Raw genomic sequence first — 72,089 nt, 5'->3', positions numbered from 1 at the left:
GATCTACGAACTTTTAAGTGAAAGGTTCGAGAGTTGTATTTACGCACGGGGAAGGTATTAGCACCCCACACGTCCGTCCCAAGGGACGGCAGCCTTTAATCGAATGTGCAAACATGACCTTGATTTTTACGTTCCCTTTTTATGTCTTTATATCCTTTATACCTTTTTTATATTTTTCTCTTTTTGTGGTCGACAAGGGTATTTCCCTTTGCTCCTACGTATTCCTCAATTGCGATGAGGAAATCAGACCTACATAGTTCTTTCTTATGCGCGAATCAAGTGATTCTCTTTTTTTTACTTGAAAGGGGATCATTTTAAGGCGTTGGACCTTAAAAATGATCCATTTTACTTAGTAAGAAATTGAAATGATAAACTTTCAAAAACCTATTTTTGTGGACGAGCTTGATTAGGCGAGTTGATTTTAGCCTTAGTTTCACTTTAGTTATTAGTCAATTCGATTAAGAATGAGAAATCCCAAAGAGAAAACGTCCAATTGATTTTTCGCTTTATTTTACTAAAGGGGTATTTTATTATTTTTTATTTATATTATTATTTACCTCTTTTTTGGTTTCCAACGTGGTTGCGGCACGACCGATCGGTCGGAATTCATTTCAACCAAAGTTAACGGATAATATAATTCAAACGATCGGTGGAAATTTATTTTATTTTTAGTTTAAGCGAGAAATGACTTAAATAAAATGGCTTAAGCACGTCAAAAGGGGGTATAAAAAGTGAATGAAACGAGAATAAAAATACATGAAACCAAGTGTGGACCACCACGGGTACATAGAATGAATTGAAAAGCTTGGTTTGAGGTACTTACCCGTTGAAGACTGAAGAACGATGAAGAACGAATGAAGAACGTCAAAGAACGGTCGAAAACCTTCGCGAAATTCTTCACGGAAACGTTACGGAAGCGCCTCGGCTTGGATTTTCTTCACGGAAACAATTTTTCTAAGCAAATTCGAAAGAGAGAGAAGTGCCTAAGGGGCTGAACCCTTTTTCACTTCACTTCTCCCCCTATTTATAGAAAATTGGGGGAGAAGCTTGCCACCCAGCTTGCCCAGGCGAGCAGGGTGGTTGCTATTTGCACCCCCATTTTTGCTAAGTACACCCCCTGCCTTTTTTTGGTGATTCTTTTTTCGTAAAGTTGCGGAAACTTACGAATTTCGTAACGATACTTGTTTTCTTTCCGTAATGTTACGGAACCTTGCGTATTACATAATCATCCCCTTTTTGACTTACGGAATGTTACGGAACCTCACTAATTGTGCAACGATGCTTCCATTTGATTTCCGGTGTGTCACGGAACCTTACGGATTGTGCATCAATATTTTCTTTTGTTTTCCGGCATGTCCCGGAATTTCACAAATTGCCTAATGATGGGTGCCAAGCACCTCACAAGGACCAAACAAAAGTTGGATGTCATCAAGCAAAGGTCCCCGGACGAAATTAGGGTATGACAACTGCCAAGGGTGAAATCCTTATAACATAGGATAAGAGAATGGCTTTTGAATCAGAGGAAACAACAAGTTTTTAATACTATTAATTTCGTATTCCTATCTGATTGTTCTTAAATTCACAAAACAAACACACGCCCCCCCCCCCCCCCCCCCCCCCCCAATTGTTACTATTATAACGAAGCATATTATGAACATTTGGTTAGTCATTGCTCGTTGGGAAACGACCTAGGATCACTTCCGAGTTACTACATTCTAATGTTTATTTGATTCGGGTACGACCTCGATCAAATTTGAAAATCCCCCACACTTAGCTTTTTGCACTCCTAGGCAAAATTAAAAACAAAGCAAAGAACAAATCCAGAGACATTAAAGAGACAAACAAAAACATTTACATATTTCTCAATGGACATCAAGGAATGAAAGGAATGGGTAACATCTAACATGAAGAGATCCAAAGAGTCAAGGCATTCATGAAAATCATCCAAGCAACCCAATCATGGAAAAATAGTTAATCAGCTCAAGAATGAAAAGTGATAAAGCCTCACAAGATATACACTCTATCTCTCAAGTGTCTAGGCTACTATTTACCCTCAAAGCACCCATGAAAACCAACACCACATAAACTTGGCAAGATTCTAAAATTGACAATCAACCCATAAACACAAGCACATGAGGATCAAAAGGTCTTTTAAGGTTGTAATGGGGCCAAGGACAAGTTAGGGAAAAATATGGAATAAGTAGCTAAATCCCAAAGGAATAGAGGAGCAATGGGGAATAAGTGCATATTAAGAAAAAATAAGAAAACCTAAAGATAAAATTTAAACATAAAGAGTAGAACCAAGAGTCTCATCATTCTTTTTCTATTTAAGATCTTACTCAACTTTATTGCTTATCTTTTTCTTTTTCTAATTGATTCAACTTGAATTTTTTTTATTTTTTTTTATTTTTTGCAGCATTTGAGAAATAGCATACCATTCAGCATGTCCATCATTTAACCAATATCAATGTGCATCAAGTATGGTCCAAAATACATCATGAAGCATAGCCAACAAAACGTGTTATCCAATGAAACAAAACCCCCCACACTTATTCCCAAAACAATTCCAAAGCTCCAAAATTCCTTAAGGTTAAGGTGAGATCATGGTTTTTCACTTAAGGCTTGTAATGAGCTTCAAAATAAAGAAAGGGAAACATAGGCTCAAATGGCTATCAAAGGAATTAATTCAAGGTAAGTCCATTTGGCTAGAGGCTTATATGAACAAAATTGCCTAAATCATTTCCAAATATGCATGTGAATTAGGAAGCATCAACAAGAATCAAGCCAAGGCTATTGTGCAAGCAATCAATGGGGCAAAACACACCAAATGATTATGATGATGGCTCAAATTCTCACAAAGGTAAACTTATCACTTTCAAATTGAGCTTTCAAAACTATCATGACATGTAGAGGAGAAACAAGGATTTCTAATCACAAAATGTCAAGGGATAAGAGCTTGGAGGAAGAAGGAGATGAAACAAGGGAGGGGGAGCACGAAATTTTGTGCACTAAAAGAGCTCTGAAATTTGAAGTTTAATATTCAAATGATCAAAGTTAAAAAAATGCACACACATGACCTCTATTTATAGCCTAAGTGCCACACAAAATTGTAGAGCCAAACTATGGAGCCAAAATTTCACTAATTATGATTAGTGAATTTTAGTTATGGTTCAGCCCACTAATCCAAGATCAATTTCAAGATTCTCCACTAAGTGTGCTTAGGTGTCATAAGGCATGCAAAGCATGAAGGACATGTACAAAGTGTGACTATATGATGTGGCAATGGGGTGTGGTAAGCAAATGCTCACCTCCCCCTCTAAAATTAAATTGGATTGGGCTTCTACCAATTTAATTAAATTTATTTCCAACCACACACATCAAATATTCACTTAGTGCATGTGAAATTACAAAACTACCCCTAATACAAAAACTAGTCTAGGTGCCCTAAAATACAAAGGCTGAAAAATCCTATATTTCTAGGGTACCCTACCTACATTATGGAGCCCTAAATACAAGACCCAAAATTAATGAAACCTTAATCTAATATGTACAAAGATAAGTGGGCACATACTTAGCCCATGGGCCCAAAAGCTACCCTAAGGCTCATGAGAACCCTAGGGCCTTCTCTTGCATCTTTGGCCCAATCTTCTTGGAGTCTTCTATCCAATGCCCTTGGGGGTGGGATTGCATCACCGTCACTAGTCAATTGGGTCAAATCATAGAAGAGGGATTGGTCAATGACCATATTTATCCCATAAACTTCTGAAATCAAGGTACTTTCTTGAATTTCAAGATTAGAATAAAAAGCTTTTACCAATTCAGAATACACAGGCAATTTTATAGACATAAAGGGAATGAGATTTGAGTTTTGAAATGCTTGAATGCATTCGAAACTCTCATCAGAAAAGAAATCCATATCTATGAACTTAGGGTCAATGATAGAATGAGAGGAGAAGAGGTTTGTGTATCGTATACATTGTTCTTCCGATGAGAACAATGAGGAGGAGGAAATGGAGGAAGGAATTGGAGTATCCTAAACCTCGAAATGTCGTTGGCTTCTACTCGAAGAACCTTTGTGCTTCTTTGATGGTTCTGCCATTTGAGAGACTTTTTCGAAATTTCAAATGGTTGAAATGAAAGATAATGAAAAAAGATGAATTTTGGGCTTTGTGGGGAGTGATTTGAATAAGAAATGAGTGAGTTAAGGCAAAATGAAGAATTGGGAACGAGGGTTTCGTGAGAGCAATAGAGGTTTTTGATTTCTGATTTTGAAATTTGAATTTACGGGAGCAGGGACGCGTTGTAATCGATTACAACATTTGGTAATCAATTACACTCTTCTTGACTTGTTGTAATCGATTACAGTATTGTAGTAATCGATTACCATAGTGCTTTTCAGGAAAACTAAGTGCTGAATGAATTCTTAGAGGGAAAGAATTCTCAGGCAGTTAGTCCTTTGAATCTTTGTAAAGGGGAAACAAAAGATATCTCAGGCGGTTAGTCCTTTGAAACCTTTTGCTTAAAGGGAAGGGAAGAATCAAACGAATTCTTAGGCGGTTAGTCCTTTGAATCTTTTGTAAGGGAGAAGAGACACAAAAGAATTCAGGCGGTTTGTCCTTCGTTCTTTTGGCAAAGGAAGAAGAGAACGAAAAAGATGAATAGCACAAGTTTTTGAACAAAGAACTTTTCTTGAAAGAGAAAATGTTGATCAAAAACTTTTAGAAATATGAAGAGAAATGAATCAGAAAATTCTGTAGAAAGATATTGAAAGATTGATTGAAAGATGTTGAGAGATGATGTTGTAAAGATTAAAAGATAGATGATTCAAAGATGATTGATGATTGATGAATATTGAAACTCATGCCATGGTCACATATTTATAATCTCTTGATGACTCAAGTCAAAGCTTGCAACTCTTGGCAATTTCTTTAAAACTAGTCACTTAAAAAGTTGTGACTTTTGAAAAAATCTTCAGAAACAAGTCACTTGAAGAATTATGACTTTTGGAAATGTATTTTTCGAAATCAATCACTGGTAATCGATTACCATTAAGGTGTAATCGATTCCACATCAACAGATGTGACTCTTCATTTTGAATTTTGAAAATTAAAACGTTTAGAAGCTCTGGTAATCGATTACATGTATTGTGTAATCGATTACACAAGTTTAAAATGATTTAAAACTGTTTAAACATAAGTTGTAACTCTTGAAATTTGAAATCTTAACATTTTAAAACACTGATAATCGATTACTACCTTCTGGTAATCAATTACTAGAAAGAAAAACTCTTTGGTAATGATTTTGTGAAAACTTCTTGTGCTACTCAATGTTTTGAAAAACATTTTTAGTACTTATCTTGATTGAGTCTTCTCTTGATTCTTGAATCTTGAGTCTTGAATCTTGACCTTGATTATTCTTGAAACTTGATTCTTCAATCTTGAAACTTGATTCTTGAATCTTTGGAATTTGCTTAACGCTTGATTCTTTGGCATCATCAAAATAACCTTGGAAGACATTTCTTCCACACCTCAGCCTCTTTGTTTCTCTCTCTATGCCACTACTTATTTAATTTTATCTCTTGGTATGAAAATTCACTCAAATCCATGAAACCACTCATGTCCACCGTGAACAACAACAACAATAACCTCAAAGATTCAAAAAACTTCCACCACTCATCATGTACCATAGCAAAACTAATGACATCCTTCTTCCTCTTAATCTCCATCTCCTACCTCTTCTACACCCTCAGATTCATCACACATTCATATGATTGCCCTCAAAAAAAGCCTTACCCTCTTCCCACCACTACCCATTTTTCTAACAACACTACTCCATCCCCATCTCAACACACCAATAAAACAACACCCTTTGAGGAGAAAACCAACATTTCTATCACATAGTGTTAGGCATAGCAGCCTCATCAAGGCTATGGAACCATAGAAAAGAGTACATCAAACTATGGTGGAGGGAAAATGTGACAAGGGGCAATGTGTGGCTAGATCAAGAAGTGACAAATGAACCTAGTCAGGAATACCTTTTACCAACATTGACAATATCAAGTGATGTGTCAAAGTTCAAGGTCAAGAATCTACACTGGAAGAGGTTTGGAGTTATAATATCTCGCATAGTCTCGGAGACAGTGAGGCTAGGGATGGATACTCAACCAACTTATTAACTAACCTTAAATTTTATATTGGTAATAGTAATTGATTGGTAGGAAACCAAGCCTAAATTTAGAGATATATGACCAATCCAAGTCTTCACCTAATAACTTTAAATTTTAGAATGATTTAGATGATTATGGGGAAGTACAATAAATAGATGTTGATAGTCTTCATAAGTATATGAAAGTATTCATGTCTCAGAATCAAATAAAACTTTCCAATCTATATATTTCCATGTTGCAGTAAAACTAACCGTGATTGAAACACCTCCAAGTCCTCAGTGATTACTGACAACAACTTTCCATCCACACTTCGCTGTATGATATGCAAGATGTTTGAGATACTACAAAGAAAGGGGGAAAGGAAAAAGGAAAAATAAACTGTAAGACGGAAATATAATATAATACAAACTCCTAATCAACAAAAGAAGTGAAAATTTATAAATTATACTTAATTCAAGTGGGGGAATGTCTAGCATACTTCAAGTCTAACAGAATTAATTAATTAATTAAATTATGGTGTGAGAAACTTTCTCCATTTTGACAATTAGTGTCACTCAGGGAAACAATCTTTTTAGCATTAATTCCTCAGCATTGATAAAATATCAGGCTAATATTGCTCTTGGCGCACTTCCACTTGCACTTGGAAAAACTTTATGGTAGGCACAGGCACTGTGTAGAACTTTAATGTGTGACATTTTATTGTGTGTTTTCTCAATATATATTATACAAGCATGAAAAATGTGAAACATATATTCTGAATTTGAGAAATTGAAGAACCTCAACCAAAAATCAAAATCAACGGCACAGTAAGTCCCATTAACATGCATTGCAAAGTAGCAAATCATTTTTTATGTGGTTAGAAGAAAGAAATCATACAAAACACAAAATATGTATATAGAAATGCATACTTAATTATTGTGACAATGAAAGCAAGAACAACAACCAAGTGTTTTTTCACATTAGGTGGAGTCAGCAACATGAATCAAACGATGTCATAATACTTGGTAGTAAATCATAACTATAGACAAATTATTGAACTCTAAGTATTGCAACTAGGTATCTTAATTAAACCTGCCATATTTTCACATTCAAATTTGCCATAGCTGGCTAATCCATCTTTTCTAAACAACACAAATAAGGCTTAAAATAAGTGATGTAGCTCCATGTGGAGCTTGTAGGCCTTGGATCTTCTTCATCAATGAAGTCATTTGCTTCTTGAAGATCAATGGCAGTGGAATGGAGAAGGAAGAAAGATGATCAGAGCTGCCACTTCAAGGAGAAGATGAGTCAAGAAGAAGCTCACCACCATAGCAAGCCATGGATAAGAGCTTGAGGTATAAGAAGATGAGTGGAGGGAGAGGGAGGGAAGGAGCATGAAATTTTGTGCCTCAAATGAGGCCTCAACTTTGAAGTGTAATTTTCAAATGATCAGTGATGAAAAAATGCACACACATGGCCTCTATATAAAGCCTAAGTGTCATACAAAATTGGAGGGAAATTTGAATTTCTATTCAAATTTCACTTGAATTAGATGTAGCTCCTATGTAGAGCTTGTAGACCTTGGATCTTCTTCATCAATGGAGTCCTGTGCTTCTTGATGATCAATGGCAGTGGAATGGAGATAGAACAAAGATGATTGGAGACGCCACTTCAAGGAGAAGATGAGTCAAGAAGAAGCTCACCACTATAGGAAGCCATGGATAAGAGCTTGAAGGTAGGAGAAGATAAGTTGAGGGAGAGGGAGTGAAGGAGCATGAAATTTTATGCATCAAATGAGGTCTGAACTTTGAATTGTAATTCTCAAATGATCAAATTTGAAAAAATGCACACACATGGCCTCTATTTATAGCCTAAGTGTCACACAAAATTGGAGGAAATTTTGAATTTCTATTAAAATTTCACATGAATTTGATGTAGCTCCTATGTGGAGCTTGTAGGCCTTGGATCTTCTTCATCAATGGAGTCCTTTGCTTCTTGAAGATCAATGGAAGCAGAATGGAGATAGAAGAAAGATGATCAGAGGCGCCTCTTGAAGGAGAAGATGAGTCAAGAAAAAGCTTACCATCATAGGAAGCCATGGATAAGAGCTTGAAGGTAGGAGAAAATGAGTGGAGGGAGAGGGAGAGAAGGAGCACGAAATTTTGTGTCTCAAATGAGGTCTGAACTTTGAAGTATAATTCTAAAATGATCAAAGTTGAAAAATGCACACACATGACCTCTATTTATAGCCTAAGTGTCACACAAAATTGGAGGAAATTTGAATTTCTATTCAAATTTCACTTGAATTTGTTGAGCCAAATTTTGGAGCAAAATTTCACTAATTATGATTAGTGAATTTTAGCTATGGTTTAGCCCACTAATCCAAGATCAAGTCCAAGATTCTCCACTAAGTGTGCTTAGGTGTCATAAGGCATGTAAAGCATGAAGGACATGCACAAAGTGTGACTATATGATGTGGCAATGGGGTGTAGCAAACAAATGCTCACCTCCCCCTCTAAAATTTAATTGGATTGGGCTTCTTCCAATTCAATTAAATTTATTTCCCAACACACAATCAAATATTCACTTAATGCATGTGAAATTACAAAACTACCTCAAATACAAAAACTAGTCTAGGGGCCCAAAAATACAAGGGCTGAAAAATCCTACATTTTCTATGGTACCCTACCTACATTATGGAGCCCTAAATACAAAGCCCAAAAATAATGAAATCCTAATCTAACATGTATAAAGATAAGTGGGTTCATACTTAGCCCATGGGCCGAAAATCTACCCTAAGGCTCATGAGAACCCTAGGGCCTTCTCTTGCATCTGTGGTCCAATCTTCTTGGTGTCTTCTATCCAATGCCCTTGGAACGTAGGATTGCATCATTCTCTCCCCCTTGAAAAGGATTTGACCTCAAATCCAGAAGTTCTTGAAATTCTGGGCTTCTTCCCTCAACACCTGTAAAAAGAATAAAGACATATATATATTGGTGGTGTTTGGTATGTTGGAGTAGAGTAAGGTCTGAAAACCCATTTCCGGGGCATCTTCCCATGAAGGAACATGGCTCCTCACCAACTCAATGAGTGGTGCTACAAGTATAGAAAAATATGGGACAAACCTTTTGTAAAATTTTGTTAAGTCATGGAAGCCCCAAATTTTCCTTATACTTGGTGGAGTGGGCCACTCAGGAATGACCTTTTTTCTCTTAGGGTCTATGAGAACCCCTTGATCACTATTTAAAAAAATTAAGGAAAGTAATGCAATAAAACATACCTTTTTTTGTATTTTCATGTTGATTATTCCTACCAAAAAGTATAAAAAACCTAAGGTGTCCCATATGAGCACTTAAGTTTGTATTGAAACTAAAAATAAGAACAAACCTACCTAATGAGTCCCTATGTATGTGAACCATGAAGATGTTGGATGCATGAGTGATTTTACAAAAGAGGGTTGCACCACTCAACACATTCATCATACCACCTATCATAGGGATTTTGTGCCTTATAATACCTATTTTTGGCACAAACAAAGCACAAGGAGTTAAGCTCTTACGAACCAAACCCTCATCCAACAACTCCTTTACTTGAGGAATAACCTCAAGCTCAAGAGATATAGTAGTGCCAAGGGATGTTTCCGTTGATAGGAGAAGGTAGAAAGATTGTTTAAGAAAGAGTGCTTTTTTGATAAGACCTTTTTTTGCAAAAGGATTTTCCTTCTTAACAATCTTCTTGGAGGAATCCTTTTCCTCTTTTTCCTTCCCTTTGGCCTTTGAAGACAAGGCCTTACTATCCTTCTTTTTCTTTTGTTTTTCTATTGTTTCTTCCTCATCTCTCTTATCTGTCATAGTTAGTTGATCTTTGGCCACCTGTGAAGGTGTTTGAGGATGCAACACAAATTTAGTACCCAGATGGGTGAGGGTAATCTCATTAGTTAGGCCATTGTAAATGATCTTCCTATCAAATTTCCATGGCCTTCCTAAAAGAATATGCCCTACCTCCATGGGAACTATATCACAATTAACTTCATCCTTATATGTCCCAATGGAGAAATGATGGAAGCTTGCTTGTGGGGCTTCTATGGAGGGTGGATCTTTGAGCTTCAATGAGGTCCTTCAATGGTGATTTTCCACCATGGAGATGCAGCGGAAGACAAAGGAGAAGAGGTGAGAGGAGGCGCCATCCAATAAGCAATAAGCCATGGAAGAAGGAGCTTCACCACCAAGATGAGTCTTGGATAAGAAGCTTGGAGAGGATGCTTCAATGGAGGAAAAGAAAGAGAGAGAGAAAGAGAGAGGGGGGAGCACACAATTGAAGGAAGAAAAAAGGGAGAGAAGTTGAACTTTGAGTTGTGTCTCACAAGACTCCCATTCATCAAAGTTACAACAAGTGTTACACATGCTTCTATTTATAGACTAGGTAGCTTCCTTGAGAAGCTTGATTGAGAAAACTTCCTTGAGAAGCTTCTTTGAGAAAAATTCCTTGAGAAGCTAGAGCTTAGCTACACACACCCCTCTAATAACTAAGCTTACCTCCTTGAGAAGCTTCCTTGAGAAGATTCCTAAAGAAGCTAGAGCTTAACTACACACACCTCTCTAATAGCTAAGCTCACCTCCTTGAGATAAGAAGCTAGAGCTTAGCTACACATCCCCTATAATAGCTAAGCTCACCCCCATTCCAAAAAATACATGAAAATACAAAAAAAAGTCTCTACTACAAAGACTACTCAAAATGCCCTGAAATACAAGGCTAAACCCCTATACTACTAGAATGGCCAAAATACAAGGCCCAAAAGAAGGAAAAACCTATTCTAATATTTACAAAGAAGAGTGGATCCAACCTTGACCCATGGGCTCAAAAATCTACCCTAAGGTTCATGAGAACCCTAGGGCCTTCTTTAGTAGCTCTAGCCCAAGCCTCCTGGAATCTTCTATCCAATACCCTTGGGGGGTAGGATTGCATCAAGAAAGGTACCTTTACTTGTTGGTTAATTATCATTTCCCCTTGTTCATTGAGCCATTGAAGTTTATAAGGTTTTGGGTGGGGAATGATACTGAGGTTCAACTTGGAAACTAATCTTGTGCTACAACAATTGCAACAAGATCCACTATCCACAATGAGAGAAAAAGTTTTGTCTAAAATTTTGAATCCTGTATGAAAGATGTTCTCTCTTTGAGATTGAGATAGATCACAAGATTGACCTCTAAGGAGCCTTCTAACCATTAGGAGGTCACCTTCTTCATGGGGGTAGACTTCCTCACTTGACTCTTCACCCCTTACTTCATCTTCACTTCCACTACAGGAAGGGGAAGAAGTAGTCTCCTCTTGACTACTATAAATGTCTTGACCCCTCATAATCATGGTTTTCTTTGTGGGGCATTGAGAGGCAATGTGACCTCTCCCAAGACATTTGAAGCATTTAATGTTGCTAGTCCTTTCTTGGGAACTAGTCTTAGGGGTGGATTTCTCTATGTCTTACCCTTATCTTCCTTGGGTTTTGAAGGTGCAGCCCCCAAAATTCCTTGGGCTTGGTCCTTCCTTGGATAAGAGTGAAAGCCACAATATTTTTGAAGAAGGCTTTCTTTTAAGTTGTTGCTCCACTCTTATACAAAGTTGGACTAGCTCATCTAGATCCCTACATGGAAGGAGTTCAACCTTGTCCCTCACTTCCATATTAAGCCCACTAAGAAACCTAGCTATGCTTGTTCTTTCTTCCTCCCTAAGTCCAGTTCTTATAAGGATTAGTTCCATTTGTTGTCTATATTCTTCAACACTCATACTCCCTTGTCCAAGCCTTTGGAGCTTGTCCATAAGCTCCATTTCACAGTAGGAGGGAATGTGCCTCTTCCTAAGGGCACTCTTAAGATCATTCCAATATTCTACTGGAGGATCCCCATGAATCCTTCGTTCCCTAACAAGGGAAGTCCACCAATACAGGGCATACCCTTGAAATCTAAGGGTAGCCAATGGAACTTTTCTCTCTTCGCTAATATGATGGCAAGCAAAGAGTTGTTCAACCTTCATTTTCCAATCTAAGTAGGCCTCAACATTATCTTTTCCATGGAAATATGGGAGGCTAATGTTAACCTCTTGAGGCCTTCAATCCTTTTCTCTTCTTTGGGCATGATGTTTAGTATGTGAACTATGGCACCCTCTATAATAGTCACTAAGTTCTTCACTTAAACTCTTGCAAGAGTCATGACTACTATAGGAGACATGTTTTTCTCTTTTCATTTCTTTCATTATTTTTTTCTTTCTTCCTCTCTTATTTGTTCTCTCTCATCTTGACTTATTTCTACCCTCTCTTTTCCTTTTTCTTTTCTTTCTAGTTTTTCTTTCCATAACTTGAGGGAACTAAACTCACCATTAACACTAGATGAATGATGACTCATGTTGGTTCCTAAGTTGTGGTTCTTTCTTGTTGGGGGTTTGAAAAAGGTAAAAGCTAGGGTTCAAAAGAACTCAAGATAAGCGTGATAAGCAAGAAGAAAGTATGATGTAATTACAAGATAAACTAGGTGTGACAAGTAAAGAAAATAAGCTTTGAAAGTAAACAAGAAATTAAAGTGCAAGAAATGTAAACTTGGGGGATCCTAGGAGTGTATGGATGACCACATTTAAGGTTCCCAACAAAACACTCACTATGCTAAGGGAAATTGCCTAAAATTATTACACATAAATGGAAGTTTGGTATCCTATTGGAGGCTCCCAACACACTTCCAATGAAAGGCCTTTTTGTTACAAAACTTGAAAGCAATGAAGGTAAGTAAATTGTCAATTACAAAACTACAAAATGGTCCTCAATTTTGGTGGTTGTGCTCTCTTTGGTGATTCACTCAATTTGGAGTGCTTCTTAGTCCAATAGCTCTTAAGGTGGTTGGCCCCTTGCTACTTGACTCAAATTCTTGAAGGGATGACACCAATCCTCCTTTCCAATTTCCTATATGGCAACTCACAAACAAGGAAACAAAGAGACAAGCAATAACCAAAGACCAAAAAAATGAAATGAAAGCTAAACCAATAGAGTTTTAACAAGACAAATTTTCAAGGATTATTCAACAATTAAAGCAACGAAAAGCACACAAAAGTAAGCTAGGACTCAGAGAAACCTAGAATGGCTCTAGAGTAGAGTAAAAAAACTATATAAAAAAAGACTCAAGAAACCTCTAGTTTTGACACTTTTCTTCACACTAATTTTCAATTGAAATTTCAGAACTAATATTGGTATAAAATAGGTACCAATTATAGAACAAATTTCGAGCCAAAACAACAAGCACACTTCCCTTTCACTTTTTTTTTTCTGGACACTGATTTTCCTGCCAACTTGTGTGATTTTTAGTATTTTTTCCTTTTATCCAAATCACTTAGCTCTTTTTTTTATAATTTTTTTTCCAGATTTCTAGAAAATTCAGTGAGAATTTTAGCTCAAAATTCGTAGTGACCAATTCCTAGTAATTTTTACAAGTTCGTATGTTCAAGCTGCTAGCACCAGCGATTTCAACCTAGAAATCAAGAGTAGTGTTTATGTTGCTTAAGGCTTGGATAATTACAATTTGTGTTTGCTTATGCTCGAATGTCTTGAATAACATAATTCAATAAAGCTTAAGACTTATTTTGATTCACAAATCCAGCCACAACTCAGCACCACAATTCAATTTCTTCATAGGCATCATATAGGAAACTTAGAAAACAAAACAAAGTTCAACAACAAGACTACTTCTAGGAATTGATTTAGAACATGTTATGAACTAAATAACATGCATGAATTAGACTCAAAATGAAAAAGATAGGCTAAGAATGAAAAGAATGCATGAACAAATGTATCTAGAATTCAATCAACAAAATTAAAATTCAACACAAACTTAGAACATAATGTGACAATTATTATGACTAAACATGACTCTAAGACAACATGGATTAAGTGATTTACACTTAGATTTTTGTGTTTTTTTCCTAATTAATATTTTGGAAGAAAATTTAGATCTAGAGGTTCAGCACAAGAATATTATGACTTAAAAATGATAGAACCTAAAATCAACACAAAAACATGATTCAAGAGTGGATCAATAAAATTTGAACCATGAAATGCAAGAACAAGTGTAGATCTAAGATTTAATCAGTTTATTTTTTTTAATCTACTCTAAACAGAACCAAACCACAAGACAATGGAGGATATACATGGAGTATAAGATGAAGAACAAGGAATTAAAGTGAATTGATCGAACAAAAAGATAGAGGTAGCAAACGAACATCACCTAGATGAAGATGCTCTTGATACCACATGATGTAGCTCCATGTGGAGCTTGTAGGCCTTGGATCTTCTTCATCAATGGAGTCCTTTTCTTCTTTAAGATGAATGTCAGCGGAATGGAGAAGGAAGAAAGATGATCACAGATGCCACTTCAAGGAAAAGATGAGTCAAGAAGAAGCTCACCACCATAGCAAGCCATAGATAAGAGCTTGAAGGTAGGAGAAGATGAGTGGAGGGAGAGGGAGAGAAGGAGTAAGAAATTTTGTGCCTCAAATGAGGTCTGAACTTTGAAGTATAATTCTCAAATGATCAAATTTGAAAAAATGCACGCACATGGCCTCTATTTATAGTCTAAATATCACACAAAATTGGAGGGAAATTTGAATTTTTATTCAAATTTCACTTGAATTTGAAATTGAATTTGTGGAGCCAAATTTTGGAGCAAAATTTCACCAATTATGATTATTTAATTTTAGCTATGGTTCAGCCCACTAATCCAAGATTCTCCACTACGTGTGCTTAGGTGTCATGAGGCATGTAAAGCATGAAGGACATGCACAAAGTGTGACTATATGATGTGACAATAGGGTGGAGTAAGCAAATGCTCACCTCCCCCCTCTAAAATTTAATTGGATTGGGCTTCTCCCAATTCAATTAAATTTATTTCCCAACACATACATCAAATATTCACTTAATGCATGTGAAATTACAAAACTACCCTTAATACAAAAACTAGTCCAGGTGCCCTAAAATACAAGGGCTGAAAAATCCTACATTTTCTAGGGTAGCGTACTTACATTATGGAGCCCTAAATACAAGGGTAAAAAATAATGAAATCCTAATCTAACATGTACAAAGATAAGTGAGCTCATACTTAGCCCATGGGCTCAAAATCTACCCTAATACTCATAAGAACCCTAGGGCCTTCTCCTACATCTCTGGCCCAATCCTCTTAGTATCTTCTATCCAATGCCCTTGGGGGGGTAAGATTGCATCAATAAGTCAAAAGCAGAAGTTTGCCTAGCCGAAAAGGGAGGGGGACATGGTCAAAACAAAAATGGTCAACTAGGAAAAGACGTTTTTACATGTTTAGTGAGTCAGCTGGATAAGCATTGTAGGTATAAATTATAATTTTCCGATTAATTTTATGTTGCTAATTGAATTAGAATGAAGCACCCATACTTAATTAAGTTTGTTTGTCAACCTATCTATTTGTATAGGCGCAAATCACATGTTTGAGGATAAGAAGGATCTATTTTTGGGTTTTGTTCTTTTGTGTTAACATTCAACAGGTACACGATGAGAATGAATTGTAAAATCTACTATTTTGTTGACTTAAGTTTTTCAAGAGTTTCCCTTTTGTATCAGGCTAATTTGATGTGTATGCAATCCACATGAGTTTTTTTTCCCACAAGAGAAATATGATCATCATGCCATTTGAAGCAAACATTCTTTATTATTAATTAAAATTTAATAGAAATTACTAAATATATGATTCTTATTCTTTATTTAGCAAATCACATTAATAAATTTATTATTTTCAACCATTTTTTACTAATAGAACCCAGCATTAATATAATTTCAATCCAATTGGGCTTCCAGACCTGTTTAGCTCTTATTAGTGTTTCTTTTGGCCCGTGTTCTTATCCGCAAACTAATCAATGCCATAAAATTTACTGTATCATGTAAAGAAAGTCCACAGATTACTATTAAACACTAAAAGATTCAAACAAGTTTTTGTGCTCGTTAGATGCACATCTCTTTAATGTTTTTTTCTTCAAAAATTGGTACCCAGAAACTAACTTATGAACATGTTTAAATTTTAACACGTTTTAATTTCCAAACGTACTAAAATTTTAAGGTGAAACATATAATTTAATCTTTATGCTGCATAATGAAGACTCTTGATTTATGATTTGATCCATACATATAAAAAAATTATTAAATTAGTCCTATGACAAATGCTATAGTTTAGTTCTTATTAATGATAATTTGGTATATGTCATTGTGATACTTGTCTCTAAGGGTACTATATTGAATAATAACCATTAACCTTCTTATTCATTCTTGATTTGATTTCGTTATAGATACGAGGATCAAATTAAGAATGCATTACATATATAAATATAAAATTAAAGATAGGTAAGGTGTTAATGATTGTTAGTGATGGTGTCATTGTGATACAACCAAAACAATAATGCTTGCCCATGGAGAATATAGAAACTTAATAAGTTTTTACATGTGAGAATGACAATAAGAATCCTAACATGTTTTTCTTTTGATTGGCAATTTTTTTAATATTAGGTACAATGAATACCTTAGCCCACACCCAAAATACATGAGATCTATCTATCAAAGCTTGCTTGTATAGCCTTTTTCTTTTTACAGTATAGTTTCTATGATTGTGTTAGCAACTAAACTATCAACCCACATGGAATATTCCCCAACCCAACAGTTCAGTGTTCCCTATGCACAAACTCATCACTCTGTATTGGTGACTCTTCCCACAAGACATCACCAAAGCCAACCTCATTGCTTTATGCACTTTATACCGAATACTTCAGATGCAACAACCCTCCTATTTGCTCACTGCCCACCTTGTTTTCCTATACTAGAAATTTCCAATAACACATCCAGCACATGTGATTCCTATTTGATGTATGAAATCAACTTTGTATAAGAGAATCCATAACATTTTGTGACTACCTCTAAGTTTTACTTAATTGCTTTGCTTATAGTTTTTCTCGATATCCCTCTACCTCTAGTGGCTACATTATCCCCCATCTGATCTACTCTTCTTTTTAGGGCTTCTACCAGACTTTGCCATACATGACCAAACCACCTAAGGAGAGATTTTACCATCTTTTTGCAATATGAGCTACACAGACTTTACCCCTAAATGCATCCACTCCTAATCTATCTTGACTAGTATGTCTATAGACAATGATAACACTAACAGTAACACAACATACGCCTTTGCCATAACTCCCATCTACCAAGCCACTAAGGTAGGAAATTTACAAGTCGTGACCTAGTAGTCAAGTAATTGCTCACAGGGAGGGGGATAAGTATGTGCTTTTTCCAAATTCCAATAAAGTTGTACAGTGAGGACTAGGGAAAATAACAACATTAAGCATACACGTAAACTGAATCATAATATAACTTACGGTAGATGAAGAGTCACGACTTGCTTGTATAGCAGAGCTTGGTGTCCCTCTCACCAAGGAGATTGGCTTTCACCAGCTTAGTGTATAATTAATGAAATGTTTCAACTTAGAGGCAAAGAGGAAGGTACATACATTTGTTTCAACTTAGAGGCAAAGAGCGTAACTTTAGTTGACTGTAACTGCTTCCCTAAATTCGTACAAGAATTTCTTCGAACCATCTTAAAGACCCAACATACCTAAACTGGGTTTGCTCATCAAACTATTTTCAATTGAACTAAACTGATAACTAAGTTCTACATGGCAAACACAAATAGGCAGACAACGGTAGCATATGCACGACAATTATGCTGGGTTCAAGCATTGTTCAATCATGGAAGGAAAAAAAATACTTGACGGAAAGCAGGTGAGTAAAATATAGTTGATTTTACTGCCTCTTCCTTTATGCACGACAATTATGCTGCCTCTTCCTTTAACAAAATGTTGTCATCCCACCTTCTCAGTTTGAGTCCATATGAAAATGTGAAAACTGTTTTAAATTCTACTTGTATAAGGGAAAGCAGGTGAGTAAAATATAGTTGATTTTACTGTACTAGACACAAGTTTCTTTATATCTTTATATCACTAAATGATTATAGGAAATTCCTTCAAGCTTTCTAAGTTAGGACTAGGATTTAAATGATTGACACTCAAAATAAGAGACAAAGTTAGTGGTAATGGTAACAAAAACAGTTCAACTCAACTATTGTATCTGTCCTATTCATGGTTGGTACACCACAAAATTCTTCATGGGTCGCTTGCACTCTTGACACATTACAATTCCTTCACTTGGTCTTTCATTTTCTCTAGAGGAAACAAAGTATGAGTGATTGCAAAAGTTGCATTGTCAAATTCTGGTCTTGACATAGCTCTTCCTCTTTTGAAGCCGAAAAAGGGTATGCTTGTGCACCCCAAATGTTGATCATATCAAGAGCATTGTAATTTGTGACCTTCCCTTTTTAATCTAGAGCTACCATGATTGGCTCATCCTTGTAGTTCCATTGTTCCTTTATGTACTTCACCACTGCTGACCTAAGTCACCTTGGTTCCTCTTGTATTCTTTTATATGTGTGTGTGAATTTGTTAATATATACGTGCTTTTTTTTAGAAATAGTATAGCAATTAGCAAATTATAACCTTAATTTTTTTAAACACACCAAAAAGTATAATTTTCTAAAATAAGCCTTCGAAAAGTAAGTTATTGCAGTTAAGAAATATCTTTATGTGTATTCCACACACATACCTATTGTTCTATCTCTTCCAAATATAAAGGCAAAATACTTCTCAACAAGCTCAATGCCTTCATTTGTAGCTTTAGTGGCTTTAAGTTGTTGGGCAGCAGCTTAATACTTGAAATTAAAGCTGCCAAAGCATTACCACGTATACCTGCTTAAGTTGCTAGAATTCATCTATTTTTGTGATGATGAATCCTATTGGTTCACTACAACCAATGGTTTCAATTTCAATTATGTCATTCTTCTGAAAGGAAGCAGAATATAGATTAGAAGCCCCCTGAAAACAAGCCAACAGAAACCATAATCTGAAAACTTCAATGTCAATACAGAAATCATACCTGTTGTCTGTTAAATGTGCTTCAATACATCCATGAGAAGTTGATAGCCATTTGGGACTTGGAGGAATAGTTCTAATTCCTAGGGGAGAAAGTGAGTGAGCAACTAGCTGTTATAGGCATTTATCTATTAGGTTAGGATCACTTAGGCACAGAGTATGGTTATTTATTTAAAAAAACTGAATTGAAAAAGAACCACACTGATTATTTGGTCCTCAATAATTATTATCTAGGCAAAAAATTGCTAGCCTCTAATTTGTTTTTTCCACCTTCTTTTTGTTATATGATTATGGAAATGTTTTTAATCAGGTATATCAAGTATCTTCTTTTTGTGTTACTTTCAGAATGCTCTAACTCTTTGGTCCTTTTCTTGTTTAATGTATTCCCTGTGCCATTTGAATCTTCTCCAACCTATCATCTATTTGGATTTGTTGCTGTTTGGATGTGTGTTTGGTCTATTTTATCTTTTTCTTACATTTGGTATTGATTTCTTGGGTTCTGTTAGGATAGATTTTGTTGTGCTAGTTATTGTTTGGTTAAGCTAATTTGTATCAAACTGAGAGCATAACAGATCTAGCTTAAATGATTTAAGAAGACTCACTTTCTTCGTGCTTTGTAGTCTTTTTCTCCTTTTTAGTAATTTTATCCCCGTGATGAAATAATTTTGACAAAGGCCATTGTTTTGACATATGATTGATGTGTATCATACCTATTATTCATGCTTAAGCATGTTCACTCCTCTATCTTAACAGTCAATTTGATGTCTATAAGAACTTATGCCTTCAAGAATGCTGGACAGACAAACAAAAGGAAATGCTAGAGGATGAGACTCGTTATGGATTTATACCTTTAAATCCTGCCAGAACAAAACAAAATTAAACCCAAACAAAATTATACATTTAAATCCTCGCTACAACACTATAGGATTCTTTCAACCTATCATGGTCAAAGATAATCAGCTTGGTATAATGCTTGTAGTACAACTAAGTTCCTCATTAAAAAAAGATTAATTTCCTTCCAATTCAATGATTCATTGTAATCCAGAATCCACTGTAAAGAACACAACAGATAGTTACTTCTACCAAACAACTTAATAAGTCATCTACCCATCATAAATACAAAGTCTAATAGCACACTCCAACAAGTACTAGTCACACCACACTTACTACACTGCATAAAGCATAATAACAAATGCACATCAGAAATTTCAGTGCATTAACAGTTATCAATGTCCTCAGTTAGTTTCTCTGACATTTAGTTCCTAGCCAGCATCCTTAGTACCACATGATGACCTTGCACTGCAGGATCAGTCAATGCCCATGGTCCAATCTCTAACATACCAAACTTTGTTACCATCTGTCTTGCTATTTGTGTAATCTATTGCAAGTCCATTGTAACTCCAGTGGTTATCTTAGTTTCACTAGAACACCCCCTATAGTTCCAATTACTCATGATTGAAAAAAATTATGATGTTTGTTGATATATGCTATATTGATATATGCTTATGATGTAACCTTACACAAATAGAAATTGCAAAAATTAAAAGATAAATCTAGGTATTTGCTGATGCTGAAAACCTCTAGCCCAAACCCATTCCTTCTTTCCTTCAAATCATGGCTACCTGCATGTGTGTAACAAACAAATTTCATGTACAAATATTTTTCTTATGCCAAACTAGATAGATCAATTTATCTGCAAAATATTTCACTGACTTTTTTCTTCCACTGAATTTTTAGGTGACCACCACTACTTTTCCATTGACTTCTTTCTCATCTGTGATTCATATAAGACAACTTCTTTTTTTGTATCAGGTGATGATCATTTCTCCAATATCAATGATGTATATATATATATATAACATACTTGTATGGAAGCATGATATGTCATTGTTGTCTAGTAAAATTGATGTTGTATGAAAAACTTCATGTTTGATCACACACACACAAGGTTTTTGCTTTGATGCATAATGCAGTCCTTATAAGGACATGCATCTCATATACAATAACAACTGAAACTTTTCCTATTCGTGTAGCTAGGAGGAATGTAATCATTAATTAGATTTCTAAAAAAGAATGACAAGATTGAGGAGTAAGCCTTTTAAAATTATAATTCAAATAACTTGATCTCTTATCTATCTATTTAAAATGCAAATAAACCTGTTAATAAATTGAAAATAAGTGGTAGCGGCATACTATTATTATTGATTAAAATTAATTAAATTATAAAATGATGAGTGGAGACTCGTTAAGTGAAGAGTGAGATTTATAAAATTTTATGATTTCAAATAAATTTTTACGAATGATTAAGAGTGTGTTAAAAAAATGTATTGTTAACATTTTTTTAAAAATAAAAACGGATTACTTTTATTTATTAATTTATTTTCTTTGTGATCTTTTTCAATAAAACCTACGGTTTCGAGACAAGCATTACAACAAAAAGGATCAAAACGAGGAAAACCAAGATAATTCTTTTTCTTTGAGGTACACTCTGACATGATATAGATTGTACCCAAAAATTATAACATGATATATACCATTGAATCCATAGGATAGGATTGCTATGTGCCATATCTTGAAAAGATAATTAAACTGCACACAACAAATTTATGAATCTTAGTAGCAAATCATTCCAAGTCACGGAAATGTATTTGTGCGCATGCTTTTTAAGTGTATCAATTAAATTTAATTAGCATGTATGTAGCTTATTAGAGCTGCAATAATGGGATTCATTTATATAGATATTCAGGCCGCCCAATCTTTCCAAATATCGTGTGCCTCCCCACTTACAACAAGGCCTATGATCTACTTGAAAGTTTTGCTTTTCTATCTCTCTTTTTCAATATATGCCACTAGCTCTCTCTTTCTCATTCAATAATATTGCACGTTACATCCCCTAGATTCTTGAATGTTGAATACCAATTGATTCAGCAATCATAGCTAAAACATTAATTCCCTTGTAGGTACAATTAATTGATTTTGATATGGTGGAGGAGGACGATCCAAATCACCTCACCCTTCCTTTCAAACAGGAAAAATGGAGGAAAATTAGATGATGGAACTTCTTAATATAAATCAACCACTAAATATATGGATGTAAAATTGTTATAAATTAACTATTGATCTGTGGTTAATTTAAATCCTATATGAAATAGTATTAAATATTCAGAAAAAAATCGTCCATGATCATATTCTATTTAAATATTATTATCTTTTTTAGTTAAAGATACCTTGGTGTGGACAATTTTTTTTTTTTAAGATGAAACAAAATTGAGGCACACGCGTTGGTTCTACTTTCTAAAGCCTTGCACTAGCACCTGGGATTTGCCCCTCATTTCATAATTCCTTTTTATCTCATTCCACATCATGCCCACTTTGGTGCATCTCTATCTCTCTCCCTCTTTTTACTCATTTGTGAGTGGCAGAGGCATGATTGGGATATACCGCATGGGCCAACTCAAGGTGTGCTAAACATGCGTAATACACGTTAAAAAGACGACAAGTAAATTAGTCAGGGCACGTGAATACGTACCTATTGCTCCAACATTACAGGGGAGCAGATGGCATAAGATATCTATCTAGATAGCTCTAGTGCTACACCGTCAGTTCTAGTAAGCCATTTTAAATTTTGTTAAAATCTCTAATTTTTGAAGTCTATAAATTAAAGTAATATTTCAACAACTCATTAACTCGTTAATCAGTTAGGAATTAAGTAAAACAATTCTTAGCTAATTAAAGATTAAGATTTAACGTGTGGATCATCTCGTACGAGATTATATTAGTTTAAGTTATAATCTCGATCGCGAATTCAAATTTTGAGTATATATTTAAATTAAATATTCAAAGTTGGCAAAGAAAAAACTTTATCCCTTATAATAATCGTATGTGTCCAAGCAATATATCACTTCCCGGAAAGTATAGGTAACAAAATTAGAGAATAGTCATGGGAAGATTTTTTTTTCATTTCAATACCATTATTGATAATATATCTCTGGCCTAATTACGTACATCTTTTGTCACGACAAATATATTACTTTCTTTTTTTTTTAATTAGTTCTTATGACGGTTCTCATGATTCTTTTATTATTTATTTATTTTTATTTTCACATTAATCTCTGCTATGAAGATAGTTATGTGACTCCATTTGGCATTATCACATACAAGACTGATACTGGGATTTTACGGGTCAAGATGAAACAATAATTAAGCCTTTTTGTATATTTAAGTATTTTAAAATATAAATATAATTATATAAAATATAGACGAGTAGTTTAATTGAAAATGATATATTTTGTTACATTAAACTAATAAATTTTTTTATTTAATTTACTTTTATATTATCATTTATCATTAAATTTATTTTCAAAAATCTCATAACATTAATATTTATATATAAAATAAGCATGACATCCCCATCCCTACAGAAGGATTTCTTTATACGTTTTTTTATTGTCTTTTAAAATATAAAATTTCCTTAATTGCTTTTGGAGAAGGATTTTATAAAAGAAAAAGATCAGTATAAGAGAGCATTGGATTTAGTAAGATACACCATGCTGCTTCATTTTTGCAACATTCTCCCAAATAGCCGAGGAAGGTTTCTCATTTTGTGTTTTATATATATTTGTTTTTTCAATCTCAGATGTACCTTTTTTTTCCTTATGATTTCTCTCATTTTATTTAGTGCATTATGATTTAAGTTTCTTTTTCTTTTTAAGTTTCTTATGTTTTCATTTATTTTAATATAAAATTACATTAAGTATTTGAATTAATTTCACAATTCTAATAATATAACTATTTCTATTAGTATTATGTTTTTCAAAATTTCAAATAGCATTAAAAGATTGCTTCGAAACAGGAATTTTTATTTTTAAATGAGTTTTAAAAAATATGCACCATTTTCACATTTCAAAGGGTGACTTTTGCCCCCTTATAGTAAATTCGCCAATTCTAAAAATGTTATTAAATTCACCATCATAACCTATTGAGCATGCTCGCAGCTGAACAACCCAGTAATAGGAGTGTTTTAAAAAAAAACGTCAGTCATTTGTTTTCTCTCAAATGTTCAAAATGAATCATTGCTTCATTTGTTTTTCTTATTTTTTTTGTTTTAGTTTTTGTGGTGTTTTTTTTCCTGTGTATTATGGATTATGTATTTTTATTAGCTGAGGCATGTGTTATGATTGTGGTAGCGGCAAAAGAAGTTCAAATATGATGGATTTTCTGCAATTGGTCACCTGAATACAGTACAAAGATGTTGATTCACTACTAGAATAATAGTATTTCACAATGCTACACTGACAACAGTTCTCGAAAAATTGTCGTCGAAGAAAATAAGGTGGTAATATCATCATTAAAATGAAATGAAGGACATCAATTTTAACAAAATCGTCTTTATTTATTGTGTTCAATGACGGTTTTGCATGTGAACCATCGTGGTCTATTCACATTCTGTTGGCTAGCAACCACTGCACGCGTGATATATCTGTTTTTTCATTTTGCTCCGTCCACCTACCTCTCTCTCTCTCTCTCTCTTGGCTGGGAAGACGTCATCGATTTGGAGGAGCAGTAGTACGGCCACCTTCAGAGGCTCTGGAAGCCACCGTCCGAGGAGCAGCAGTAGGGCCATGTGAAGGGAGTGCTCTGGAAGCCACCGTCGAAGGAGGAGGACTCATCTCCAATGTCGTTCTCTGTCCTCATATTTGTTGTCTTGCGGCTCTCTCACGGCAACGAGGTCTTCGCCGATGAAATCTTCTTGTTCATGACATTGCAAAAGGCAATGACCGGCAAGGATGTTGACGTGCACGAGCTGGGGCGGCTGACGGTGGCATGGTTCTTGGAGGATCTTGGATCTATGAGTCTTGGAGGTCCTCCGCCATGCTGACGTTGGTGTGGCCAGAGAGAAGGTTAAAAAGAGCGCTCATGACTCAAACATGCTTCTCAAGCATGGGTATGTAATCAATGGCTTCTTCCAAAATAATCGATAATAGTTCTTTACAGCAATCGGGAACCAAGCGTCCGAGGAACCTCACTTTTCTCTATTGCTTGTGTTTGGTGGCCTTGAGCTTGAGCCGGTTGGTGAGGATGGCTCGACTCCAGCGCATCACCCCCTTGGTCGTCACGGCTAGGACTCTATCAGCAGCGTCGCTGACCCAAGGTTCACTCTAGCTACAACTTAGCACAACTTAGAGGAGTAGATTTGTTGTTGCGCTTGGGATTTCGACTTTGGATTGTTTTGATCCACTTGTCATTGTTGTTGCTACATCAGTTGTGCTTTCTTTTTCCTCTATTTCATGTCACATGACCGGTCGATGTTCGGATTTGTGATTACAATATATATTTTTTTCTTCCAAATTAATACTTATACAATATTTGTCTCTATCTTAGTTTATGTCATGCATAAATATTTTCATAACAGTCAATGTGTATGTATTTGATAGACAAGAATTCCATTATTTGGTTGAAAGTAGATTAACTTATAGGTGGGCTTATTATGGAAATAATTGTATGCTTTTCTTTCATTTCCTAATTCATTCTTTGCTCCTTATTAGGTTATTTGGACATGGAACTTTATTCTTGTACTTCTTTTTCTTTGAAGGTATCTTTCTAACCCAAGCTTTTGATATATGCATTATTCTGCATTTTTATGTCCTTTGTGAGATGGCAAAAAACTCGAGTTATTAAATGAAGCAACAATTAGGACTTTATGACCACGTGGTCGTACAGGTTTTGGGAATATGTTAAGAGCCAATGCTCTAAAATAACTCAAGTTATTAAGTGAAAGCTTATGACTAATTTTACATCTAACAGAAACTAAGGTCCATGACAGGCTTTCTTGATTATTTATCATGGTCATAGTTATTGGATTTTATTTGTATAATGTCAATGGGGTTTCTTAATATCTATGGTGTCATTCCTATTTAATGAGGGTTATTAATCGAGCTTTTATATATGATTCCAGAACCAGAAGTACAAGTACGAAATGTTTCTATATTTCTTTTGTGATATTAGTGTTGTTATATATCACTTATGATCTTTAGAGTCTTTTTCAAATATTATAAACTTCAAGCATTCTTTTCTATTGACATGACTCTTGTGTAAACTTTTGTTTCTTTTAATCTATTTCTACTAGGATGAAGCAGAATATATGTGTAAGATGCTCAATGCTAGTTGTAGCGATTCAATGGAACAACTGTGTAAGCCAAGCTTTATCCAATGCTACTTTTGTGGTGGACCCACTAATTCTTTGAAGATTATTTCTAATGACATTGATAGTATGCATGAGAGAACAAGCTACATTGACCTGCATACAAATGCAAGAAAAAAGGTTAATTTTCTGGTTAGATTGATTTATGTAATTACAATATTAATAATATATGTGAACTTCATTCATTTTTATGATTTGGTGAACTACCATGCTAAGAAATTTCTTGATCTAATTCTAATATTGATATCTGAACCTCTTTATCTCTATTTGATTTTTAGTGATTCACTTAATTATTTTCTCTTCTGCCATACTATTTGACCTATGTCCAATTTAAACCTAGGAAAAAAGTTTAAACTATTTCTAATAGAAGTTTGTCTACCCCTCAAAAATTTCAAATATTTTTTATCTAATCAATTATATTCTTAGGTACTATTCTAGTTTGGAAGTTGCTTCTGAATACTTTAGGTCTGGGCTGATAAGATTTCAATCAGAAGTGATGACTGACATTATTCTTTAACAATGGTTCATCTGTGTCTATGTGTGTGTGTGTGTGTGTGTTATTGATTGAAGTGTCACTCTAATTGTTTCCTTTTCCTCTAGAAGTATATGCTAAATAAATTGGTCATATTATCAGCCATACACTACTAGAAATATGACATACAACGATGATTATTAACTACATACGATGACGGTTTATAACCGTCTTTGAAACCAAAGTCGTTGAAAGTAATGATTATGGTTACAAAAAACTCATCTTAAAAAATACACATCCTTCTAAGATGATGCTTAGCAAAGGACTGTCTTAGAATGATACCCTTGTAAGAAGGTTCTTTTCGAAGCACCGTTTTAGAAGGATACAATTCTAAGATAGACTTTTGGAAAGACAATGCTTTATAAAGGACTGTCTTAGAAGGATATCATTCTAAGACGGTCATTTGTTAAGCACCGTCTTAGAATGATTTATTTTCTAAGACATGTTTTTTAATTAATTGTTTTTTAATAAAATAAATATAAAATATAATAATATTAAGTACTCATTTAATTTATTTTCTAAAATATACATTACATTTTAATTAACTATTTGTTGTTGAATAGAAATGGATTTCAAGAATTAAAAATGCCCATAATCTTGATAAATCAATCTATAATGGTACCTTAAGAAAAAGCCCAAGTCAAGCTTCATTAATTTTAACACAAACACAAAGTAAACATGCAAAAAATCATAAGACATGCAAAAACTTAACAATATTTCAATCTCATTTCTCTCTTTACATCAATTGCATTTAAATCTGGCTCAAAAGAATTATAACCCTTGAAGATCAAACTTCTAAAATGAAAAGTATAAGACATGCAGAAAAAAATAATGACATTTAATTAATTTCTTAAACCAATTGGTCATAAAGGCTCTAACAAATATATCAACCAAGAAATCTCCTAATAAGGAGAAAGGCAAAGAATGCGTGTAAACATATCCCACCCAATCATGCAAATTTTGTACTTTCAAATAAGTGAAAAATGAATATTTTCATATATGTTTAAAGTGAGTTCGCTCAAATATTCAGCTCCTTCTTCACCAAAATCCTCTTCCAAGTTTGGGACCTTCACATAAGCAAGGCTGCACAATTATGCAATACCAGGAATAACAGATACAGATGGATCAATAGGTTGTAGATGAGAGTAAGGTACTACTTCTTGATTTCCATAATCAATGTAGAATAATTCAAACATGTCATTTGAAGATTCAACAGGTCCTTGAGGTCCATTGACTACCTACAACATCCCATACCATTTCATAAAGAAGTTTGACTGAATAGACTAGGTGGTACAAAGTACAAGTGATGCTCTAACAATTTTGCATCTCATCAACCTTATTCATAATACTGAAAATTGCAAAATGTGTTGACAAATAGCATGTGCACAAAGTGTTGAACATATAAAGAAATATTTGAGTAAATAAAGTCTCATCTCAGATCCTGACAGTAAAAGAATTGTTTAAAGGATCGTGTTCAAGATGAAATATTGCTTAATGAGATGAAGCCACGTAATAGTAATACTATGGGTTTAAAATTCTACTAGTTGGCTTTAATTATGCAATTAAAAGTATCAACAGGTTTATTAATGGAAGAAAGACGTTTCCATGACTTATAAAATGAGATATTTCTCATCAATTTTTTCATCTATGAGATGGCAATGTCTTATCTATAGTATGGTACAAAACTAAAAGTAAGAACTTACCATTGCCCGATACCAAGATTTATCAGCACCAAAAAGACAAAGGACCATGTCACCCTTCTTAGGATTGAAAGCTCGAGCTTCTTGAAGGTTCAAAAAAGAAAGTTGTTGTTGAATGGATGCTATCCTTTGATCCTCAATAAGCTGGACATAGAATTTGCCTCTACCCGAGACTTCTATTACTAATACATAATAACATATAACAATGGGGTAAATCATTGAGCATTTTTTGATACAAAAAGAAAGGCCATTTATAATACAACAGTATACTAAGAACCTTGAGCACTTCTTGCTGTTTGTTCTCAGCAGGTACACCATTAGATACTTCCTCCCCTTCAACATAATTCTCCCAAATCTACAATATAGATCACTTTAGAACAATTAAAAGTAAAATAACAGTGGCAATGTTAGCATGATTTGGGATCTCCTCCTTACTTTTAGCTTTTGCTTCTTGGCAGATTGTTCGGCTTGCTCCAAAAGATGAAAATCAGGAATTCTGTCATTGCCAAAGGAGGTTTGCAACTTTGCAAGACCAGCTTTGACCAGTGTAATTGCCATATTGGTCCTTGACTCCCATAAGGAACCCAAGAAAGTTCCAATTCAGTCAACAGTCTCTACCTCAATCTGAAAATTAAAAAATATTTTATTAAGAAAAACATTGACAACATGGAGGAATTTTAAGTTTACAGATGAAACCTAATTACCTCAACATCTCTCTGCATTATTTTCCACCTCATGAGTGCGATGTCTTCGTCTGAATATGGCTTATCGCGACTAGGACATTTGACACCAAAAAATGAAAAGGCAATATTGCAAGTTTCTTTTGGAATTAACAATTTAAAGCGATGGCCACCAAGGACATATTCCACAACAACAAGGATTTTTCTACTTCGATGAAGGAAATGCAAGAAATCTTTGGCTTTCTTTGCTGATGCCTTAAATGAATCAAAAGTTGGGAAAAGATTTAAGAATGTTTCAGAGTAAAAGTTAAATAGTACAATTAACATTTTTCTCACTAGTTATATGCATGACTGGAGAATCCTTGGCATAATGGATATTTTTTTTTCCAAAAATAGCACGTGATTCAGCAGTAAGAAGAGCATCATAGTAGTTTGATCTCTCTCCAAATCCTCAGGGATATTATTCACCATGAGATCCTTTTTAATTTGGGATAAACCAATGATTAGAGAAAATTTTACCTTTCCTGTAAGATTCTGGTCATGTACTGCCTTTGAATTTGTTGCTAGTAGTACATAGTTTGTGCAAATTTTTAATTGTTTTTCTTTGCCTGAAGGTCTGAAGTTTTCAACTTCCACTTTGCCTCTTCTTCCATCATATTTGCACTCCATTCAACATATTTGGCAAAGCCTTGTATGATTGAAGAAATTAAAATGATAGAGATTCTTAGTCTACTTTAAGTGATATCTCATCAGATGGAAAAACAAGGAAAAACATTCAAATCTCCCTCCAAAAAACTAATACATATCACTTTAGTACAATTACCAAAGCTATTTGCTAAGAAACCATAGACTCCAACTAAAATTTCAGAAGTAGAGATTGTACAATTTTTATTGGCTTATTGCATTAAAACAAAAATAAACAAGAATAAAATAGCTGAAATTGACAATTAAGAAGCACATATACTAAATCTTACTTTATTATACAAAGAACAAATTGACCAATCTTTGGAGACAATGTTCTACCCATACAATCTTTAGAGAAAATATTCTACCTATACAAACAGTATTGACGCTTTCTTTTGAAGGGCCACTGATCGAGGCCGTACCCGAATCAAATAAACATGAAAATGCAGTAACTAGGAAGTGATCCTAGGTCGTTTCCCAACGAGCAGTGACAAGCCAAATGTTCATAATATGCTTGCAGTAACAGTAACGATGGGGGGGGGGGGTTTGGTTGTTTGGTAATTAAAGAGCAGAACAAATAAAATGGAATACGAAACTACTAATATTAAAAACGGGTTGTTTCCTCTGATTCAGAAGCCACTCTCTTATCCTGGGTTATGGAGAATTCGTCCCTAACAGTCAACCACTTAATCCAACCCTATTTCAATTTACTAAGCGAAAATCAACTTAGGGTTTTCAATACGTGATTAGGCACCACATACACCAGTTAGCCCTTCGTCCATTAAGCATGAACGCAAGTTAGGCTCAGAGGCAATTAATCGAACACGAAGCGTGCACTGATTAATATTCACGAAATTGGGATAACTGGTTAAGGGAAAACTGCCAGGAAACCACATTACAAGCGAAACCTCAAAGAGAGTTGGGCTTCGTCCTCAAAAGGAAACAACACCAGAAAATCTAGCCTTCCATGGATTCAAACAGAAAACGCAATTGAAACATGAAGCAGAAACGTAAATGAACGGAAACGTAAATGAACAGAAACGTAAACGAACAGAAATGTAAAATGGAACAGAAACGTAAATGAGAGTAAAAGAAGAAGCAAGAACGAAATTGTAATTAGAAGCAGAAAATGTAAAATTGCATTACGAACTAAGAAGCAGCAAAACAGAAAAACGAAAAACCCTAAAACAAAGCTCTGAATAATGGATAGCATAACAGAATAGAATGCCCTGCACGAATCCCAAGGCATCTATTTAAAAAGAGTCACTCAAAGTCACTGGGCCCTATTACAATACTCTGGCCCCAAAACGAAATAAACACTGAACAACATAAAATAAAATTGCGAAATTTCCTAATTTGAAATTAACTAAGATAAGCGCTGCTTTATTTGCCCTCTTCAAGTCCACAACCAAAATCCGGATTAAGCCCAATGTTTCATTAATTCCTGAAATTAGATTAAAAACATCAAATTAGCTAAATGAGCCCAAATAATAAAACTGCCTAATTAATTGACAATTAAGACCAATCAATAATTAAAATGGTGCAAAAAGGGTTTAGAAAATAGAAGAAAATGATGGCACATCAAAACCCCCCATACTTAGCCTTTTGCACTCCTGGGCAAAATGAAACAAAGAACAAAATCCAAGGATATGAGAGGGAGACAAACAAAAACATTCACATATTTCTCAATGAACATCAAGGAATGAAAGGAATGGGTAACCTCTAACATAAGGAGATCCAAAAAGTCAAGACATTCATGAAAATCATCCAAGCAACCCAATCATGGCAAAATAGTTAATCAGCTCAAGAATGAAAAGTGATAAAGCCTCACAAGATATAAACTCTATCTCTCAAGTGTCTAGGCTACTATTTACCCTCAAAGCACCCATGAAAGCAAACACCACATAAACTTGGCAAGATTCTAAAATTGACAATCAACCCATAAACACAAGCACATGAGGATCAAAAGGTCTTTTAAGGTTGTAATGGGGCCAAGGACAAGGTATGGAGAAATATGGAATAAGTGGCTAAATCCCAAAGGAATAGAGGAGCAAAAGGGAATAAGTGCATATTAAGAAAAAAATAAGAAAATAAAAAGAAGTAAAGATAAAAATTAAACATGAAGAGTAGAACCAAGAGTTTCATCATTCTTGTGCCATTTAAGATCTTATTCACTCAACTTTATTGCTTTTCTTTTTCTATTTTCGAATTTTTTTTTTTTCGAATTTTTTTTTTTTTTTAGCCTTTGAGAAACAACATTTCATTCAGCATGTCCAACATTTAACCAATATACAATGTACATCAAGTATGGCCCAAAATACATCATGAAGCATAGCCAACAAAACAAGTTGTCCAATGAAACAAAAACCCCCCCACACTTATTCCCAAAACAATTCCAAAGCTCCAAAATTCCTTAAGGATATGGTAATATCATGGTTTTTCACTTAAGGCTTGTAGTGAGCTTCAAAACAAGGAAAGGGAAACAAGGCTCAAAAGGGCTATCAAGGGAATTAATTCAAGGTAAGTCCATTTGGCTAGAAGCTTATAAGAACAAAATTGCCTTAATCATTTCCAAATATGCATGTGAATTAGGACGCATCAACAAGAATCAAGCCAAGGCTATTGTGCAAGCAATCAATGGGGCAAAACACACCAAATGATTATAATGATGGATGGCTCAAATTCTCACAAAGGTAAAATCATCACTTTCAAATTGAGCTTTCAAAACTATCATGACATGTAAAGAAGAATCAAGGATTTCAAGTCACAAAATGTCAAGAACTTTTATTTTCAAAACAATTACCCATTTCTTGAACATATCCTATAATTCAAAGAAAAACATGTAAAGTCGTACGTGCACATGAAATTGACCCAAAATATTAAACTGAAAATCCAACGAAACTAACAACATTAACAAATTAACACAACTAACAAATTAACAAAACCAACAAAACTAGCAAAACCAAAGAACACTCCCCCCCATACTTAAACAACACATTGTCCTCAATGTAGCACAATTAAAAGATTAAAATCAATTAAATCATCAAAGAGAATCGGACAAGTGTAATAAAAGCAAAGAAGGAGATAGGAAAAGAAAAACTCCCTAAGTCATGGTGGAGGAAGAGTAGGGTGGAGTAAGGAAGTCTCTTCCACCACTACGTCCACTAAAGAAGGGTTCGTGAGGAATGGCTTAAGTCGATGTCCATTGACCTTGAAGCTCTTGTTTGTGGAGTCGCTTTTGATCTCAACTGTACCATAAGGAAAAACATTAGTAACAACAAAAGGACCAATCCACTTAGACCTCAACTTACCACTCATGAGTCCAAGCCTAGAATTATACAATAACACCTTTTGCCCAACCACGAAGTCTTTTTTAACTATCATGCTATCATGGAACTTCTTGGTCTTTTCTTTGTAGAACTTGGCATTCTCGTAGGCTTCTAGGCGGATTTCATCTAACTCACTCAGTTGCAACTTCCTTTCCTCGCCAGCTTGATCGATAGAGAAGTTGCAAGTCTTCACTGCCCAGTATGCTTTGTGCTCAATTTCCACTGGAAGATGACATGCCTTTCCAAAGACAACCCGATAAGGAGACATTCCTATGGGTGCTTTGTAGGCAGTCCGATGTGCCCAGAGAGCATCATCAAGCCTGGTACTCCAATCTTTCCTGCTTGGCTGCACAATCTTCTCTAGAATTCTCTTGATTTCCCTGTTAGAAATTTCTGCCTGTCCATTAGTCTGGGGGTGGTATGGTGTGGATACTCTGTGTACCACCCCGTACTTTTTAAGCAGGGCATGCATTGTCCTGTTGCAAAAATGGGTTCCTTGATCACTAACAATTGCTTTAGGTACTCCAAACCTGCAAAATAGATTAGACCTGACAAAGTCTGCGACAACTTTAGCATCATTAGTTCTAGTGGGCTTGGCTTCCACCCATTTTGAAACATAATCAACTGCAAGGAGAATGTAAACATAACCAAAAGAGACAGGAAAAGGACCCATGAAATCTATACCCCAGACATCAAACACCTCACAGAATAGCATAGGTTGCTGAGGCATTTGTTGTCGCCATGTAAGTGTATTTCCTGCTCTCTGACACTGCTCACAAGTGCTGCAGATCTTCCACACATCTTTAAAGATGGTGGGCCAATAAAAACCACAATCAAGCACTTTGCGAGCTGTCCTTTGAACACCCAGATGACCTCCCGGTGCGGAAGAATGACAGAACTGCAGGACTGAGTCAGTCTCATGATCTGGAATGCACCGTCTAATGACCTGATCACTGCACAATTTCCACAAGTAGGGGTCATCCCAAATAAAATGCTTAGCATCACTTTTAATCTTATCTTTTTGGGCCTTAGATGCTAAGGGAGGAAAAACAGAGGCAACTAAATAATTGACAATGTTAGCAAACCAGGGAGTAGAAAGAGAGTCAGAAATACTATACAATATATACAAATGATCATCCGGGAAATCATCCCGAATAGGTGAATCTGCATCAGAGACACGTTCGATCCGACTCAAATGATCAGCAACTAGATTTTGTGCTCCGCTCCTATCACGGATCTCCAAGTCAAACTCTTGGAGCCAGAGCATCCATCGGATCAACCTAGGCTTAGAATCAGCCTTCTTCAACAAGTACTTTAGAGCTGCATGGTCAGTATAAACAATAATGCGAGTACCAAGCAAATAAGATCGAAATTTTTCAAGAGCAAAAACTATGGCTAGAAGCTCTTTCTCAGTAGTAGTATAATTTGCTTGGGCAGCATCTAAAGTCCTAGAAGCATAATATATCACCCTGGGCAATTTATCAATTTTTTGAGCAAGGACAACCCCCAATGCATAATTTGATGCATCACACATAAGCTCAAAAGGGGCTGTCCAATCGGGTGCCTGGATGATGAGGGTGGTAGTCAACGCTCTCTTGAGGCAATCAAAAGCCTCTTTGCATCTGTCATTAAAGTCAAACTCCACCTCCTTTTGCAACAAGTTGGACAGTGGAAGGCCTACTTTGCTAAAATCCCTTATAAAGCGCCTGTAGAATCCTGCATGACCAAGAAAAGATCGCACCTCTCGCACACAAGAGGGGTAAGGCAATTGTGAAATAACAAAAATTTTTGCAGGATCTACTTCAATACCCTTATTGGAAATAATGTGGCCTAAAACTATACCTTGCTCAACCATAAAATGACATTTTTCAAAATTTAGAACAAGGTTAGTTTCAATGCATCTATTCAAAACTTTTTCCAAACTATTCAAACAACCATCAAAAGAGGATCCATATACAGTGAAATCATCCATAAACACCTCTATGCAATTTTCTAAAAAATCACTGAAAATACTAATCATGCACCGCTGGAAGGTACCAGGGGCATTGCACAGGCCGAAAGGCATCCTCCTATAAGCAAAAGTGCCGAAGGGGCAGGTGAATGTGGTCTTTTCCTGATCCTCAGGAGCAATAGTAATTTGCATATAACCAGAAAAACCATCAAGGAAACAGTAGTGGGATTTACCTGCCAGGCGTTCAAGCATCTGGTCAATGAATGGCAGGGGAAAATGGTCCTTTTTGGTAACCTGGTTCAGCCTCCTATAGTCAATGCAGACTCTCCAACTGTTCTGCACCCGAGTAGGAATCAGCTCCTCCTTCTCATTTCTGATCACTGTGAGGCCAGTCTTTTTCGGGACTACCTGGACGGGACTCACCCATTGGCTATCGGAGATAGGATAAATGATTCCAGCTTGCAAAAGCTTGGTTATCTCCTTCTTCACTACATCAAGAATCACCGGGTTGAGTCTTCTCTGTGGCTGTCTTACTGGTTTAGCTCCATCCTCTAAATTTATTCGATGCATACATGTGGATGGGCTAATACCAGGAATGTCCGCCAGGGTCCAGCCTATAGCCTTCTTATGCTTCTTGAGAACTGACAACAACTTCTCCTCTTGTTCATCAGCAAGGGAGGCAGATATAATCACTGGAAAACTCTTGCTATCATCCAAGTAAGCGTATTTTAAATTTGATGGCAGAGGCTTCAATTCTGGTGTGGTCGGCTGGACAGTGGTAGAAGGAGATGGTTTCTCAGCCTTTACCTCATAAAGAAAGTCAGAGGTATGTGTACTTCCTGAAACATGGTTAGTCCTATCTGACTCTATAAAATCAATCTCAAGAGGTAAAACACCACCACCAGGCATGCAATCAATATCACTCTCAGACTCACTCTCAGCATCAAATTCAGACATATGATCAAGTACAATTTCAGACTCAATGCATGAAGAGTGAGAGGCATGCAGATTAGAATAAAGATCAGTCATGTATTCATCAACAACATGGTCAATTATTTCAGCACGAAATACAGAAAGATCTTTAGATGGGTATTTCATAGTGATGCAATCCTACTCCGCAAGGGCATTGGATAGAAAAACTCCAAGTAGATTAGGCCAGAGATGCAAGAGAAGGCCCTAGGGTTCTTATGAGCCTTAGGGTAGATTTCGGGCCCATGGGCTAAGTACGAGCCCGCTTATCTTTGTAAATATTAGATTAAGGTTTCATTATTTTTGGGCCTTGTATTTAGGGCTCCATAATGTAGGTAGGGTACCCTAGAAATATAGGATTTTTCAGCCCTTGTATTTTAGGGCACCTAGACTAGTTTTTGTATTAGGGGTAGTTTTGTAATTTCACATGCACTAAGTGGATATTTGATGTGTGTGGTTGGAAATAAATTTAATTGAATTGGTAGAAGCCCAATCCAATTAAATTTTAGAGGGGGAGGTGAGCATTTGCTTACTACACCCCATTGCCACATCATATAGTCACACTTTGTGCATGTCCTTCATGCTTTTCATGCCTCATGACACCTAAGCACACTTAGTGGAGAATCTTGGAATTGATCTTGGATTAGTGGGCTGAACCATAACTAAAATTCACTAATCATAATTAGTGAAATTTTGGCTCCAAAGTTTGGCTCCACAAATTCAATTTCAAATTCAAGTGAAATTTGAATTTCCCTCCAATTTTGTGTGACACTTAGGCTATAAATAGAGGTCATGTGTGTGCATTTTTTTCAACTTTGATGATTTGAATATTAAACTTCAGATTTCAAAGCTCATTTAGAGCACAAAAATTCGTGCTCTTCTCTCCCTCTCCCTTCATTCATCTCCTTCTTCCTCCAAGCTCTTATCCATGGCCTCCTATGGTGGTGAGCTTCTTCTAGACTCATCTTCTCCTTGAAGTGGCGTCTCCTCTCTCTTTCCCTTTCTCCATTCCGCTGCCATTCATCTTCCAAGAAGCAAAGGAATCCATTGATGAAGAAGATCCTAGGCCTACAAGCTCCAATGGAGCTTGCATCATGTGGTATCAGAGCATCTTCATCTAGGTGATGTTCTTTTGCTTCCTCTATCTTTTTGTTCGGTGAATTCTCTTTAATTCCTTGTTCTTCATCTTATTCTCCATGTATATCCTCCATTGTCTTGTGGTTTGGTGCTGTTTAGAGTAGATTCAAAAAAAAAATAAACCGATTAAATCTTAGATCTACACTTGTTCTTGCATTTCTATGGTTCAAATTTTGTAGATCTACTCTTGAATCTTGTTTTTGTGTTGATTTTAGGTTCTATCAATTTTCATTCATAATATTCTTGTGCTGAACCTTTAGATCTAAATTTTGTTCCAAAATATTGATTAGAAAAAAAAAACACAAAAATCTAAGTGTAAATCACTTAATCCATGTTGTCTTAGAGTCATGTTTAGTCATAGTAATTGTCACATTATGTTCTAAGTTTGTGTTGAATTTTATTTTGTTGATTGAATTCTAGATACATTTGTTCATGTATTCTTGTCATTCTTAGCCTATCTTTTGAATTTTGATTCTAATTCATGCATGTTATTTAGTTCATAACATGTTCTAAATCAATTCCTAGAAGTAGTCTTGTTCTTGAACTTTTTTTTTTGCTTTCTAAGTTTCCTACATGATGCCTATGATGAAGTTGAGTTGTGGTGCTGAGTTGTGGCTGGATTTGTGAATCAAAATAAGTCTTAAGCTCTCTTTAATTGTGTTATTCAAGATAATTGAGCATAAGCAAACACAAATTGTAACTATCCAAGCCTTAAGCAACATAAACACTACTCTTGATTTCTAGGCTGAAATCGCTGGTGCTGGCAGCTTGAACATACGAACTTGTATAAATTACTGGGAATTGGTAACTATGTTTTTTGAGCTGAAACTTTTACTGAATTTTCTAGACATCTGGACCAAAATTATAAAAAAAGAATCAAGCGATTTGGATTAAAGAAAAAAATAATAAAAATCTCACAAGTTGGCAGAAAAATCAGTGTCCAGGAAAAAAAAGAAAAGTGAAAGGAAAGTGTGCTTGTTGTTTTGGCTCAAAATTTGTTCTATAATTGGTGCATATTTTATACCAATCCTAGTTCTGAAATTTCAATTGAACATTATTGTGAAAACAAGTGCCAAAACTAGAGGTTTCTTGAGTCTTTTTTTTTTAGAGTTTTTCTACTCTACTCTAGAGCCATTCTAGGTTTCTCTTTGAGTCCTAGCTTGCTTTTTGTGCTTTTCATTGCTTTAATTGTTGAATAATCCTTGGAAATTTGTCTTGTTAAAACTCTATTGGTTTAGCTTTCATTTCATTTTTTTTTTTGTCTTTGGTTATTGCTTGTCTCTTTGTTTCCTTGCTTGTGAGTTGCCATATAGGGAATTGGAAAGGAGGATTGGTGCCATATCTTGAAGAATTTGAGTCAAGAAGCAAGGGGCCAACCACCTTAAGAGCTATTGGACTAAGAAGCACTCCAAATTGAGTGAAACACTAAAGAGAGAATAGCCACCACAATTGAGGACTTTTTTCTTTGTAATTTTGTAATTGGCAATTTGCTCTGCTTTCAAATTTTGTAACAAAAAGGCCTTTCATTGGAAGTAAGTTGGGAGCCTCCGCTAGGTCACCCTACTTCCATTTGTGTGTAATAATTTTAGGCAATTTCCCCTTAGGATAGTGAGTGTTTTGTTGGGAACCTTAAATGAGGTCATCCAAACACTCTTAGGATCCGCCTAGTTTGCATTTCTTGCACTTTAATTTCTTGCTTATTTTCATAGCTTATTTCCTTTACCCTCCATTGTCAAACTGCCTAGATAGCTTGCCTTTTACTAATTAGTTTTTACCTTATCTTTCACACCTCTTTTAGTGTTTATTTTGGCTAGTTTCAACCATAGTTTATTTTACCTTTTGTTTTCAAACCCCCAACAAGAAAGAACCATAACTTAGGAACCAACATGAGTCTTCATTCTTCATCTAGTGTTAATGGTGAGGGTTCTACTCCTAAGGACCCCTTGTATAAGATATTAGATGAGTTGAGATCCCTTAAGTTGTGGAAAGAAAAACAAGAGAGAAAAGAAAAAGGTAAAAAAAGAGTGGAAGAAATAAGTCAAGATGAAAGAAAGAAAATAAGAGAGGAAGAAAGAAGAAAAATAATGAAAGAAATGAAAAGAGAAAAACATGTCTCCTATAGTAGTCATAACTCTTGCAAGAGCCTAAGTGAAGAACTTCGTGACTATTATGAAGGAAGGCATAGGTCACATCTTAGACCTCACTCCCATAGGAGAGAAAATGAAAGAAAGCCTCAAGAGGTTAACATTAAACTCCCATACTTCCATGGGAAGGACAATGTAGAGGCCAATTTAGATTGGGAAATAAGGGTAGAGCAACAACTTAAAAGGAAGTCTACTTCAAAATCTTATGGCTCTCACTCTTATCCAAAGAAAGACCAAGGTCAAGGAATCTTAGGGGTGAGACCTTCTAAGCCCAAAGATGATAAGGGGAAGACAATAGAAAAGCAACCCCTTAAGGCTAGTATGCAAGAGAAGACTAGCTCCATGAAGTGCTTTAAATGTCTTGGAAGAGGACACATTACTTCTCAATGCCCCACCAAGAAAACCATGATTATGAGGGGCCAAGACATTTATAGTAGCCAAGATGAGGCTACTACTTCACCTTCCTCTAGTAAAAGTGAAGAAGCAAAAGGGGAAGAATCTAGTGAAGAGATCTACCCCCAAGAAGAAGGACAACCTTTATGGTTAAGGAGGAGTGTAAGGAGGTAAGTGTCTCCTCCAAGAGGTTAGCTAAGAAGGAAAGACATTTTGAAATAAAGACAAATATTAAAGAAATTTCCCTTCTTAGACAACCTCCACATTTTCTCCTTTGTAAAAAGACACTTGTTAGCATTGCCACATCTCTTAGGCTTGAGTTTATTCCTCAAGTAAAGGAGTTGTTGGATGAGGGTTTGGTTCGCAAGAGATTAAATCCTTGTGCTTTGTTGGTGCCCAAAATAGGTATTATTAGGCACCAAATCCCTAAAATAGGTGGTGTGATGAATGCTTTGGGTGGTGCAACACTCTTTTGTAAAATTACTCATGCACCCAACATCTTCATGATTTGTGTACATAGGGACTCATTAGGTAGGTTTGTTCTTATTTTTAGTTTCAATACAAACTTAGGCACTCATATGGGACACCTTAGGTTTGTCATACTTTTTGGTAGGAATAATCAACATGAAAATACAGAAAAAGGTATGTTCTCTTGCTTTACTTTTCTTAATTTTTTAAATTGTGATCAAAGGGTTCCCATGAACCCTAAGAGAATAAAGGTCATTCCTGAGTGGCCCGCTCCACCAAGTGTAAGAAAAATTTGGGGCTTCCAAGACTTAACGAACTTTTACAAAAGGTTTGCCCCATATTTTTCTATACTTGTAGCACCACTCATTGAGTTGGTGAGGAACCATGTTCCTTCATGGGAAGATGCCCAGGAAATGAGTTTTCAGACCTTAACTTACTTCAACATACTAAACACCACTAATACATATGTTTTTGTTCTTTTTACAGGTGTTAAGGGAAGGAGCCCAGAGTATCAAGAACCTCAGGATTTGAGGTCAAATCCTTTTCAAGGGGCAGGGAATGATGCAATCCTACTCCGCAAGGGCATTGGATAGAAAAACTCCAAGTAGATTGGGCCAGAGATGCAAGAGAAGGCCCTAGGGTTCTTATGAGCCTTAGGGTAGATTTCGGGCCCATGGGCTAAGTACGAGCCCGCTTATCTTTGTAAATATTAGATTAAGGTTTCATTATTTTTGGGCCTTGTATTTAGGGCTCCATAATGTAGGTAGGGTACCCTAGAAATATAGGATTTTTCAGCCCTTGTATTTTAGGGCACCTAGACTAGTTTTTGTATTAGGGGTAGTTTTGTAATTTCACATGCACTAAGTGGATATTTGATGTGTGTGGTTGGAAATAAATTTAATTGAATTGGTAGAAGCCCAATCCAATTAAATTTTAGAGGGGGAGGTGAGCATTTGCTTACTACACCCCATTGCCACATCATATAGTCACACTTTGTGCATGTCCTTCATGCTTTTCATGCCTCATGACACCTAAGCACACTTAGTGGAGAATCTTGGAATTGATCTTGGATTAGTGGGCTGAACCATAACTAAAATTAACTAATCATAATTAGTGAAATTTTGGCTCCAAAGTTTGGCTCCACAAATTCAATTTCAAATTCAAGTGAAATTTGAATTTCCCTCCAATTTTGTGTGACACTTAGGCTATAAATAGAGGTCATGTGTGTGCATTTTTTTCAACTTTGATGATTTGAATATTAAACTTCAGATTTCAAAGCTCATTTAGAGCACAAAATTTCGTGCTCTTCTCTCCCTCTCCCTTCATTCATCTCCTTCTTCCTCCAAGCTCTTATCCATGGCCTCCTATGGTGGTGAGCTTCTTCTAGACTCATCTTCTCCTTGAAGTGGCGTCTCCTCTCTCTTTCCCTTTCTCCATTCCGCTGCCATTCATCTTCCAAGAAGCAAAGGAATCCATTGATGAAGAAGATCCTAGGCCTACAAGCTCCAATGGAGCTTGCATCACATAGCATCCAGAATATTAAAATGAACAGTTATGTCACCAAATTCCATAGACAGTGTGCCTGCATAAACATCTATCTTAGTTCTAGCAGTTTTCATAAAGGGTCTGCCTAGAATGATGGGAACTGATCCTTGAGAAAATCCATCTTCCATATTCAAAATATAAAAATCAACAGGGAAAATCAGTTCACCAACTCTAACTAAGACATCTTCTATGAAACCAACAGGGTAGGCAACACTTCTATTAGCTAAATGAATTACCACATCAGTTGACTGCAAGGGGCCTAGAGATAGAGAATTAAAAATAGACAGAGGCATAACACTAATAGAAGCTCCTAAATCTAGCATGGCATTGTCAAACTTACTATTCCCTATGATACAAGGTATGCTGAATGTACCTGGATCTTTGCATTTTTCAGGAATTTGAGGAACAGATTTACCAATCAATGCGGAGACATTTCTGCCCATGCTAATTCGTTCACTTCCTTTAAGCTTCCGCTTATTAGTGCACAGCTCCTTCAAGAATTTGGCATATCTTGGAATTTGCTTTATTGCATCCAACAGAGGTATGTTTACTTCTACTTTTCTAAACGTTTCCAAGATCTCTTTCTCTGCCTCTTCCATTTTTTTGTTGGAAACTGCTCTTGGAGGGAATGGAAGAGGGGGAATGTGCTGCTTCTGCAAATCAGAATTACTTGTGGAAGAAGATTCACCTGCACAGAAATTGTTAGGTAGATTTTTGTCATCACCTTTTTCTGGAATAGAGTGAAGTTTGGCAGGTTCATTTGCAGATGAGGAAGGTGCTACGGGTTGAGTTCCTTGACACTGCTTTCCCGACCTCAATGAAATGGCACTGACATTTTTGGGGTTTTGGACAGCTTGAGAAGGCAGCTTGTCAGAATTCTGGGACTGTTGTTGATTCAATTGAGTAGCTAATTGTCCCATCTGATTGGTTAAGCTCTGAATGGAGGCTCTGGTCTCTTGCTGAAACTGCATGTTCTGCATAGTCATTTGCCTCACAAGTTCTTCGAGGGAAGGTTGTGGAGGGGCCTCAACTGTTGGCTGTTTCTGGGGTTGTTGCTGTTGTTGGATTGGTGGAGGAATGTATGGTCTGCTTGGGCCAGCAACATTTTGGAAGGAAGGAGCAGGCTGTTGTTGTTGTTGCTGAGGGCTGGACCATCTGAGGTTAGGGTGATTCCTCCATCCAGGGTTGTATCTGTTGCTGGAAAGGTCACAATTGTTCTGCTGTGGTTGATTTTGCTGCTGAGGTTGAGGAGGTCTATTGTAAATATTTGCAGCATAAGCTTCAGGCTGCTCAATTGCTCCAGGTTGCTGCATGGAAGGGCAAAGGTCTGTATGGTGGTCAGCAGAGGAGCACAAACCGCAAACCCTTGCGACAGGTACAGATTTCTGATTCAAGGCCAGCTGGGTTACCAAGTTGACCAACGCATCCAGTTTGCCTTCAAGCTTCTTAGTTTCAGATGATGCAGATGGGTTTGTAGCTACCTCATGCACTCCTCTAATGACTATGGCATCATTTCTGGCACTAAACTGCTGGGAGTTGGAGGCCATCTTCTCAATTAAATTTCTGGCTTCAGCAGGAGTCATGTCTCCAAGGGCTCCACCACTGGCAGCATCTATCATACTTCTCTCCATATTACTGAGTCCTTCATAAAAGTATTGGAGAAGAAGCTGTTCTGAAATCTGATGGTGGGGGCAACTGGCACATAGTTTCTTAAATCTCTCCCAGTACTCATACAGGCTCTCTCCACTGAGTTGTCTAATACCTGAGATATCCTTCCTGATGGCTGTGGTCCTGGAAGCAGGGAAAAATTTTTCTAAGAATACTCTCTTAAGGTCATCCCAGCTCGTGATGGACCTTGGAGCAAGGTAATACAGCCAGTCCTTTGCCACTCCCTCTAATGAGTGAGGAAAAGCCTTCATAAATATGTGATCCTCTTGGACATCTGGGGGTTTCATGGTGGAGCAGACAATGTGAAATTCTTTCAAATGTTTGTGCGGGTCTTCACCTGCAAGGCCATGAAACTTTGGAAGCAAATGAATCAGTCGAGTTTTAAGAACATATGGGACATCCTCATCAGGGTATTGGATGCACAAGCTTTCATAGGTGAAATCAGGTGCAGCCATTTCCCTTAGAGTCCTCTCACGAGGTGGAGGTTGTGCCATGTTCTCAGAATGTGCAAAATCAGAATGCTCAGAATCAGAATGCTCAAAATTATAATGCTCAAGATCAGGATGTTCAAAATCACCAATAACAGAATGCATAGATTCACCAGTTATGGAATGCTCAGAATGATCAAAAGGTATAAAATGATGCCTAACTAATCTATGAAATGTCCTATCTATCTCAGGATCAAAGGGTTGTAAGTCAGATGGATTGCCTCTAGTCATACACTACATTCAACATGCACACAACTAGTTGCCTTGTCATGTAAATAAAGGTGTAGGTTTGAACTACAGCTACCCTCAAATGATATCCAAATGACTTGAAATTTTGTGAGCAACCTTATAAAATGATGAGAAGATAGCACAAAAAATTTCAGACGAAAATTCAAAGTCTAACTATGAAAGCTAAAATTGGTAGGTTAAGAAAAATAAGTGAATAAAACTTGAAAAATAAAAAACTTTTGACAGAATCGCTTTTTTTGGACGATGGAGACCTCAGCCGGCCTATGGATGGCTGCCACGGCGTAGGAAATTTTTTTCTACCCCAAATGCATATATAATAATTGCGATTCTGATAACCAGAGCAAAAGTTATGGCCGTTTGAAGTTTTGACAAACACAAAATTTGCTAGTTTTTTGGAACTTCCAAATCTGACCAAACTAAAGGCTCTAGCTATTTTTCCCACAAAATATGGATTAAAAGAAGTTACCACAAAAAAATTCAGCCAAAAATAACAACCCTAGCTACTAAAACAAAAAATCCCAAATAATTCAGCATGGGTGGTCGCTAAAATCCGTCTCTAGCTGATTTCTACTACTACTCTGTTTTTCCGCAAGCTGATTTCTACTACTACTCTGTTTTCAAGCACAATCTTCACAGCAAAACACCCAAGACTGAAACAGGGGAAACGCTTAATGGTAAAACTGAAACAGAACACACATTAAACAAAATACCAAGACACTAATCAACACTAACACACATACTAACACAATACTAACAATTAAAACACGAAAGGATTAAACACACAACACTAGCTAGCTATTATGAACCTTTGGACACTGCTCCCCGGCAATGGCGCCAAATTTGATCGAGGCCGTACCCGAATCAAATAAACATGAAAATGCAGTAACTAGGAAGTGATCCTAGGTCGTTTCCCAACGAGCAGTGACAAGCCAAATGTTCATAATATGCTTGCAGTAACAGTAACGATGGGGGGGGGGGGGGGGTTTGGTTGTTTGGTAATTAAAGAGCAGAACAAATAAAATGGAATACGAAACTACTAATATTAAAAACGGGTTGTTTCCTCTGATTCAGAAGCCACTCTCTTATCCTGGGTTATGGAGAATTCGTCCCTAACAGTCAACCACTTAATCCAACCCTATTTCAATTTACTAAGCGAAAATCAACTTAGGGTTTTCAATACGTGATTAGGCACCACATACACCAGTTAGCCCTTCGTCCATTAAGCATGAACGCAAGTTAGGCTCAGAGGCAATTAATCGAACACGAAGCGTGCACTGATTAATATTCACGAAATTGGGATAACTGGTGAAGGGAAAACTACCAGGAAACCACATTACAAGCGAAACCTCAAAGAGAGTTGGGCTTCGTCCTCAAAAGGAAACAACACCAGAAAATCTAGCCTTCCATGGATTCAAACAGAAAACGCAATTGAAACATGAAGCAGAAACGTAAATGAACGGAAACGTAAATGAACAGAAACGTAAACGAACAGAAATGTAAAATGGAACAGAAACGTAAATGAGAGTAAAAGAAGAAGCAAGAACGAAATTGTAATTAGAAGCAGAAAACGTAAAATTGCATTACGAACTCAGAAGCAGCAAAACAGAAAAACGAAAAACCCTAAAACAAAGCTCTGAATAATGGATAGCATAACAGAATAGAATGCCCTGCACGAATCCCAAGGCATCTATTTAAAAAGAGTCACTCAAAGTCACTGGGCCCTATTACAATACTCTGGCCCCAAAACGAAATAAACACTGAACAACATAAAATAAAATTGCGAAATTTCCTAATTTGAAATTAACTAAGATAAGCGCTGCTTTATTTGCCCTCTTCAAGTCCACAACCAAAATCCGGATTAAGCCCAATGTTTCATTAATTCCTGAAATTAGATTAAAAACATCAAATTAGCTAAATGAGCCCAAATAATAAAACTGCCTAATTAATTGACAATTAAGACCAATCAATAATTAAAATGGTGCAAAAAGGGTTTAGAAAATAGAAGAAAATGATGGCACATCAGCCACTCATTCCTATGAACACATAAGTCTGTGCGAATGGTAAGCACAATTTTTCCATGTCAAATGCATAGTTGGTATATAGTTAATAAAATACTCTTTTGAAGTTTCAATACATTTTGTATCATGTTCATGGCATATATGTCAATCACAGATAGATCCTAATAATGGACACCCCCTCAAATTAAGTTTCAAATGGCTAAAAGTTTGTTGCTCACATAAGCCAATGTGGTCATGAAAAAGTGGCAAACTATTGCAGGAAATATTAGAAGTCCAACATGAAAATTGTTAAAACAAACTAAACCACAATAATATCACTGCACAAGTGAAGCACCTACATTTTCCATAAGCTCTAATGCTAAGTCTTTTGCTGAGTCACCATCAGGATAATACACTCACCCAATCAAATTGTTGTACTTATCAACACCTTCCAAGATAATCCGAACCTACATGCCCACTTGGTGTTTACAATACACGCATAAAGGAAACAAGCAAAATAAGTTACAAAAGCAGCTTACCTAAATCTTGGTTCAATACTCTAATCTTAGTGAAAAATTTAGCTTCAGGTGCTAAAGGATCAGTAGCAGTTTCAACAGATGCAGGGGCTACAAGTCTTTGGGCAGATGTTAGTAGGGCTTGAGGTTCCCCAGTAACATCTCCATTAGTTGCATTAGCTATAACCTCTGGTTCAGCAACACTTTCAGGTACAACTCTCCTTCCCATTTGTGGGGCCTAATTTAAAGGAAAACAATTATTTGCATGCTTAGGAAAGGGTAGAAATAGAAACAACATTTATGATATATACCTAAATTCTAGCAAGAAAAACTTGGACAAACTGAAACTCTGGGAGGAAATAGACACGTAGGGTACTGCCATCACGAGTTTGCTCAACAATTCCTTCCATGGGATTGCCCTTGTTAGCATCTAATAAAGCCTTAGCATTAAAGATGCTAGCATCACCAATGGTCGATGGAGGTAGATTTCTGATGGATGCCTCAGCAACACCAGGAATCTGCAATCAACAACAAAATCATAAATGGTTTACTTCAACATTGGAAATAAACATAATTGATAAAAAACTTAAGATGAACATTGATGAGGGTATTTGTAGAACCTTTGACGTAGCTCCATGTAGAACTTGTAGGCCTTGGATCTTCTTCATCAACGGAGTCCTTTGCTTCTTGAAGTTTAATGGCAGCGGAATGAAGAAGGAAGAAAGATGATTGGAGATGCCACTTCAAGGAGAAGATGAGCCAAGAAGAAGCTCACCACCATAGGAAGCCATGGATAAGAGCTTGAAGGTAGGAGAAGATGAATGGAGGGAGAGGGAGATAAGGAGCACAAAATTTTGTGCCTCAAATGAGGTCTGAACTTTGAAGTGTAATTCTCAAATGATCAAAGTTGAAAAATGCACACACATGACCTCCATTTATAGCCTAAGTGTCACACAAAATTGGAGGGAAATTTGAAATTCTATTCAAATTTCACTTGAATTTGTGGAGCCAAATTTTGGAGTCAAAATTTCACTAATTATGATTAGTGATATTTAGCTATAATTCAGCCCACTAATCGAAGATCAAGTCCAAGATTCTCCACTAAGTGTGCTTAGGTGTCATGAGGCCTGTAAAGCATGAAGGACATGCACAAAGTGTGACTATATGATGTGGCAATGGGGTGTAGTAAGCAAATTCTCACCTCCCCCTCTAAAATTTAATTGGATTGGGCTTCTCCCAATTCAATTAAATTTATTTATCAACACACACATCAAATATTCACTTAATGCATGTGAAATTACAAAACTACCCCTAATACAAAAACTAGTTTAGGTGCCCTAAAATACAAGGGCTGAAAAATCCTACATTTCTAGGGTACCCTACCTACATTATGGAGCCCTAAATATAAGGCCCAAAAATAATGAAATCCTAATCTAATATGTACAAAGAATAGAGGGCTCATACTTAGCCCATGGCCCTGAAATCTACCCTAAGGCTCATGAGAACCCTAGGGTCTTCTCTTGCATCTTTGGCCCAATCTTCTTGGAGTCTTCTATTCAATGCCCTTGAGGGGTAGGATTACATCAACCTTAAGTTGGCTGATGTGAATTGGGCTATCATCAGCACTATCCAAATCCTGTCCTTGACAATGACCTGCAAAATGGGTAACTTCACAACACAACAAAGACTAGTCCTATGTTAAGTCACAACCTTAAGTAGTATCTGCAATATAGACATCCTCAGCTTCACAATGACCTGCAAAATATCCATTTTTGTCGAACACAAAATAGTAATCTTGTATGGGTTGCATCCCATTGTGAATACAATGCATTGTCCAAGGCCATTGGTGTAGACATAACGAAATAAACAAATTTGTATATTTATTCTCTAATAATTGTCTATATATTACAAACTTGTTTGTAATGTTTAAAGTAAACATCCAATACAACATAGTGGTTCTTCCAATGAAATCTAAAGCTTTCTACATAAGATTTTTTTAAGTTTTATAAAATATGTTGCCCATTTCTTGCGAATTGTTGTGATGGTCTCGATGTCTAATGGCATCCCATCACCAAACCACTACAAATTATAAAATATACAAATTAGTGAGTGGCATGTAAAGTGATTAAAAAGTGATAGTCAATTGTTTAATAATTTTATTCGAAAACAAAATATACCATGGTTCAATCATTCTTCAATCCCTCGGTTACTATGTTCTACATCCAATGCATGACATAATAACCACACTCATAGCCTCCACTTTGAACATGACTCTACATTCAATATGAAAAAGAATTAAATGTAACAATTATGAAGTTAGAAAACATGAGCAGTCTGAATATCATATTCATTATATGACTAACCTTTACTTCAATCCACTAAGATGCAGGTTGATCTATTTTACCGTCCAAAGTAGTCTTCAATGTCTTCATTCCACTGCTTTAAACAAAAAATTAACGTATATACGATGACAAAACATTTTATCTTTGCACATTTAAGATATATCAAATAAGTTATAATATAAAACTTTACTTGTTAATTGCAGCTTTGATATGAATATCAGGCTTCTTACGCGACGAACAAAACCAGACAACAATGTCCTTCGTAGGACACAACACAACTAGCTGCCAATGGGCCCTGAATTCGACAACAATTAGCTACGTATAACACAAACATTCTTAACATGCATTTCATAATTTTTACTCACTAATTCAAGTAAGCTCCTGGGTAGATCTCTCTTTGGGATTCCTTAACCCATATTTCAATGTAATGTTGACATTCAACATGTTTATCCTTTGCATTGTGTATGGACTAAGGCTCAAGGAATCCATAAACTGAACCATGACCCAAGCTTGAGCTTCACTTGTCCATAAACCAATTTTCAACATTTAAAATGGAAAATCAAAATGATGTCTATCATAACGAATATCAATTATTATTGAATGATATTGAATTTACTTACATCATCCACAACTGCAGTATAATTATCTTCAAACATTTTTCACCTGCTATTATTTCATTTACATCAGTATAAATTAAGAAGAATGATGCATCCACAATTGGAACCCCAAATTTAGTCCTATCCCACAATAGCTCAATAGGCTTCTCATAAATATCATATAGGGCTTTAATCAGGCCACGCAAGGGATCATCGTCAGCAGCAGCTTCAGCCAATTTCTTTTCACTAATATGTGAATCCTGTATGGTTAATGAAAAAACAATTAAAGTATTGTTAGTAACTACTTTATATCAGTTTGCGATTGTCTTAATACATTTGCAAAAAAACTAACGATTACCTAATGTGATACAAGTTTCACAAGATGTGTAGGTCATGTAATGAATGTGTCAACGACTTGCCTGACATACTGAATTTCGGACATCAAGAACGGAACTTGAGCGTCATCGTCATAAATTTTTTCAACACTGACCCTAACCACATCATCTGCATAAGCCACGTTGTGTATGGTAGACCCCCCCCATCGTATATTTTTCCCAAGGCCACCAGGTGTGTACAATTATGACCTTGCACATACAACTCCATACTCGGCATCACATGAGCACCATCTTCTTCCCCTGCTGGGTTGATTGCAATTTCAGCGTTACTCCCCTTTGTGCTCACACGTGCACCTAATACCTGTATATTTGGCTCAACCAATGATGTGTACTACGATCCCCTTTGGGAAAACTCAATCTTGATGGCCTCCTTCAACTCTTGTTCTTTCTAGACACCGATTGTTTTCTTCTTATATCTCATTCTTCATTTGTTCCTTAAGGTTTCCTATAATCTCATTCCTCCACTCTTCCTTAAGGATGCCAATTATGTCAGCCAATTGTTGTTGGCTGACAGATGTGGAGGAGCTGCTAGAGCCATGTGAAGCCCTTCCATAGTATTGACTTATTGTCACCCCAGACCCCATGATGGATTTCCCCTACAGTTACTTTTTGGTCCAATTTTCCTTTATACAAATATGTTCAAGGGAAATCCAATTCGCTGGAAAGTGCACCGGGTCGTCAAGTATTTAAAATTAGAACAGAGTGATCTGAGTATCGAACTCAGGGAACTTGCTTATTAGACAAAGTTTTATTCAGAAGTAAGGCATTGTTGGAGCAACATTGATAATGGATGGTTAATACATAAATAACTACTATGGTAAAAATAGTAAATGCAAGTAAGTAACAATTGACAGTAATAGGTAAAAAGCGTTGGGTCTTTCTAACAAACAAGCTAATGCATATAAAGATATTTCTCTAATCAATCATGCTTTTGTGTTCTATGTTGTAGCCTAAAATACTAAACCTCGATCCCTCGTAAGTTTAGACTAATTTAACCTAAGCTTCGTCCGTAGGTCCCTCTTGTAAGACTAGGCTTAACTTAAACAGCATTATCATCACAACATATTCAGAAAACCAAAACCCCACAATCCATCCCTGGTAATGTGGTTATTCAGTCCTGCTTCTATCAAGTTCTAAGGCAATAGTACATTTCCCAATGCTAAAGTCACCTAACTGTACACACAAATGGATGATCAGACCAAGAGCATGCAAAAATTAAGCATTGAAAGAAACATTGAACACATAAAACACAATTAATTAGATATTAAAATAATTACATCAGTTGTTCCTTAGAAATCCCCAACAAAGGTGTTTAGCCAGCCATTACAGAAAAACCCTAACACAAATAAGATTGAGAGTACAAAATAATTGTTCCTTACATAGGAAGAGGGATCCCTCCTCCTCTTCTCAACATCTCACAATCACTCTACAATGCACTAATCTATCTCCAATTGAAGGACCCTAGGCTTCTCTGCAAAGTTGCTCCTCTTGCTACCTCTAGAGCTTCTATCTCGAAATTAGCATTGTGGTGTACTTGCTCTAGAATTCTAAAAAATTGTGTACCTTAATTCTGCACAAGACAGGCTTTAAATAGGCTCTGAATCCATGACGTCACGCTTAGCGCGAGTTAGTGTATTTGGGCTTGGCGCCAATCATGCACTGAGCCTGGCTAAAGACAACCGTCGCGCTTTGTGAGTGGATCTTGCGCTTAGCATGCGGCCTTAATATTGATGCTCTGCTAGATTCTTCTGTCGCGCTAAGCGCGCTGAAGCTGCACTTAGCGTTGGATGTGTGCTGAGCCCAAATGGTGAGCTGAGCGCCACTGCTCCCTTTAGCACCTTAAGATTTTAGCCTCTTTTGACCTGAATTTGTGCAAATTTTATCATTAAATCACATGGGAGATACTCTAGAGACAACTATAACAATAAAACAAAATTTATTTACAAATCCCTACAAAATAACTATAAATTGGGGAAACTATACAAGTTTTGGAAAATGTTTTCTATACAAAAGTTAGTCGTATAAGACGACTAACAAACTCCCCCAAATTTATAGTTTTGCTTGTCCTCAAGCAAAGAAAGAACAGTTCATTTGTCCTCAGGTGACAAAATACAGTGGTCAATCAAAATGGTGTTTGTTTCACAGAAAAATTCAATCATATGAAATGAATATCATGGAATGTTTCAATCATTTGCTTTTCACAAACATGCAACTCTTCAAAGATAGGAACATATGCTTTAGAGTCACAACTGAAATAAGCTAGTGAGAATGACAGATATCAAGGAAGGATCATCAACCAAAGCCTCATAGTCATTGTTTCACTCAAGCTCAAGTGTTTAGGCTCATTCCATTATAAACAACTAACACAAGTCCTAACCTTTGCATTTCATCTCATACCATATAGAAATAAACACACAAAATGAATCCGAAGGACTTTCTAGGCTTAGCGCGAGCAAGCTCAGGCTTAGCTAAACTATTCAGCCAACTAGTCAGGGGTCTAAGCGCTTAGCACGAGCAAGCTCAGGCTTAGCGCGTGAAGACATGGCACTTAGCGCAAGGGTTGCGCTTAGCAGATGGACAACTGAAAAAAATTTCTAAGTCTTTTCTGTCCATCTCTTCACCTAGGCTTAAAAACCCCCTTGTTCACTACTAAACAATCTGAAAAAGTTAATCACCATCACAAGCAACTACCCTAACTACATGCAAAAGATAAGAATGAAAAAGAGAAAAGGGAAAGGAAAGCTGGGTTGCCTCCCAGTAAGCGCTTTTTTAATGTCACTAGCTTGACACATTATCTTGTTATTCTGGTTTGAAGTGTAGAACAATGTTCAATCTTTCCATAGCTCCATCATGATATTGCTTCAACCTTTGTCCATTCACTACCCATGTCCTGTCAGGATCTTTAGATTGAGGATCACAAAGCTCCATTGCTCCATATGGTCGGAATTTCTTGATGGTAAATGGTCCAGACCATTTCGATTTAAGCTTTCCAGGGAACAATTTAAGTCTTTAGTTGAAAAGCAACACCTGTTGTCCTGGCTGAAAGTCCTTCTTGAGCAGCTTTTTGTCATGATACTTTTTGACCCTTTCTTTGTACAACTTTGAAGATTCATAAGCAGTTAATCTCATCTCTTCCAACTCCAAAAGCTACAGCCTCCTTTACTCTCTGGATGCGGCTTCATCAAAGTTCAAAAACTTCAAGGCCTAGTATGCTTTATATTCCATCTCCACTAGTAAGTGACAAGACTTGTCGTACACCATCTGAAATGGAGATAATCCTATCGGCGTCTTGAATTTTGTTCTGTACCCCCATAAAGCATCATCTAATTTAATAGACTAGTCCTTTCTAGTAGAAGCTACAGTCTTCTCCAAAATCTTTTTCAATTCCTTGTTCGATACTTCTACTTGCCCATTGGTCTGGAGGTGATAAGGTGATGTTACTTTGTGTGTCACATTATATTGCTTCAACACCTTCTGTAGCTTATTGTTGCAAAAGTGTGTGCCTCCATCGCTAATCAGAATTCTGGGCACCTCAAATCTTGAGAAAATGTTCTTCTTCAGAAACTTTACCACAGTCTTGGCATCATTATGCGGGGTAGCCACTACTTCAACCTATTTAGAGACATAGTCAACAACCACTAGTATATATTCATTGCCAAAAGAAGAAGGGAAAGGACCTACAAAATCAATCCCCAGCAATCGAACACCTCAACCTCCGTAATATTCTGTAGAGGCACATGCTGATGAGCATCTTTGAAAAGTGTGGGCCAAAAGAATCAAGATTGCAAAACCTTGACCGCCGTCCTATCTCTACCATAATGACCATCACATGGAGAATTTTGGCAATGCCATAATATGTTCTTGGCCTCTTCTTGTGTCACACATCTTCGTAGGAGATTGTCAGCTTCTATCTTGAGCAAGTGTGGATCATCCCATATATAGAATCGAGCATCATGTAGGAATTTCTTTCTCTGCTGCCAAGTGAAGTCCTTTGTGATGGAAGCTTGCTTGTGGAGCTTCTATGGAGGCTGGATCTTTGAGCTTCAATGAGGTCTTTTAATGGTGATTTTCCACCATGGAGATGCAGCGGAAGACAAAGGAGAAGAGGAGAGAGGAGGAGCCATCCACAAGGGAATAAGCCATGGAAGAAGGAGCTTCACCACCAAGATGAGCCTTGGATAAGAAGCTTGGAGAGGATGCTTCAATGGTGGAAAAGAAAGAGGGAGAGAAAGAGAGAGGGGGGAGCACGAAATTGAAGGAAGAAAAAGGGAGAGAAGTTGAACTTTGAGTTGTGTCTCACAAGACTCTCGTTCATTAAAGTTATAACAAGTGTTACACATGCTTCTATTTATAGACTAGGTAGCTTCCTTGAGAAGCTTTCTTGAGAAAACTTCCTTGAGAAGCTTCTTTGAGAAAACTTCCTTGAGAAGCTAGAGAAGCTAGAGCTTAGCTACACACCCCTATAATAGCTAAGCTCACCTCCATGACAAAATACATGAAAATACAAAAAAAGTCCCTACTACAAAGACTACTCAAAATGCCCTGAAATACAAGGCTAAAACCCTATACTACTAGAATGGCAAAAATACAAGGCCCAAAAGAAGGAAAAAAAACCTATTCTAATATTTACAAAGAAGAGTGGATCCAACCTTGACCCATGGGCTCAAAAATCTACCCTAAGGTTCATGAGAACCCTAGGGCCTTCTTTAGTAGCTCTAGCCTAAGCCTCTTGGAGTCTTCTATCCAATACCCTTGGGCGGTAGGATTGCATCATCCCCTCCACCTTGGAAAGGATATTTTTCAAGGAAAAATATGAAATGAAAGGTGGAGGGGATTATTCAACAAACCTCTAGCTTTGGCACAAGGGAATAAGCCATGGAAGAAAGAGCTTCACCACCAAGATGAGCCTTGGATAAAAAGCTTGGAGAGGATGCTTCTATGGAGGAAAAGAAAGAGGGAGAGAAAGAGAGAGGGGGGGAGCACGAAATTGAAGGAAGAAAAAGGGAGAGAAGTTGAACTTTGAGTTGTGTCTCACAAGACTCTCATTCATCAAAGTTACAACAAGTGTTACGCATGCTTCTATTTATAGACTAGGTAGCTTCCTTGAGAAGCTTCCTTGAGAAAACTTCCTTGAGAAGCTTCTTTGAGAAAACTTCCTTGAGAAGCTAGAGAAGCTAAAGCTTAGCTACACACCCCTATAATAGCTAAGCTCACCTCCATGACAAAATACATGAAAATACAAAAAACAGTCCCTACTACAAAGACTACTCAAAATGCCCTGAAATACAAGGCTAAAACCCTATACTACTAGAATGGCCAAAATACAAGGCCCAAAAGAAGGAAAAAAAAACTATTCTAATATTTACAAAGAAGAGTGGATCCAACCTTGACCCATGGGCTCAAAAATCTACCCTAAGGTTCATGAGAACCCTAAGGCCTTCTTTAGTAGCTCTAGCCTAAGCCTCTTGGAGTCTTCTATCCAATACCCCTGGGGGGTAGGATTGCATCACTTTGGGATGATTCCTGCAGCTTTGAAGTTGGCCATATCGGCAAACCAAGGTCTCTCACTCACCAAGAATAATGATTCATCAGGGAATTCATCTCTCACTTCAGCTTCTTTCAATGTGACTTCCTCATTCACCAATCTAGACAAATGGTCAGCTACAACGTTTTTCGATCCCTTTTTATCCCGAATCACCAAATCAAATTCTTGCAATAGCAAGATCCATCTTATCAATCTGGGTTTGGAATCAACCTTGTTGAGCAAATATTTAATAGCTGCATGATCGGTGTAGATGATAACTCTTGAGCCTGCCAAATAAGATCCGAACTTTTCAAGTGCATAGACAATTGCCAGCATTTCTTTTTCTGTGGTAGCATAGTTCACTTGTGCATCATTTAGAACCTTGCTAGCGTAGTATATAGCCTGAAAATTTGTTCCCTTCCATTGTCCAAGCACTGCACCTACGGCATAGTCACTCACATCACACATCAACTCAAATTCTTGCCCCCAATCTGGTGCTGTAATTACTGGAGCAGAAACTAATCTGGTTTTTAGATCATTAAATGCTTCCATGCACTCTTCATTGAACACAAAAGCAACATCTTTATTCAACATATTGCTAAGTGGTTTGGCGACTTTTGAGAAATCTTTGATGAATCGCCTGTAGAACCCTGCATGTCCTAAGAAACTTCTCACTCCTTTGACATTCATTGGAGGAGGAAGTTTCTCAATTACATCAATCTTTGCCTTGTCCACCTCTATTCCCCTTACTGAAATTTTATGCCCCAACATTATTCCTTCTTGAACCATGAAATGGCATTTCTACCAATTGAGAACTAGATTGGACTCTTCACATCTCTGTAATACTCTTTCAAGATTTGATAGGCACCCCTCAAAAGATGGCCCAAAAACATAGAAATCGTCCATGAAAAATTCAATGCATTTTTCCACCATATCAAAAAAAATAGCCATCATACACCTTCGAAATGTAGTTGGGGCATTACAAGACCAAAAGGCGTGCGCTGATACGCGAATACACCAAAAGGGCAGGTGAAAGCAGTCTTCTCTTGATCTTTGGGATCTACAGCAATCTGATTATAGCCAGAATACCCATCCAGAAAACAATAATAGGATTGCCCTGCGAGTCTTTCAAGCATCTGGTCCATGAAAGGAAGTGGATAATGGTCCTTCCGAGTGGCATAATTCAGCTTCCGATAGTCAATGCACATTCTCCACCTGGTGACAGTCCTTGTGGATATTAACTCATCTTTATCATTTTTTTATGACTGTCATACCTCCTTTCTTGGGGACAACCTGCACAGGGCTAACCCATGCACTACTCGAGATGGGTAAATAAGGCCTGCTTCCAACAACTTAAGCACCTCCTTACGCACCTCCTCTTTCATGATTGGGTTCAGTCTTCTCTAGGGCTGTCTCACTGGTTTATAATCAGCTTCCATATTGATTTTGTGCATGCAATAAGATGGATTATTTCCTTTCAAGTCAGACATATGCCATCCAATTGCAGCTTTGTGTCTCTTCAAAATCTGCACTAGCTGATCTTCTATTTTCTTCAATGAGCTGCTAATAATCACTATTTTGGAGTCATAGTCTTCAAAAAATACATACTTTAAATGTGCAGGCAAGGTCTTCAATTCTACTTTTGGTTTTTCTATTTGCCCACCATTCATCAATTCTTCAAATGTAGTATGTCCCTCAAAATTTTCTCCTGCACCATCCAACTCTTTAATACAAGTCTTCACTTCATGTTCCTCCTCTTTAGTAAGACATTAATCAATGCTTTTTCCAAAGGAGAGTGCAGTGCCATGGTTGTAGCAGCTAATTCTATTTCCTGTTCTACCTTGTCCAGATCAAAGCAAGCTTTCATATCATTTGGATGCTTCATTGCTTCAAATAAGTCAAATGAGACTTTTTGATCCTCCACACCCAATTCTAACTTGCCTTTCCCCATATCTACTATATAGTTGGTCGTGGACATGAAAGGATGGCCCAAGATTATGGGAATGTCAGGATCCTCCTCTATATCCATAACCACGAAATCTACAGGAAATACAAGCTGCTTGACCAGAATTAACACATCCTCAATCACTCCATATGGTCTAGCAATGGAGCGATCAGCCAACTGGAGGGTCATACGTGTAGGCATTATCTCTATCTCTCCAAGTCTCCGACACATGGAGAGAGGCATTAAATTGATACCAACTCCCAAGTCTATGAGAGCTTTACCCACAACAACCTCACCAATGGAACACGATATAATGACGCTTCCAGGATCTTTGTGCTTCAGGGCAAGGATGTGTTGAATGATAGCACTACAATTTCCTTCCACAACTATTATGTCACTGTGTATGTACCGGTTCTTCTTTGTCAGCATGTCTTTTAAAAATTTGGCATAGAGTGGCATCTATTGGAGAGCTTCTCCAAAAGGCAAAGTGATCTCCAGCTTCTTGAAGATGCCAAGAAATCTGGCTAAGTGTCGCTCTTTATCCTTCTTGGAAGTCCTTCTTGGAAGGTACCAATGGATATGGTACTTCCTTGCCTTCAGCTGAAGTAATCTCTCTCTTTCTCTCTCTTGAAACCTCACTTTTGCTCTTCTTTTTCTCCTCATCAACCTTCTCTTTTTCTTTTTCATTTTTCTTGTTTTCTTCTCTTTCTATTTCTTCTTTTTCTTTATCTTTTTCTTGTTCTTCCCTCATCTTTATTCCTATTTCACTTTCGTTTATTGGTGTCTCTCTCTCCTGTTGGTCATCTTCGTCTTCCACAACCTCCTCAAGTTCAATAAGATCATAAAATGGTTCCAGTGTCGGCTCAGCTGCCAACTGTTGTTTATATCCCTCCACCTTCTATTCAGCTCTACTTTCATCAACCTGAATTTCCATTCTGCTCCTTGTCATTACAACTTTACATTCTTTCTTCGTATTTTTCTCAATGTTAGCACTAAAGCTGATTGACGGCCTATCCACCAACTGTTTTGCCAGCTGTTCCACTTGGACTTCCAAATTCTTTATGGCAGACTCTGTGCTCTTCTGGTTAGACATAGAAACCTGCATAAATTGAGCTAGAGTCTCTTCCAGCTTCGTAGTTCGATCATAGAGACTAGGCCCTTGCTATTGTGGCCTTGTAGATGGACCACCCTGGTCTTTGTTGAATTGGTTACCAGGGTGATTTTGCCATTGTCTCTGTTGTGAATTATATGGCTGGCTCCCCACCTGCATTGAAATTTTATCTTGGTTGGTTCCCCATATAATTGACTTCATGAGTTGGTTCTTCATTGGGGATACAACAGCCTGAATTGTGAGCTCCACCATAGATGGCACACCCCTACAAAACAATAGAAGATAAAGATTGTGCAGAATGTATTTGAGTTGGCCATTTACTTAGTGTTTCGGTCAATGCTTCCAATTGCTTGGACAACAACTTGTTCTGTGCCAACAACGCATCTTGTGATGTAAGTTCCAGAAGACTTTTCCTTGTTGGTATGTGGGATCTTTCCCTAAGAATAGAAATGTCACTTGCAGCCATATATTCAATAAGATCCACGGCTTCTTCAGGGGTTTTCAACTTTATCTTTCCCCTAACAGAAGCGTCTAATAGCTGCTTGGACTATGGCCTTAACCCATCAATAAAAATATTAAGCTGAATCGATTCTGAGAATTTGTGAGTGGGTGTCTTTCTCAATAGACCACAGAATCTTTCTAATGCCTCACTCAGGGATTCATCTAGAAATTGGTGAAAAGAAGAGATGGTTGTTTTTCCTTCTGCAGTCTTAGACTCTGGGAAATACTTCTTCAGGAATTTCTCAACCACTTCATCCCAAGTCTTAAGACTGTTTCCTTTGAACGAGTGAAGCCACCTCTTAGCTTCTCAAGACAATGAGAATGAAAACAAGCTCAATCGAATTGCATCTTCAAGCACACCAGCCAATCGAATAGTCTTGCATATTTCAATGTAAGTGGCCAAGTGTGCATATGGGTCTTCATTTGGTAGACCATGAAACAGATTATTTTGAATCAGCTGTATCAAAGAAGGAGGATATGTGATTGTTTGTGCCTGAACCTCTGGTTGTGCAATGCTGGTGAAAAATTGCGGCACACTTGAACTTGAGTAATCTTCTAGGGTCACTCTCCTTGGCTCTTTAGCCTTGATAACTTCTTCAATTAAATTTGTATGAGATTGCCCTGGAATAGGAAAGCTAGAAGATGCCTCAGAAGATCAAGGTTCTTCTTTTGGAGTTGTTGCTGCTTCTAAGTCCTGCAAGAATTTTCTAATTCTCTCTGCATTACGCCTCCTGCAAGTAGCGTTAATCTCCAAATCAATGGGGATCAAACCACCTGCAGTAGATCTTCTTTGCATACAAGAGAAACAGAACAGCAATTAACAAGTTCAAAAGAACAATGAATGTACAGTAACTAAAATATGAACAAAAAGAATCAATGAATCAAAGAGAAAAATATAAAGCAATGCCATAAAACTGAACTGAACTCTTCTAATGAATTAAGTTCCCCGGCAACGGCGCCATAAATACTTTGATGGATTTCCCCTGCAGTTACTTTTTGGTCCAATTTTCCTTTATACAAATATGTTCAAGGGAAATCCGATTCTCCGGAAAATGCACCAGGTCGTCAAGTATTTAAAATTAAAATGAAGTGATTCGAGTATCGAACTCACGGAACTTGCTTATTAGACAGTTTTATTCAGAAGTAAGGCATTGTTGGAGCAACATTGATAATGGATGGTTAATACAAAAATAACTACTTCTATGGTAAAAACAGTAAATGCAAGTAAGAAACAGTTGACAACAATAGGTAAAAAGGGATGGGTCTTTCTAACAAACAAGCTGATGCATATGAAGATATTTCTCTAATCAATCATGCTTTTGTGTTCTATGTTGTAGCCTAAAATACTAAACCTCGATCCCTCATAAGTTTAGACTAATTTAACCTAAGCTTTGTCTACAGATCCCTCTTATAAGACTAGGCTTAACTTAAACAGCATTATCATCACAGCATATTCAGAAAACCAAAATCCCACAATCCATCCCTGGTAATATGGTTATTCAGTCCTGCTTCTATCAAGTTCTAAGGAAATAGTACATTTCCCAATGCTAAAGTTACCTAACTATACACACAAATGGGTGATAAGACCAAGAGCATGCAGAAATTAAGCATTGAAAGAAGCATTGAACACATAAAACACAATTAATTAGATATTAAAATAATTACATCAGTTGTTCCTTAGAAATCCCCAACAAGGGTGTTTAGCCAGCCATTACAGAAAAACCCTAACATAAATGAGATTGAAAGTACATAATAATTGTTCCTTACACAATAAGGGGGATCCCTCCTCCTCTTCTCAGCATCTCACAATCAGTCTACAATGCACTAATCTCTCTCCAATTGAAGGACCCTAGGCTTCTCTGCAAAGTTGCTCCTCTTGCTACCTCCCGAGCTTCTATCTCAAAATTAGCACTGTGGTGTACTTGCTCTGGAATTCTCAAAAATTGTGTACCCTAATTTTGCACAAGACATGCTTTAAATAGGCTCTGAATCTGTGACGTCGCGCTTAGCGCCATCCTCGAGCGTAACGCGAGTTAGTGGATTTGGGCTTGGAGTCAGTCATGTGCTGAGCCTGGCTAAAGACAACCGTCGTGCTTAGTGAGCGGATCTCGCCCTTAGCGCATGGCCTTGATATTGATGTTCTGCCAGATTCTTCTGACGCGCTAAGCGCGTTGAAGCTGCGCTTAGCGTTAGATGCGCGCTGAGCCCAAATGGTGAGTTGAGCGCAACTGCTCCCTTTAGCACCTCAAGATTTTAGCCTCTTTTGACCTGAAATTGTGCAAATTTTATCATTAAATCACATGGGAGATACTCTATTGATAGCTATAACAATAAAACAAGATTTATTTACAAACCCCTACAAAATAACTATAAATTGGGGAAACTATACAAGTTTTGGAAAATGTTTTCTATACAAAAGTAAGTTGTATAAGACGACTAACACCCCGCTGCACGAACATGACCTCCATGCTCCGGTCGTCCAATGGCAGTACTGAGTATGTCATCCCGACCATTGAGAACAAAGGTACCCTGTGTCATCTGTTCTTGTAACGAGTCCTGTATGAAGCATCACATGCATAAACATCAAATCAAATCATTGCTTTTAATTTTAAAAACATTAAATTAAATTTAAACCATCAACTCACAATTTTATCTAATATTTCTTGTGCAGCATCTGATGTCATCTGGCCATATCGCTTTGTGCGGGCCAACTTCCACTTCACATGTCTTTCAATGGGAGATGGAGGGTCTTTAATCAGGGGTGTATTTTTAGTCAGCATTGCCTCGTCTTATTTTCTCTTCCTTTTCAACTTTATCAGTTTCTTTTCAAGCAAATCGTAACCCCCACGAGACAGTACATGAGGGAAATCATTGTATTTTTGAATTTCCTGTGCCTTTTTCCTAATACAGCATATATATTTTCCATGTATATATGAACTTAATTGAAATCAAATGATATATTTAAAATTACTTCTAAATTAAAAGAAATTGACATCTGACCTGCCAATTAGGTGTTTGGCGGGTTGTAGAAAATTTGTCCCAAGTTTCTGGATCTAGACCATATTTTATAGAAGGATCTTTTTTATCTTGTCCCTCAGTGTTACCATACACAAATTTAGTGGTGAGGGTAGACTTAAATTGCCTCCATCTGGTCGCCACCGTTGACATGACCTTCTTCTTGGCTTTCAATGCTTTAGGGATATCAAATTTTTCCTGCATAAAACATTGTTGTGTTACAGTTAATGGATGTCAACTTTTTCACATCATAACTATGTTCAAAAGTAAATACACATCCCGGGTAAGTGAACTTACTAAAATGTCATCCCATACTAGGTCCTTTAGAGATTCTGGAACATCTTTCCAATTGTTGTGTACAATGGGAATCTTTTCTTGCACTATGACCCTTAGATAGTTATGGAACTTCTCTTTATGTTGGCATGATCCTCTTCCCATCGTCGGATTGACGTTAACTGTAGGCCTGGGCTGATCCAAGGTTCTTAAAGTCAACCATCTTAGGCGTGTCGACTGTCTACTCCTCGTAGACGTCGCCTTTGATTGACCATCTGAATGCGGAGAAGGGGACCTTGGCGGTGTTTGATGCAATCCTACCCCCCAAGGGCATTGGATAGAAGACTCCAAGAAGATTGGACCAAAGATGCAAGAGAAAGCCCTAGGGTTCTCATGAGCCCTAGGGTAGATTTCGGGCCCATGGGCTAAGTATGAGCCCACTTATCTTTGTACATATTAGATTAAGGTTTCATTAATTTTGAGTCTTGTATTTAGGGCTTCATAATGTAGGTAGGGTACCCTAGAAATATAGAATTTTTCAGCCCTTGTATTTTAGGGCACCTAGACTAGTTTTTGTATTAGGGGTAGTTTTGTAATTTCACATGCACTAAGTGAATATTTGATGTGTGTGGTTGAAAATAAATTTAATTGAATTGGTAGAAGCCCAATCCAATTAAATTTTAGAGGGGGAGGTGAGCATTTGCTTACTACACCCTATTGCCACATCATATAGTCACACTTTGTGCATGTCCTTCATGCTTTACATGCCTCATGACACCTAAGCACACTTAGTGGAGAATCTTGGAATTGATCTTGGATTAGTGAGCTGAACCATAACTAAAATTCACTAATCATAATTAGTGAAATTTTGGCTCCACAAATTCAATTTCAAATTCAAGTGAAATTTGAATTCAAATTCAAATTTCCTTCCAAATTTGTGACACTTAGGCTATAAATAGAGGTCATGTGTGTGCATTTTTTTGAACTTTGATCATTTGAATATTAACTTCAGATTTCAGAGCTCTTTTAGAGCACAAAATTTCGTGCTCTTCTCTCCCTCTCCCTTCATTCATCTCCTTCTTCCTCCAAGCTCTTATCCATGGCCTCCTATGGTGGTGAGCTTCTTCTAGACTCATCTTCTCCTTGAAGTGGCGTCTCCTCTCTCTCTTCCTTCTCCATTCCGCTGCCATTTATCTTCTAAGAAGCAAAGGAATCCATTGATGAAGAAGATCCTAGGCCTACAAGCTCCAATGGAGCTTACATCAGTGTTCCCATGACCCTGTGCAAAAACAAAAGAAAAATCATGAATGTTAATCGATTACAAATACCATATGCATAACAAGTTGTAAAGATCCATATAAAAAAAATAATGCAATATCATTAATTTAATTACTTTGATACAATGCAGTTACGTAGGAATGTTCTCCTATAAACCTTCATGATGATCAGTATGATTTGCATGTACATCATCGACGTCGGGTTCCTCACTTACAGAAGGCATTTTTTTGGAAAAAGCAGGAATTTCACAAATATCAAATGTTGGATCATGATTTTGGTGACAGATGACACTTGGTCTTCCTTGCAGAACCAATGACAATCTTGAATCACTTGTATCTTCAATGTAAAACACTTGCCTGGCTTGTTCTGCCATAATGAAAGGTTCTTCCATGTAAGTCACCCTATTAAGATCTACTAAGGTAAATCCCAAATGATCTACATGCACACCGATATTTCCATTAACCCACATACACTTAAACACAGGCACTCTAAAATCATTGTAATCAAGCTCCCATATCTGTTCAACCACTCCAAAGTAAGGCATGGACACTCGAATTGGGTTGTTGTCTGATGCAATACAAAAGTGATCAGAATCAACATCAACAGTCACCCCATTGTTTTGCACACTACTTTTATCATCTTGCGATTTGGTGTAGAAGGAAAATTGTTGATATCATATCCCTTCCAAGTAGGGACATTCAAATTTGGCCCAATAGCTAACAATCTTAATGTTTTGGAAGCATTCTCATCAGCAAAGATTGATTCTCTAAACCATTTAATGAAAGTTTGATTGTGCTCTTGCAACACCCTCATCATGTTCATTTTTGGGTGTCTAACTCTAATAATTTATTTATGGGTTTCTATGTATGGAAACACCTATGGTATGTTGTTTAATATATATAGATGCGCTTGTGAGACCTCCTGTCGAGTCATTATGACTACATTGTATCCTCGTGTACCCTTACCTCCCCATGTCCGGTCATAACGAGTTTCAGGAATCCTGACAAATTTAACTGTGTCAATGTACTGTGAACAAAACTCAATAGATTCTTCAGCAACATACCTTTCAACAATGGAAGCTTTTGGTCGGTATTGATTCTTGGTATAACCCTTTAAGACCTTCATGTACCGCTCAACTGGATACATCCACCATAAAAAAACGAGACCGCGCAATCGAATTTCCCTCACAAGATGAACAGTTAAGCGAACCATTATGTCAAAAAATGATGGAGGAAAATACATCTCCAATTCATAAAGGACAATGACAACCTCATTCTCTAAATCATCCAATTGTCGAGGGTCAATGACTTTGCTACAGATAACATTAAAAACAAAACACAAACGAGTTATGGCGACCCTAACTTTGTCTGGCAAGATATCGCGAATCGCAACAGGCAATAGTTGTTGCATTAACACATGACAATCATGAGACTTCAAGCTGACCAATTTTAGATTATTAACGAATACTAGGATCTTGATATTTGAAGAGTATTCTCATGGAACTTTTACACTCCGCAGACATTGACAAAAACTTTTCTTCTCTTTTATGGACATTATGTGGCATGTCGGGGGCAAATACATTTGCCAATCATGTGATATCGGATGCAACTGATGTCGGATACCCATTTCAACCAAGTCTTGATGACTGTTCAAACCATCTTTTGTCTTCCCTTTAATGTTAAGAAGGGTGTCAATTAAACTATCACAAACATTTTTCTCCACATGCATCACATCTATACAATGTCTAACATCAAGATTAGAACAGTATGGAAGATCAAAGAATATTGACCTTTTCTTCCATATGTTTGTCTCAGATGATGGCTTTTTTTGGGTTTTCCCAATGATAGTTACTATGTCCTTGACCCGATCATACACTTCTTTTCTAGCTAATGGTTTTGGGGCACTTTCATTTTCCTGACTCTCATTAAAAGCTTTCTTTAATCGTCGATACGGGTGATAAGGTTTTAGAAATCTTCAGTGCCTGCTATATATTGTCTTCTTTCCATGTTTAAGTTGGATAAAGCTTGTATTTTTCTCACAGATAGGACATGCATGATGTCCTTTGACACTATATCAACTCAAATTTCCATATGCTAGAAAGTCATTAATGGTACAAAAAACCATAGCACGTAAATTGAATGTCTCTTGAAGATTCCCATCCCACACATCAACCCCGTCTTCCCACAATTTTCTCAAGTTTTCGATCAATGGAGTGAGATACACATCAATGTGATTTCCTGGTTGCCTTGGACTGGCAATCATCATGCAAAGCATTATGTACTTTTGCTTGATGCACAACCAATGAGGGAGTTTGTAAATCATCAGCAAAACAGGCCATGAACTATGATTGATGGTTAAGTTACCAAAAGGATTCATTCCGTCGGAAGCAAGACCAAGCCTAAGGTTTATTGGGTTGTCTGCAAAATTAGGATACAAATGATCAATTGTCTTCCATTGTGGAGAGTTTGCCAGATGTCAGAGTAATCCATCAATTTTTCTCCCATCTGCATGCCATGTAAGGTTTTTTTGCGTCATGTGCATTAGCAAACAATCGCTTAAATCATGGTATTATTGGAAGTTACCAGCACACCTTTGCTGGACGACTATTGTTTGTGGTTGCATCATCACTAGTTTCATCATTCTTCACTTTGTATCATGATACCCCACAGGTGGGGCACTAACGCATTTTTGCAAATTCATTTCTGTACAAAATGCAATCATTAGGACATGCATGGATTTTCTGGTACTCCATTCCCACTGGACATAAAATCTTTTTGGCCTCATAGTGATTTTTGGCAACGTGTTATCTTCAGGAAGCATTTTTTTAAATAACACTAGTAATTCAGTGAAGCTTTTGTCACTCCACCCAAATCGTGCCTTCAAGTTGACCAAAGCTAACACTGCTGAAAACCTTGTGAAAGCTGTGCACCTTGAATACAAAAGGCTTCTTTCAATCATTTTCTATTTTGTCATACAAAGCTACATATGCTTGTAGAAAACCATCTTGGCCTAGGTCGCGAATCATGTCTTCTATACAATGTCTGACATCTTCATCAAGCGGCTCAGTGTGAGAGACATATGGCATGTCTGGCAATTCACCATGCCATATCCATTTTGTGTAAGTCGGAATGATCCCCTCACATATAAGATGTGATCTAATGTCATTTATTGATTGGTGTCTCCCATTTCCACAGTTAACACATAGACAGAAAAATTTTCCATGCAAACATGGTGCATTGCGTTCAGTAAATTGCAGGAATTCTTCAACCCCATTTTGATACTCGTTACTAATGCGTGATGTTTTCATCCAACTTCGATCCATGTTTTCCCTTTACTGTAACACATATGGTAAAGTTACTAATGCAAACATGGTGCATTGCGTTCAGTAAATTGCAGGAATTCTTCAACCCCATTTTGATACTCATTACTAATGCGTAATGTTTTCATCCAACTTCGATCCATGTTTTCCCTTTACTATCACACATATGGTAAAGTTATCTGACATGCATGAAATCCTCACTTTTTTCATTAAAGGTGTGGCCCTATCCCATTCAGGAAGACATTTTTTATAGTAGTTTGATAACTACAAGTTAATTGTGTTTTCTCAAATTTGCCGAAATTTCGACAGCATTTCGCATTAGTCTCTAAGTACACGACATGAAAGTGGTGGCATGTCATCATCCACCACATTCAATTATGCACTCGGAGAACAAAGTGAAATGCACTATACCAAAATATCACCAAATTTAAGAAAACACAAGTAACCTATATGTATCAATCTACTATAAAAAAAATTGACTTCCTAAACTGCCCAAATGGACAATTCAAGATTCAATACATCGATTAATGCAAACTATCCGTATTAATCGTTGTATTGAATCACAAACAGGAAACTAAGGTTCACTCGCAATGCACATAACTGGTTATATAAAACAATAGTGTCTCTATCAACAAGCCTTTAAGTAAACAGGTGTGAGACAAAAAAATACATACCTGGAAATATGGTCACTAACAACAACAACTATTGCGATGAGGGTAGTGGAGTATTCCAAAAGCACTGTGGACTAAAGTACACTGGCTCCTGTAAAAGAAGAGTTCACTTCATAAGTTTAAGTAAAACTTGTACCTACTTGCATAACCAACTGTTAAAGATTGAAGAGTAATTCATGTCAAATATTGTAAACCAACTTGTGTTTGGATTTGATTACATAAGCCGAACCCAACATATTGACAAAAACAATATAAAAAACAAAACAAGAAAGCAAGCATTTATGTGAAACAATGGCATATAAACATGGCATGTGACTACAAACATAGTTTCAATGAATCAAGTAAAGAGTAAGACAATGACTTCAGAGAAAGGACAACACATGTAAAGAGTATATAGATGGAACTGTCCATCCTCTAACAAGCTATGCAATTAACTATGAGAAGTTTTTATTTGAGTAAGTTCAGCTATGTTGTCATCTGATTCCAATTTTGTAGCCATACCATCAGTTATTTCTAGCATTTTTTTTTGTGTTCACTGATGACAAAAATGTTAGTCATTATTGTTTTTGTTATATTATTTTTTAAAATTTATTTTACAGTTCTACAGTTTTCTGCTCATGGACTTTTTAGTGCATTTCTTTATTAGATATGCAGAGAGATTAGCATGCCAAGCCTGGGCAAGTCCCCTATTTATTTAAATATGCTTTGTTTCTTCTATTATCTTAACCTGGGCAAGTCCCAACTAGCCTAACGAACTAATAGACTCCCTCACTAATAGACCCCAAGCTAGCTACTTCTTTTTTTGGATTGAGTTTAACTCAACCCCGAAAGCTAACTCAAGAGGTGAGGATAGCTGATGCCTTTATAAGCTCTACTTTAGCCATATCTATAGTCGATGTAGGATCTCAAAGCTACTAATGAGTATCTATCACTTATTCACTTCTAGCTTTGTATCATTATTATCATTACCACATTACCACATGATTCACAATCCACAGAAGCCAGCCTCCTTAACCTAAAGTTGACATTTATTGGTTTACTCTTCTCCTAACACTTGCTCTATATCCTACTCTTTCACGTTTAGTATATGATGGAATTTGCCACTCTTTTTCCAAGAAGCATGAAAGGACCTTCCAAGTTTTCTGTATTCATAAAGGCTGTAAAGTTTCTATCATGTTCAATAATAAATTCCAGTTAAATATAATTAGAAATTTAAATTAAATATATATATATATATATATATATATATATATATATATATATATATATATATATATATATATATATATATATATTAAATGCTTTTCTCGAAAAGTTCTAGTTTCATATTTAAGCTTCACTTATTAATAAAAGTTGTCACTGTACAACTGTTTTTTGTAGACCACATGATGCAATTTCAACAAATTGATTGCATTTTCATTTAACAATTAGAAAGAAGAATATCATAAAATAAGACAACAAAGCTGGAGAGTAATAAAAAAATGATGTATTGGGAGGGATAATTCTGGCTTCCACTAGATTGAAGGAAGATGGGAGAACCCAAAGTGCTTTCATGTATCTTAGATTCTATTTCTGGTTGTAAAATTTGGTCTAATTTTTTTAACATGTTTTTAACCTGAGTGAGCATCAAACTTCAGAATTCATACTCCATTAAGAACATGTTACAATGTTGAAATACAATTTCATATTCATACCTGCTTTAGTAAGGAGAAGAAATTGAAATGCTATGACACTGATTATAATGGTCCAACTTTGTTGTCCTTTTGTCTGATTACTAGTGGCCCTGCTTGGTATTAGTAGTATTTGTATGAGAGAACGAAAACATGTTTTAGTACAATTAGAGTTCAATTTGGTGTCATAAGCTTAGAAGTGTAAAATGAGATAACAAATTGACACTTGAGTTTTTGTAAAAACCAAGTAACATTAAGTTGGATTCGGATACACAAGATAATTCACATTATCTGAAGTACATTGCAATAACATATACTTCACCAAACACAAATCTAAAAACTTTCAAAGTCCACAACTCATCCTTTTCTTTCATACTCACTTCTCGGGGACGAAGTTGGTGGCATAGGCCCAGGCATTGTTGTTGACTGGGTCCACAAGGTGATTAAAATTGTACTGAGCATGAAAAATAAAATTTATCATTATTATCATTACCACATTCAAGGATTTTCAATTAAAAGTATAGGAAGGAATCTATTTATGAAATGCTTGTGAATTAAGGAAGTGCCTATTGGGGATTTAATCTAAATGATTAATTTATATAGGCCTGTTAGATATATTAAAGCATTCACAGTCCATTGTGTTCTTATGTTTCTAGCTTGTAGTTTGGTGAGTGAATAATTAGCTTGCAGTTCAAAAATTCTGTCACTTGATCAGTTTCAGCTTTGTGTTGTGATTGTTCTGGTTAGTTTTCAACCAATGATTACCAACAATCTCTAAGATTTCTTCTTTTTAGATCCCAAACTTGGTCTATTTTTGTTACACACCATCATTGACTGTCAGGGGTTCTAATGTAAATATGGGGAGGCGAGCTTTTTTCTTTTCTAGTGGTGTTGGTATATCTTACACAAATATGCCATCCTTAATTGGTAGTTCTAATTTTGTAGGCTGCTTTTTAGGAAGAATGAAATGGAAGCCATCTCAATGTTAAACAGAAATTTTACCTAAGCAAAGCTCTGCATGTATATCCCAACATGTATTTAGCATACTACCATCCTTATATCTTAAGAAAGTGTTTGATAATATTAGGGCCTCAATCTGCAAAGTAGTATATTAAGGCTCTTATGAATTAATTTGGAGGTTGTTTTTGTTATTGGATTGATCCATTTATTAGTCCATGTGGGGGGACGGTGGGTGGTGTCTTCTAGATATTGATCCCTGTGGAAAACTTGTCTTATGCTTGGATTCTACATTTTTTGAGTTTGAAGAGTTATGGTTATGTGCTTGATAAGAAAATCATTCCTTGGTCCTGAATAGGGTGTTGCATTGCTTCGTCTAACCTGTTCTAACCCAGTCTAATTCATGTTGAGAGAATATGGAGCTTGAAAATTAATTAGACCGCATTACAGAAACATAATTTTGTAGGCTTTATGGTGATGGCTTAATAAACAACTTGATTTTGACATCTCTAGGTATAATGCAAAAATGTACTTATAATACACATTTACAACAATGATTAATATTAGTACTATAATTTAATTATGATTGTTATCATCATTATTATGTAGGGATGCACATTCTATTGAATTGGAAGAGAGCCTCCAAAAACTTGGAGTGGAGAAACTCAACAAAGATGATGTTCAAAAGCTACAGTGGGAGATTTTGGAAGCCAAAATTGGAAACTGGATTCATTTCATGCGTATAGCAGTAAGATGATTGTAGGATTGGTGCTGTGTTTTTTTTGGCTACATTATTCTTTTAATATCTTTCAAATATGTAATTATACATGAACAAGTGAAATTGTTGTTTGCTGGTGAGAGGAAAGTTTGTGATAAGATATTTGAAGGCTTTGATTCACTAAGTGAACAGTGCAAAAAGCAAGAGATCCCCGAAAAAATTATTTGTACTTTTGGACATGTATGAAATCATGCAAGAACTTCATTCAGAGGTATGGCTTTTGACATGCAAAATCATGAATCTTCTGCTATCTCTTTGGTGTATTGGTTTCATAAATTTGCTTCAATAATTAACATGTGAAGAGTGACTTAACAATAAATTAAATTAATATTTTTAGCACCACATCTATTCTCCCTTAAGCATACATATAATCCTAGAGTGTATACAATAGACCTTATATAATAAATGATTGTTTCACAATATTATTAAAGAGTGTGTACAACCCTGGTAGAAATTAAGAACAAGATAAAAAAAGGAAAAAATATATATGTAAGGAAAAATTAAAGACATAAAAAGGAGTGTAGTGTGTAACATAATTAGAATGCAAAAACGAGTGTACTCTTACATAATCTTGAGGCATCCACTTGACTATTTATTTTTTTATTATTGATTTATGGTCATCATACTTGCACACTGGTGCTTATATACTTATTTTTCACATTATCTCAAATCATTGAATAACACTCTTGGGGTCTAATAAAGAATCCACATTTTTTTTATAAAAGAGAAATTTTACTATTATTAGAGTAGTACCCAAAGAAGACACAAACAAGGTATTTTCTATACATAAGCTGCAAATGTTGCACAACCAAGAGATACTGGAATGGTATTTGAAAAGAATGGGGAAGTTTTACAAAAGATTGGTACAAATGAAACAACATCAATAGACACTC

The 72,089-nt window shown here is 36.5% G+C and overlaps 1 non-coding gene and 1 pseudogene across 1 annotated transcript; one reads left to right on the top strand and one right to left on the bottom strand.

Moving 5' to 3' along the window:
* Positions 1 to 27,872: 27,872 nt before the first annotated feature.
* On the bottom strand, positions 27,873 to 50,738 carry LOC100778406 (ribonuclease TUDOR 2-like; annotated as a pseudogene).
* Positions 43,582 to 43,688, top strand: LOC112999875 (small nucleolar RNA R71). Its single transcript, XR_003265093.1, has one exon. It is a non-coding gene; the product is annotated as a small nucleolar RNA R71 (small nucleolar RNA).
* Positions 50,739 to 72,089: the final 21,351 nt, after the last annotated feature.

The sequence above is a fragment of the Glycine max genome, chromosome 16 (genome assembly GCF_000004515.6).
Source record: "Glycine max cultivar Williams 82 chromosome 16, Glycine_max_v4.0, whole genome shotgun sequence".
NCBI lineage: Eukaryota > Viridiplantae > Streptophyta > Magnoliopsida > Fabales > Fabaceae > Glycine > Glycine max.
The sequence above is the reverse complement of the archived record's forward strand: the minus strand, read 5'-3'. Positions and strand labels throughout refer to the sequence as shown.